This window comes from Mastigoproctus giganteus, chromosome 10 (genome assembly GCF_048544385.1).
Source record: "Mastigoproctus giganteus isolate SK-2022 chromosome 10, ASM4854438v1, whole genome shotgun sequence".
Classification (NCBI taxonomy): domain Eukaryota; kingdom Metazoa; phylum Arthropoda; class Arachnida; order Uropygi; family Thelyphonidae; genus Mastigoproctus; species Mastigoproctus giganteus.
Genome location: NC_143584.1, coordinates 12,075,456 through 12,147,544, shown reverse-complemented (window position 1 = coordinate 12,147,544; position 72,089 = coordinate 12,075,456). Strand labels below are relative to the sequence as shown.

The following is a 72,089-nucleotide window of genomic DNA, read 5'->3' as shown; positions in this document are numbered from 1 at the left end:
GGTATTGCCATTTATATATTTTTTGTTGTTCTATGCATTATCAAGGTTATAATATTTTTATACACACACACACAACTGTTTCTCTTATCACACTGCTACAATTTTCAGGGCTACCAACAGCACGGATTGGATATTACGCTTCCAGAAAACTCAAATACAAGCTATCTTTGGAACAAATACTTAAATGCGTGGTAATTGTGCATAAGTGATGTGTACCGAATTCTAAGTTTTGTCATGAACGCATCTATTTAAGACAATGACTTTCTTCCAGAATTTGGGATCGTCTTGAAGTATTGCAGGATGGCCAAGTGTATTGTCCATAAGTAGCATTGCTTGACGACTTACAACTTAGAAAGGGCACAAGATTATATTAGCTAGCACTGTATAACCCAAACTGCTAGCTTGGGTTATACAGAAACTAATAGATTAACAATAGCCACAGCCTGGAAAACAAGGTGTCAGGGATTTATAAAACTTCTGAGAGCTATCATGGAACAAGTAAATATATGGGCGGTAGGGATGTAGAAATTGAATATGGCAAGTTCAATGTGTACAGAAAGGACAACCAGGACAGGAGGGTGGGGAGTTATGCTCTTAGTTAAGAAGCACATATTGAATCAAACTGGTGTAACATAAGTACTGGTAAAGCAAAAATGAGAAGAGTATGTTATAGACCTAATGGCTCTGATGATTACAATGAACAACTGTACAGAGAAATAGAATGAGCCAGTAAATCAGAATATCATATAATGTGGGATTTTAACTTTCCAGATATTGATTAGAACTTGTGGATTGGACACATGCACACCCTAGCAAGACTTTTATGAATTTATTGGATGGATGTTTTCTACAGTCAGCATGATAGATAGGCAACAAGCGTGAGTAACAATCTTGATGATCTGTTTATCAGCAGTAATTATTCATCCATTCAGAATCTGCAGATAAAAGAGCCAATATTTATTAAGGCATATCAAGCTTAATGTCCAAGCCTGCAAATCTGACTGCAGCAGAACAGCCGAGAAATGGCAATTAAAGTATAACACTGATAAAAGCAAATGGGTAGCAGTAACCCCAGAATAACATACCAATTGTGTGGTACAACACCCAGTAGTGAAGAATAAAAAAGACCAAGGGTTAATTGTGCAGTCAGATATGAAGTTTCCAGAGCAAGGATGTATAGCTGCTGGAACGAGCATAGAGAAGGGCCGAGATTGGTGAGAGGAACAAAGGGATGCCCTTACTAAGAAAGGCTTCAGTTCTGCAAATTGCATCGTCTGGAGACCAAGTACCTGCAAGATGATCTGAATAGATGTGTGGAAGTTTGTTTTCAGCCAGCAGGTGGTTGATTGCTTAAATAAACTCAAGGAAAGAGAAACTATTGGAAGTTTTTTTTTTTTTTAAATGCAGCTTGCTTTCTTGTATCATTTCCCACTACTAATGCTAACATTTGACCTACAACTGCTTGTAAGTTGAGCAGCTGTAAGTCAGGGGTCTGCTGTACATGGTTAACCCACCAATCACTTTATGATCACATCTAAAGAAATAACTGAAATTGATTTTGCACATTAGATTTAATAAAAATAAAACTAAAAACATTTGTAAAATAAGCATGTATGCTGTCTCTATAGTTTTAGGTGTTGTATGGTTCTCCTCTGCCCTTTCTGACTGGCATTTAGTTTCTATTAAATCATGGCTAATAATGTGGGTAGGGAGTACACACATCTTAACTTTCAACAGAGGTTCCATTCATAGAATCAGTGATGCCCCGAGTCCTACAATAATGCATGGCAAACTGAATGTTGTCACTGAGTAATTAATTAGCACCTCAGATCAGTTTTCCACTCGGGATATTATTGCTTGCTAAATTCTGGAAACATCCCACCAAACTGATCACCCAATATAGGAAGATTAAAATTCTCTAGTATTCTCTCCGACCTATATAAATTAACCTAATCAACACTCTCCACATAAGACAGGCAAGCAATCCCTGCTACAGACTGAAAACTAACAATTTTTTCCAAGTAATTTAAATAAATATTAACTGCAAAGTTTTTTACTTTTTTCCCCTTTATCACTCATTTTATTATTTTTTTTTAAAGGCCCCACTGGTGTTTAGTGATGACACAGAAGACCCTTCTGTTTTGGGTTTTATTCTATTCTCACTCTTGGGTAACAAGTCATTACTTTAATGCAACGGCACACAAGAAAGCTAATATTACTTTCTCAAATATTTCTGAATGGTCTGTAATATTATGTACTTCTGAAGCCTGTGAAACATGGACTATGGGGTTGGAACCAAGTAGCAATCTATTAAAGTATACTAGTGTTAAATGAAAATAAGAAATTAGAACTTCCTGAGGATCCAAAACTACACTATTGCTTTTTGGAATACTGAAAATAGTCTATGGCAAAGTAAATATATTCAAATGTATATGTGAAGCATAAGAATTAGGGGAAAAAAGTGCCCTGTAACTAATCCTAGGACAGTCATTGATATTGGCATCGCTCTACTGCAGTGGTTCTCAAAGTGGGTGGCACAACTTAAAATGTAGCATCGACTTACAGGTGGCCGTTGATTCAAAAGCTCCTTGATTTTCATGCAACTGTGTAAATTAGAAGTCGTCATGAAATAGCTGCTGAAGGCATTGCAGTGTTTATGTATATACACCTACATATACAGAACAGCCGAGCCGTCAGTAGCATACACTGTATTTGATACAGCACAGTGCCACTGGAATGCTCATACTCGCTTAGCAGATCTTAGCCCTAAAATTAATAAAATTACAATATAATTTTGCATTGTTTTTTTTTTTTTTTTTTAAATTTTGAATTATTTTAGTTTCGGGATAGAAATTAGAAAATGTACTTATTGTTCTAAAAACAATAAAATAAGTATGAAAAGCAATCGAATATTATTTCTTTAATTTAGATTTTTTCATACAATTTATTATTCTTAGAGATATAGAAATTGCATAAAATGTGGCATGAGGCCAACTTTTAAATAAAAAAATTTTGTTGAAAAATCCGGTATCAAAAGCCATTTTTTTTTTTCATGCATTTTTTCAAAAAAAAAAAAAAAAAAAAAAATTCCTCTGCCAATCCACCACATTACAAAATATTCTGCCAGCACCCATGCACCCAGTGCTGGGAATTTTTCATAATGGTTTTAGGGTGTCTTCACATTAAAAAGTTTGAGAACCACTGCTCTACTGGAATAAAAACATTTTTAAAGCAGAAACTGTGAAGATGCTTAATGCTTTCAACACCTTTATAAGAACTGGTTGACCAGTATATAAACCACCTATTAGAATGCAGTAGCAAAACTACAAATTCTGCCACATCCCCATGCAATTCACAAATGAGCTCTTGAAGCTTTTTAATAATCAATCTAAACCAGCTGCCACCACCCATGTGTGGTGGACTAGACAGTATGGTAATTCTGTATTGGTTAGAACAGGAAGTTATAAAAACTGATAGCAGATAAAATCAATAAATTACTACCAACAGATATTCACCCTGTCAGTAAAGTGACTAATAACATAGCTTGAAAAGGGCAAATTATTTTTCATCCTTTGAATCTAGTAAAAAAAAAAATATTATGAAATGAGCCCATACAACTATATAACAGCAATAAATATCATAATATTGATTTTGAATTAATAACAATAAAAAGAAGTGGATGTCTGTTAGATACATATTGTTTACTACTGTAATTGCAATTATGAGTATTAAGAAGCTAATATGCTGTTCTTAACTGCACATTTCCAAATGCTATCCTAAAAAAAAAAAAAAAGCTTATTAGATACTGCATACCATGTGCTAATGGTTAAAAATTACTTATTTAACCCTTTACAGCATTTGACCTGAAGAGATCAAAAGCTATAAAAAGACTGGTCAGCAAGGTAAATTTAGATAAAGAGCATAACACTGTGATAATATTGGATCTAATGATACTTATCCTACTAGTCAGTTCTTAAGTTGGCTCCTCTTCTTATCACTCCCTTATACTTTGTTCCTTATATACAAAAGGAAGTTCTAATATCTCATATGATATTTTGTAATTGTAATGCTATACCAGTATACTATTAACTATATACATTTTTTTTTTTGTTAAATAAAGCTGCAATTCATTCCCAACCAGTGAATGCTGTTAGAGATTCTGTTCTACATTATACGGTACTACTATTTCATAATTTTAACAAAAATCTCCTTCAAGTCATTTAAACTTGTGTTTTTCAAAGGCGATTCCAACAGATTGTAGTAAATAATACATGCTCTCACCTTTCTAGACTAAACTCCCTCCTGTTTCGTTGGGTTCATAAAATAACAGATGAAATGAGCTGACACGTTTTTTCATAAAAAAAAAATAGATTAACTGCTGAGTTTGTATTAATCCGTATTTGTCTCTGCTATGCCATATTTGACTTAAAAGATATCAAATATAAACAATTGGAGTGTAGGTGCTTATGTCAATACTGCCAGTGTGTTTCTCCATTGGATTGAATTTGCTCCTTACCTAAATAACCAAGCTTGTGACAGCATTTTATATCCATTCATTAATAAAGGACTTGCTCATATATTTCAGTGTGTAATTAAAGAAGTTTCTTCAAGGAAATGCTAACCTCAAATGCTACATTTACCGACCACATTCAGTTTTTGTGTTCACATGCTGTTGCCAATTCATCAAATGGCATTAAATTGCAATTATTCATGCCTCATTTAACTTTCACATTGAAGTGCAACATCAATTCTCTTTTCTTGGTATATTAAAGATGTCAATCCCGGGGATTCCTCATTTTCATGCAATAATTTTTATTACCATATTGTATACTGTTGTCTCATTTCTTTTCAAATGTCCCTTAAATGCTCCAAATGTCACAACTTACTTGCCAGAAAATAACATTTCGTTGACAGGCTAATGTATGAAACCAGCTTGTGGCATGCAGTGATAGAACTCGTATAGCATATACAGGATGTTCTACAGATCATATTTCACAATATAATGGAGACTAATCATTTTATAAAAAATGTAGGGACATCACCTCTGTTAATTTCATGATCAGTGTTCTAAATGATGCAAAATAAGTGAATTATTAAAGATGAATAGTACCAACTTGTACTACCAGAGAAGTATGAAATAATAATATAAAAACTTGATTAAAATGACCAGGAAATAAATTCGTCAGCTGGGAACAAATTCGTTTAAGACTATCCAGACACTATAAAGATTGACACTAGAATGAATTCACCAATTAACAATTAATTCATCTTATACAATTATGACAACACGTGTTCATAATATATACATATACACAGTAAAACCTCATAAATCTGGAACTCAAAAATTTCTTCTAAAAAAACCGTTGCTACATTGCTTGTTATAAATTACACAGAATCACAAGAAATTGTTTGTGGCTTTCAGCAGTGCACATTCCTTGATGGCAGTCAAGCTTATGCTACAATACAACGGAATGGTTTTGTTGATAATCAAACTGTGTAGAATATAATGCCTAAAATACTTTCAGCTACTTTGTTGCGTGCATGTTTTCTAACCCCAAGATTTGAAATTATCGATCATTTACTCCAGGAAACATTTCCTTGCCTGCTGCTAAAGCAGTGGCCACAGAAATTTCCCGAGTATCACCAATAAACCTTATTTTATAATATATATATGTAAAGTAAATAAAAAATATATAGTAGAGCCAAAATGAATGGCAGTCTGATTGTGAATAGGAATGACCACAAAAGATGCCATATTAGAGTATGATTATCAATTAAACACTGCTTTAGGATGCCTGCACTAAAGTTTCTTGCGATTGTACATAATTTACAATAAGGCCAACATACAGAATACAGTAGATACTTACAGCCATTAAACTGCTAGGGCACTCTATACTGGCCATGTACTGGTACTTCAAATGTAATTAAAATTACATTTGAAGTACAAATTATTGGAAAACCAAGTTTGGCTTATTATTTATTGATATTTATAATATTTTTATTCATCATGTAGGAAACTTGACTGAGGTGAGGTGAGTAATATATACAACTGTCATAACACTACAAATATCGGAGCAAATTGCTTTGCCAGTGCTGGAACATTTTATAATCTGGCAATGCTGCACTTTATTATCAGACATATTGTACAATGTTATGTTTCAAAAAATCTGGAAAGGACTTAAGTCCTAATGTCGGATTTATAAGGTTCTACTGTATATATAAAAAAATTGAATGTTAATATCCAGAGTTTCCTGTTTGCTGACTTTCCATGTAAAAATATATACATTGAAATAGGCTCACAGAATTATTAGTAAATCAGAGAAAAAAAATACACACACACACCTACATGCTAAAAATTACAAACCACTTAATTACAAAAAACAGAATTTTCAATATTTCAAAACCCTGACGCATGATTTAATATCGTGTAAAAAAAAAATCACATACATAGATACATATACAAACAATCAATGAATGACCAGTGAAAAATAATTGAAACAGCCTTGTAAAGTATGTGCATAGGTGGTTAGCCATTCCACTGATATAAATTTTATGAAAAGATGCAACATCTAAATTACTTAACTACTATGATTTTATAAGACCAGGCTAACAAATACCCCCCCCCCCCATATTCAAGTTAGTTTGTTGTTGTTACAAAATAAATATTTAAGTACTGGCAATGCTAATGTAACTTAGAAACATATTTTGGGATGTACAGATTTGTTTTGTTTCTGATTGTTGTGTATACAAATATTGTACAGGTACACCTCGCTTAATTTCCTAAAATACTAAAACTGCATAACCAAATAGCAGCACACAAAGCTGACCAAAAATAAATCATAATTATTGTGCCTCCCCCAAATCAAGGTGCCAGTTATTAAGTAGAAGGTACTGTATATATATACCAGTGAAACCGCTTAATGGAGTCCTTGCTTTTGCCACACAAGGCTAGGTCCTGTCCAGAAGTATTAGAAATTAATGTTGACATCTCCAATACAGATAAAGGCACTTTAATAGGTGTCCTTTTTTGCACACTTAACTTCCTTCAAAGTAACATTTGGAATTAACAAGTTCACTGCTGGTGACATGTTTTCATATGTCAAAAGGCAAGTGAATATTAAAGTAATCAACAATAGTGGCACTAATCAAACTTGTAGTTACAGTTTAACCACAGAATAGATGGGACAATGTGTCATTCACATGCTCACCACTGCTGGAATAGAATGTTCACAACTTCAGTTTGGCTGTCCGATGCAGTTCTACTGATGTTTTGTCTCTCCACAATGCAATAAAGTTGCCAAAATTTAAAGAAAGAATACATATGTAACAATTCTTAAGAAAAAAAAAAAAAAAGTAATGTCAGGCATTCTGCCTAGATACAAACTTTGCCATGCTAAAAACAACGTGAGGCTTGACATCAGCAAGTAAGTGATGTTTGAATAAGTGACAATTTTCCTATGCTGACATACCAATTGAAAATGGTATGTTGGCATGGGAAATTTTGCACGCAACTACTTAAAAGACTGCTGCTTCCAACAGCTATTTCCGTAGTCGCAACAGTCTGCTGGTCTTCCCCCTGCAGTACTACTGGTCAAAACTTTCTATGTACTACACCAATTGTATTTTATTTAAGAAAAAAGTTTCTTGCTGTTTGTGGCAGGGCTTTTAAAATCTACTGCTCTACAAACATCGCACGTTGACTGGCATTTCCTGAAGTACAGTACATAAAGCTTCTAAAGGCAGGGTGTCTTCATCTCTTTCCTTATAAAATGGAGCATCTGCATCAAATGAAACCATAACGCTATCAAAGCACACTTTCACCCTTGATGGATATGTGATAGGCATAAATACACTGGTGTTCAAAGAAAGTACATCACCTAGGAATTTCACATCTCTAACCCTTTTCGCAATAGTATGTTACATTAATGACTAGCACCCACTAACAGTTACATTTAACAGGAATGTTACATTAATGACACAAATAGAAATATAAACAAAAGATCTTTATTAATAGTTAAGGCAAAGCTAAGTAAAATTTGACAGGTGCTCTCAAAATATTCCAAAATGAGCATTTTTGCAACCTTTTTTGGTTGCAAATTATGGTGCAAACACGATAATTATGGCTGAAATGTTATCAGAAGCCCTCACAGTTTGCTCCAGTTTATCATTTTAAATAGAAAACAAAATGAAAAGTTCACCAGGTGCAAACTAATATTTAGTTGAACCGTATCTGGTCCCAATGACAGCAGCACACCGCCGAGATCAATTTCTGAGGACAATCAACTGATAGTTCGTAGTTCTAAACGCAAATTATGGCTTCTTAAAGTTACCGAAGGGCCTTTGGTTTCTTTCTGGCAACTGCAGATTCTACACAATGCCAACAGTTCTCTATAGGATTCAGGTCCAGGCTGTTCCCTGGCCATCTAACAGCTGTAATGGACTGTTCTTCTAACCATTTTTTCACTTGTAACAAATGTAAACACATTACCGTCGAACCTCTAATACAGAAATGAAGCTAAAGTAACTACAAAAGTGCCTACTTACACTTTTCACCCGATGACAAGGAGCAGAGTCGTCCTGAAAGATGCAGTTTACTTGGCAGGTTGAAATGGTTAGCAGAAATTTACCTTCCAATATAGCCAAGTATTGATTGGCATTTACGGAACCTTTTATAAACTGCACCTCCATATCATTTGGCTGGTAGGGAATTTCACTGTAGACACCATACAATATGGATGGTATTCTTCACCACATCTATGGCGAATCGTTTGTCTCCCACCTGAGCCATGCAGGTTGAATTTCTTCTCATCCGAGAAAATAACTGACCACCACTCGGGGGTCCATCTGACATGCTCCTTACACCAAATTAATTGTGCCTTTTTTTCATTTTTTTGTGCGAGGAGGGGGTTCTTCTTAGGACGACGGACTACAAGTCCATTTTTGAAGAGGAGTCTTTTGACTCTTACTGCACTTGCTACCACGCCTGTATGTTCTTCCCATTCTCTTTTCACAGCTGAGATGAAGCTTTACAGTTAAGGCATAAGCGCTTCAAAATGCGGCCCTGTTTTGGTGTACAGACTTGTTTGCATCCGGTTCCTTTTTTCCCATCAGCAGAACCAGTATTCTTGAATTTGGAAAGAAATCTACTCACTGTCGACTGATTACAAGACACCCTATAAGCAATATGACAGGAAGAAGAATCCTTCTTCACATAAAGCAACAATAGTACTCTTTCTTCGTGGCACCAACTGCATATAACTCGCCATCCTAACACAAGCAAGGAATGACCACAACTCTTGCAGAGCATGCTTATGTAGTTGAAAGTAACAGCTGATGTAATATTATGTCATCACCTACACGTGTAAAGCAATCTGCAAGAAATATTGCCACTTATGTTATTCAAATGATTACATTTTTAGGAGATGCACTTTCTTTGAACACCAGTGTATTGTTGATGAGCTGGAACAAACCCTCGTGTACACGAAGAGGAACAACCACACCTATTAAAAGTTGGTGTGGTTGTTCATAATAGCATGTGCCATAAAGCCACACCAGTATGGTGTGGCTTTATGGCACATGCTATTATTGATCCCATTTTCCTTTGAAACCAATAGCAATCAAGGACATATAAAATGAAAACAGCATTCAATACCTTAGTCTATTGTGAGCAAAATTATTTGACATTATGGTTTATTTTTAAAGCACAAGTTTTATACATGATGGTACCAAGTCCCATACTGTCTGACAGCTCTTATGGGAAACCTTCATGAAAGACAGAATTATTAATTGCATTTTCCACATTCCTGGCCTCTAACATCCCCCTGACCCAATCCCAACAAACTTTGATTCGGGGATAGTTGAAACATGTTTGAAGTTATTTCTCTTCCAATTCCTTCGGGCTTGAAGGATATAATCTGTTTGGAGATGAATGTTCCAGTGGAAATTTTGAAAGAAGCTTTGGAGAAATGTCCCACTTTGACTGCTTATTAAAAAATAGACATGCAGATTTTTGATAGGCAATGAAGCTTGGTGAAAAATTTAACTTTGTGTTATTTTTCTAAATTAGTCACTAAACATCCCTGGGCTCAGTATTATTTGAATCACAGTCGAACTTGGTTATAACGCACATCAAAGGATGCTTGTTATAACCGTTACTCACTACATCAGTGACAAATTAAAAGTAACCTCCTATTTTTTTAAAAAATTCTCAATAAGTTGATAAAAAGATTGATTCAAAAAATAAAAGAAATATTAGAGAAAAAAAATATTAGTATATACCTACATATTTCTATTAATATGCTTATACAGTCGATTCCAGTTATGAGACACATCGGGACTAGTGAGTTTTGGTCCGATTAAGCGGCTGCCCCAATTATCCGAAGTTTCATGTAAAAAAAGTTAAAAATACAATGGGTCCCCGCTTTATAATTGGTTCACTGTTCAATCAAATCACGTTAAAATGGAGTCACCACAGTAAAGTACTGTTCACTATAAGATGTGTAGTAAGTACTGGCCATTGTGATCACGTTTGTGAACTGAATTTTAATTCTATTAAACAGTGATTCTAATTAGCAAAAATAGGAGGAATATTATCCACAGGCTATAAAAGTAAAGATATATTAAGCACAAATTTACCCTTTTATTACCTTACCAATTAAAATTAAATGATACGCGATAATCAGAATAATTAATATGTACTGCATTATGTACATACTAACTACATAGTTGACATTTCTAGGTGGGGGGGGGGGTTAAAATTTAAAACAGTAAAAAGATAAGCAATCAATAGCAAAGAACATAGTAGACACAAATTGCAAGTAACATGATACGTGCAGGTGAAAACAGAGTAACAAGTTATGAAGCTTTAAAAATAAGAACGAAGAGAAGATTCTGAAAATTCTGTCGGTATTATTGCAAATTCAATAAGGTTACGTTTACTATCCGTTTATGATAGATTGCACTAACAGAAAAACTCAATAAACAGGCGATTGCTAATTGTTTTGTTTTATGGTTGTGACCTCCAGAAATCCGACCAAACCATGTGGCATGGTCGGAGACAACCGTAGGGTAATATTCCAGTGCTGCAGTCTCCTGCCCCGATTAAACGGCATGTTGTCCCAATTAAGCGAAGTAAACCCTGGCTATTTTCTCGATTGGGTTCTGTTTTTTAAGATTTGCCCCAAATAAACGGCTGCCCAAACAACCAGAATCCACTGTACTCAGATTTTAAATCGATCCAGCCAACCGTTGTTACATAAAAAATCATTGAGTCCAAATTGTTTTGATTGAGCCTTCACAAGATTGGACCTGGACCGCCTATTCCAGCACTTCTTTGTGTAGCGAACCACTGAAGCAATGCTTCATCGACATTTGTAACCTCACACCTAATTATTATTATTTTTTCTCCTGGTTATGTTTTTTTTGGTCACGGGCTCGAACCCTGGTCTAATCAAGAAGTGAGTGCTACACACTGCTGCTCCTGCCCATGGAGGCACCAAAAACAGGTTAATGCGACAAGCAGAATGTCAGTGCATTATTGTATAGACCCCATTCCCGAAAGGACAAGGTCATATATCAGACGCTAATCCAATGTAGGTGGTCATAAAAGCCAAGCCGCCCTTTTCATTTTTGTGTATTCCAAGAATTGGGTTTTTTCGACTACCCGAGAAATTAAGAATGTTTACACAGTTACCAAATTTTGTACGGTATATCTGTGTAGTACATTCGTTACAGCAGTGAGCAATCGTATAGGAACACATGTCAATTAAAATCATTATGGACTTTTTTGCTCATTACATCTGTTATCTCATTATAACCAAGTTTGACTGTATTATTTTTTAAGTAGGAAAGGGCTTTGGACTTCTACAACCATCTTGTATTTAAAATACACTCCACATTCCCTCCAAGGAAAGGAATTCACGATTGTTATGCCATGGGAATGCAGGAAAAAAACTGCCATTTGGTTAAGAACATTTTGATTAATCTTTCATTTTTGAGGATTCCAAAGATAAACACCTTTGGAAGTGAGGTACACCTGTACTGTACTAAACATTTCATATTTTGTAGGCCATTCTGATGCAGAGGTGTATAATATATGAAAATGACATTGTTAGTTTAATTTTGGACAAAAGAGTACATGCTTTATCCTCCCTTAAGCTATCACCACAAAGAACTTTACAACAACAGGAAACAAAGCACCTTTGTACAAATTCTGCATACCCCGAGGCCAATTAAACAGAGCAATAGCAATTTAGGTAACATATCAACAGATAATTTATATAAATAAGAATATTAAAATTTCTACACTCAATGCAAATAAAATAAGCAAATGTGCCAGGATGTGTAATAATCCTTTGTGCATATTTACAGAGAGAAGTTCAGTAAAGGTGTTTTGCTGAAAGCCACTGTCACGAATTGGTAAACAAATGTTACACTGATAAAACAAAATCCGCTATGATTTTCTGTCACATTTAATTAATCGGCCAGAGTTGATTTGTTAAGTCATTAAACTTAGCAACTTTAGTCTTAAACTGCCATCTTAAAAATTAAGTCTAAAATTTCACCTCCAAATGAAGTTTAAGACAAACTTTCAAATAAAGGCCCGTCCTTTCAGTATCAAGCTCTATGGTTTGTTTGTTTGCCTGTTCACCAGATTGGACTGTTTGGTTTAGTGTTAAACTAACCCAGATCATGAATATGTATACTGCACATTTCCCCCCCCCCACACACAAACAGGCAGATCTGCCTGTTTGTGTGTGGGGGAAAACTTCCAGAAAACCATCAATATCAGAAAACAAAATAGAATGGGAACCAAACCAAGTCTTTCATTTGGCAAGTAAAATAGTTATAGTTGATTTAAACATTTGGAAATATTTCCAAGTTTTCCAAATACATATTTATAAGGAGAGAACTATAAGAAATCCAAACCAACATAAAATATCCTCCATGCATCACTATTTAACTTGTCAGTTGGTGTGTGACCACTTTGCAACTATCCCCCCAATTGAAAAAAAAAAAAAAAAACTTTTAATCTTGAAACAATCAACAAAAACTGAAGAAAAAAATAAGAATTTCAATAAAATATAATAAAAATGTTACTCACACAGTAGCTTTTGGCATGGTGTGCTTCTTATCAACTATGAGAAGAACACCACAGCAAATACAATCACTGATGACTGATCATAAACGGGATTACAAAACTATATAGAATTTTATTAAGACTGTTCCTTCCTACCTTTCTTTTGCCTATCCCTTTTATATTTAATTTTGTAATCCCATTCATTACCAATCACAAATGGTTATCTCACACATACTCTCCAACCATGTGTTCTGGCATGCTTCCATTTCTTTCCCATATTTGATAAAGGGAGCACATCACTCAGAAATCATAACTTAGAAAACCCATACATGTACTGTTTTTAATCAGTTTTATGCTTTTAATCTACTGGGTTTCAACTGAAAATTATTTATTTTAAGTCTTTATTTCTTCAGTTGTAGCATGATTTATTTTAATACTTATTACAACCTCTTCTCAAACGTGCTGCTTATTAATCAAGCTGCCCATTCTACCTTCTAAGAAAAGGTAGGATGGGCCTCTATTAAAAATCTGACAATGAAACAGCTGAACCAGGCCACAGTGTGAATTAACGCAGGATTAAAAACACAAGACAGATGTCCTTCTCTCACCAGTCGCTTTAAATCTCCATAAGGGCAAGATATTTTAAGAATTTGCACCACTGCAAATTACTAAAATAGCAAACGAATCTGGAAATTCTCCAAACTTTCCTAGTCAGCTAAAATTATCACTAATAATTTCAGCTGAAAAGTGAGACCACATTTTGAACACTGTGTTCAAGTATGGAGATCTCATTTGAAAAAACATATCGAGCTGCTTGAAAGGGTCCAAAGATGGGCAACTCGAATGGTGAGATCGGCAGAAAGATAACCATACAAGGAAAGACTCCGATTATGTGGGCTTCAAAAGCTTGGCAATCAGGCAATTGAGAGGTGACCTGATTGAGGTTTACAAGGCTGAGAGGGATTAGCAAAATAAATGAAGGTAGAATCCTCACCATTATAAAGAATTCCAGAACTATGGGTCATAAATTTAATTACAAGGGTTGAGGATTAAATTAGACTGCTGGAACGAGTTGTCCTCGCAGGTTTGGGACTGACAGTTCGAATAAAGGTCAAGTGGATAGTTACTGGGTGAGGAGCAAAGCATATAATTTGCACTTTCTCACTTACTTGGTTTTTTTTTTTTTTTTCTTTTGCCACTGCAGCAAAAGCCAGTGACTTCCTTGTGCTATATGGCAAATACTATTACTAACAGCCATAGTCATAAAACCATACAAGAATTCAATACTATATCAGAAAGTGCAAGAGCATAAATCACTACCCTTTGATTGCCTTATATATTTTTAAACTAAACATTTCTGTTTTCACTTTTATGAAGTCCCAATCAGACATACTAATACACAGAAAAAACAATATATATTGTAACCAGTGGTTCAGTTTATGTTATTGCCACCCCCCCACTTCAGTGGAAGCACAATTACATAGCATCTCGATTACTGCCGTTGCTTAGTATAGTTTTTCTCTGTGAAAAAAGTACCACACCGGTACTCCAACAATCTGGCTGTTTTTCAGTGGAGCATTGACCCTTTCCTAATTCTTGATTTTAATATTTTCTTTATTTGTTATTTGAATGGTTTCTATGGATTTCCAAAACCACCATGATAGTTTCATTTTCACCGATGACTTTCTAAAAGAAATAATGAACAGCCAAATTAAAATATTTTATACTGCTTGATTTTTAATGTTTCAGTCCAGTTACACCTTTTTTTTTTTAATATACAGTAGAGCATCAATAATCCGAACTAACTGGGACAAGGGGTAGTTCGGACTTCTGATTTTCAAACTTATCAAAAATACTGTTCTGGAGACACAAAAAAAAAAAAAAAAAAAGCTATGTAAGTTTAGAAATAAAAACACTGGCTTTAAAATGTGAGGGACTGCCTAATTTTTTTTTAAAACTGTCTTTTCACACAACAAAACTCCAGATATGGGTTCTCTCAAGCTTTGTCTCTGTGTGAGCCACAAATAAAGTGCACCTTCGAGGGATGGGTCATTAGTTGTTCTCGTTGTTTTTTTTTTTTTTTGCTCCACCTGAATCAAGTTTCGATGCAAACCTTTAAAATTTTTTCCTTGTTTTTAATGTCTGTTATGGCTGACTTTCCAACCTAGTAAAATTTTGCTAATGAAGATCTCTCTTCGCAGCTTGTTTAAAATCTGAATCTTCAATTCAAGTGGTAAAAATTTCGGCTTCCTTTTAAAAGACAAATAAAACTAGTATGGTAAAATAAAATTCTGTAAAAACTGTCCAGAATCTTTTTACTCCGTATCTCACATGCACTTTTGCGTGCTGTGTTTTGTTATTGATTGGCTTTTTTTTTTACTGCTTTAGATTTTACAACCCCCCCAAAATGTAAGTGAACAGAAATACTGTAATATACTGTATGTATATTAATTAAGCTATATACGTAAGTATAAATTTTTATTTTGCTAACCTGTAGATAATATTATTCCAATTTCATGTATCATTTAATTTTGTAATTGGTAAGAGAAAAAGGTGTCAATTTGTACTTAGCCCGTGGATATTTTTCTGATTTTCGCTTATTAGAAATGCTGTTTAATAGAATCAAAATTCAATTCGCAAACGTGATCACAATAACTGGCAGCACTTACTGTAATTATTTTATAGCACCAGCATAAAAATAAAAGAAAATAAATAAATAAAACTGGCTTGTTCGGATTTTTGATGCTCTACTGTACTCATTTCTTGCTCCGCACCAATAAACAATACAGAACAGCTACATTCTTGTTTCATCGGTTGTTGATATCAATTAAGTTGTGTCCACTATACTTACAACACAACCCCCATATTACAAAATTTCCACCACTGCCTAATGGAGCAATTTTTTAGATCATTACATTATCTTTTGTACAGGCAACCCCCTTATAACACAGTCCTTCTACAACACGATCAATAAATTCCAGCAATCCTCGCACAACGCAGAGAATAGCAGAAACCTCGCGTGCCATAGTATTTAAGCTTTTGTGCAGAGAAAACCCTACTGTTGTGTTGGATCCAATTTTTCAACATTTCATTCTGTTTTGTGAATCTCCACTGTTGACTCACTGGCCATGACGCAAAAAACGAAAAATTATTGGGAAATCCTCGTGTTTGGTTCTGTGCTATCGAACCTGTACTTGTTCTGAGACCATAAAAAATTGCGACTTCAAAGCACACAGTTTGTGATTTTTAAGGCTTTTGTAAGGTTATATTGGTTTTTATTTGATTGTTTATAAGTTTATTTGGGATCTATTACTAAACTTTGTTCTTAAGAACCATATTGGAATCATTTATTTGTTGTGAATTAAATCTCATCCCTAAATTATGCTTAAGGAACTTAGGCATAATTTGGGTAACTGCCAATTTATTTAAGGAAGGTTTCTAAATGGTTTTATGCCAGCTGTGGAAAACTATTGAAAGCGGAAAAATCCAGATTTCAAAGTTTTATTACTATTGGACAACACGCCAGGTGATCCAAAAGATTTAAGTCATCCAAAATGTCGAAGTAATATTCTTACCACCTAATACAACTAACTTCTTTAATTCAGCCACTAGATCAAGGCATTATATCTACCTTTAAAACTCATTACATCAGAAAATCGTTACAATGGATTTAAAAAAAAAAAAAATGATTCCAAATCTATTGAAGTGATAGAGGCATGGAAACATTTTTAAATTGTGGACTGGTATCAGAACCATAGCTTTATCATTCAAAGTGAAATTATCAACATTAAATGCTTGTTGGAAAAATGTATGGCCAGAGTCAGTTCATTCAGGAAATATGGTCGAACTGGCAGAAAACAGAATTGTTTAGATAGTAGAACTTGCTAAGTTGGTAGGAGGGGAAAATTTTGATAACATGACTACTGAAGACGTTCAAGAATTACTGGTAGAAAAAGAGGCTGGCGAAGCAGATTTGGTAAACGGTATCGGAGGTAAACCAAATCAATTCAGAGGATGATAGAGCAGATAAATTCTGAAATTCCTAATTTTACACTAAAAATACAGGAGGGCAAGACTTAGCCAAGCAATTATAATCTTATTTTTTGAATGCAGATCCTTTGACCAAAAGGAGCACAAAGTTCAAAACAGAGAGTCAAAAATGCTTAGCTCCATACCATGAAATTTACAAAGATCTATCAAGCAAAAGTAAATAAACCCAGATTACTGATTTTTTAAAGAGCAGAAGATACACAAAATATAGATGCTACAGAAGAAAGTTCAGAAGGTGAAGATATTCTGCAACAGAGAAAACATTCTCTTTTGATTGTGCTTAGAAGCAATGAGGAGAAAGAAAATTAAATGAACATACATTCTGACATATATGTATTACAGTTTGTAAGATGTTTGTTCAGTTATTACTATTTTTAATGAAAATTAAGTTTCCAATAGTTTTATATATATATATATATATATATATAAAAAAAAAAAAAGACTTTTTTTTTTTAGCTTTTGGAACGTACCCCTCCTCCCCAATTTGTATTGGTTCTTAGTCCCGTATAACACATTTTTGCACTACATGAGATTTTATAAGAACCTAACCACCATGTTATATGAGGGTTATCTGTATATATGACAAGTAAAAAAATTTCACATAAAAATCGATTGGTAGCTACACACCTATTACTGAGTGTGAAAATCATTCCCTCAGAGCACAAAAGTGGCTAAAATTTGAAAATAGACTGCCACAAATAACTTTGGCTACTTTTATTTCTTTTTTCCAGCACTTAGTGGCCTCAACATTACACCCAGATGTCAAATCATTCCATGTGTATTTTCTACTAGGCCTGATAAATGTAGCAATATTAATATATCCAGTGTTGTTAAAATTCTCCTTGCTGACCAAGTGGCAAATTTTGATCATTGAGCTGCAAATAGGAGAAGGATAATTTAACAAACCTTCAATCTGTTCTTAAACACTGGGGCCATTGAAAAATTCTGGCACCAATAGAATCTTGGCTACAAAGTAACTACACTGGGGATTAGCTCACATACGTCACAGAAAATTTTGACCAATAGTTTTCACATACAAAGATAAAGTCACACACACACACACATGTTAATTTTTTAAAATATTCTAATCTTAAAGCAAATTTCTTTCTTCATGACAGGTGAAACATATAAGTTGAAAGGAAAGGCAAAAACAAGAAGTGCTCAGTATGAATGCGACTGGTTATGAAAAATTGTTTGATGAATGAAAAGTGCTGATAATCTGTTACATGTCTTTGTGTTGAATCATTTGTGTTTCATTGCATATATGAGAAATAAGATTAATATATAACTTTAAGGCTACTGATGTACTTTCAAAATTTGTTTTATGAAGTCTCAGATTGACAAATGTTATTACAGTCCAAGTATGAATGTAGTTTTGGTCAAATGGTGTACAAAAACTGCTCATCATTTTCTTATCTGATTTGTTTTCAGATTAAAAGTAGTGTGGATAGTGTTGATATCATTTTAACAATAAATGATATTTATAAAACCTCTAATAATCAGAAATCTGTGTATTTGCATGAATAGATACTTTTAAGTATTTCTGTGTGGTTGGACCGAATGCAACTTAATATTAGGTAGGGGAGGATAGTGTTCAATTCAGAAATTTACACTAAGAAAAGATTTTTCCTCTGAAATATCCCAAACTTTTAATTCCACAAGTAACAGAATTTTCAAATAACCATTCATCTTTTCTATAAACAATTACAATAGAAAGTATATTCACAAGCAACTTTTAAACTTCATAGTTGTTCTATAAAGTTTCTTTAGTAATAGCCCAGTCTCTTTGTTAGGTAACATCTTTTCCAGCACTAGTGGAACCTGTTTTACTATCTCTTGTAGTGACTGATTTCCATTAATCTCCAAAACATCAGTAAATCCACTTTGGGTTTAAATTTTAGTCCCAGAACAAAAATGAAATCACAGGGAGCTAAATCCGATAAGCACAGAGGGTGGACCAGTGTGCTGTGCTGATCTTGACCAGAAATCACTGCACAGAGACAGCAGTGTGAACATATATTTCCTATACTAGGGTTAGTATAATACCATCACTTTTTGAAAGAAATTTTTAAGAGCTACCAGTGGAAAAAAAGAGAAAAAAAAAAAAAAAAAAGAAAAAAAAAGTATAGTCTCGACAACTGCAAAGTTTTAAATCTTTTGATTATAACATAAGAAAGGATACCAATACTCCACCAAAGAAGTTTCTGTAAAGAAGCATTTAAACTATTCCATGCATTTTGAGAGTACAAACAAGGAAACCAGATTTGTCTCAGGCCACAAGCCCAAGGTAACCTTCTATTCTAACATGTACAAATTAAGTTTACAGATGTCTACTGTGTTTTCATTTTGTCAACATTCTTCAAAAGTTTAATCGGTTCAACTGACACTGAACTTTCATTTCTGAGGTGTCATATGTTAATATTATTTTATTAACATATATACTTATTACATACAAGTAAATTATATATACTTATATTAAATAAATGTCATGTTCGGAACTTCTTACACAGCTAATTCTATATTATGTGCATCTGCTACACAACATTTAAGAAAGAATTACCATTTTCAAAGCTATTCTGTGTCGGCATGATTTATATTTGCTGCTGTATACAAGCAACATCTCTCACTCATTCCTACCAAAAACGTTCCCCGTTCTTCAGGAAAGAACCATAAAGTCAGCTCTTCTTGAAAGAAATTAGCCGATTTGTGCAGTTGATGCCTCAAAAATCTGCCCGAATTATATTTTGAATATTGACTAATTTAAATGTATATTAACTTATCACAGTTTTAAATTTCAATATATATTTTATATCAAAAGTAGATTATGAAAATGTTTATGTAACATCTCTATATCAAAAATAATTACAAGAGCAATTACGTACAACTCACATATAAACTACTTTTCTTATTTTGAAGTTTTCCTATCATAACATAATAAACCCTATGCACATACTATAAGGCTTTATATTACCACAGCAAAGAGAAAATCCAATGTAAACTTAACATATTAAGACAATTAAACTGTCATCAAGAAAATGGGTTTCATGAGCAAAATTAATAAAATTATATACAAAACCAAGAAAAAAATTTTTTAACCAGAAAGTGTAAGATAGTTTCTATTACAAACCTTTTACAAGTTAGTATGAATATCATTTCCCAAAAAAGTTTTCAGTAAAACCTGTATGTAAGCTGAGGTAATAAGAGACAACCAAAAACAAAGACCAAAGGACACCATTTATTTTAGCCAACAAACATGATAACATAGCATTCAGCAAGAACTATTATAAGTTAATGTTTTGACTAATAAGTGACTCCCACTTAGGAACCACTAGTAAATAACCAGCTGTCAAATTAAACAATGAAATAGTAAAACCCATACAAAACAGATATTATAATAAATTGACATCTTGAAATATGCTCAATCACAATGACAATTACTATTGAAAAAACATAATAATAATAAAAAATACTTGCATACACACCTCAGAATACAATTGAATATATGAGATGAAATATACACTATATCCACATTAATATTCCAAAACATGAACACTAATAAAAGCATTGCAATGTGCCTACTGAAAATAAACATTCTTATTCGTTAAAGACTTATATCAGATGAACAAAAATAAAAAAAAATTAAAAAAAAAAATAATAATAATAAAAAAAAATGAAAATATACTCCAATACAGATATTTTCATTAAACATGAATGTACACTTGCATTCATAATTTCCACCACAGATAAAAGCACTTTTTCCATGGTCCAGACCACAATAAAGTCAACATTTTGGAAATTAGACCACAAGGACTTCCAAAATGACAGAATTTCACAACAAAAAAATGTGAAGTTGAATAATCAGTCAAATGTGTCACATACACTGATTCACAATTACTAATACAGAGTGTCCCACATTCATTTAATATACAAGTGCAATACCCCACGAACTGCATTCTGAATATATTCAGACAGCACTGTACACTATTTTCTGGCCTCATCTGTCATACCATTACATTAGATACTTCTACATACCGGTCAAATTACCTCCCATCCCCATTCCCATTATTCCTCTCTCTCCTCCCATGAGATTACCCATACCCATATTTAACCCACTTCCCCCTAGTCCCAAATTACTTCCCCCTAGCAACCCAAGATTCCTTACTGCTCCACTTCCCATATTTCCTAGGCCAACTGCTGTTCCCATATTATTTAGAGGCAGATTGCTTGAGGAATTACCTCCCATCAATCCTAACTGATTACTTCCCATATTCATCATTGCTTTTGACAGATTAAGGGGCTGTCCCCCTGTTCCTAAGCCTTTTCCAATGCTCTGCAGGCCAGTTGGTAATTTAGATGGCATCCCATCTGCATCATCTACAAATTTGTCCATCCGAACACTCATTGCTCTGCCATGCAACTTCTGACCATTAAACATGGATATTGCTTGAACTGCTTCAAGTGGGTGATCCATTTCTACCCTTCCATGTCCTTTACTTTTGCCATCATTATCTGTCTTGAGTTCGACATTAATTACTTTACCTGCCAACTTAAAAATATTCTGCAAATCCTTTGTTGTTACTTTATAATCCAAATTGGCCACAAAAATTCTATTTGTCAGTTGCCCAGCTATTCCCAAAGATCTCAAGAACTCAGTATTTAAACCATATGTATTGAACTGTGTTCCACTGGAAAAAACATCACCAGTATACGAGCCAAGTGACACCTTTTGTCCTGACCGAGATATAGGACGCCCACTCTTGTCCCGCTCAATGTCAAAATCTTGTTTAACCACCAACTGCCTTCCTTTATATTCAAAGCGGTGTAAAACATCAACAGCCTTTTGAACAGATGAAGAATCTTTCAGCTCAACAGTACCACACCCTTTAAATTTTCCATTGTCATCTTGGAAAAGTTGAACATATGCAACATCGCCTACCTTTTCTCTGAACAAATCTTTAAGATCCGTCCACTTTGTTTCATAAGCAATATTAGCAACATACACACGTCGTGGATGAGGAGGTCGATTATAACGCTTTTCATCCCCATTTCTTCCAGAATCATTACCCCTCTTTTGATCCCTTTCCCTCTTTTTATTATAATTACCACTATCACTATCATTACGATCCAATGGAGATCTGGATCGAGATCTTCTTTGCTGAGGTTCAGGACTATAATCTCCGCCAGAATCCATAGCTGCAAAAAGAACAGAACAATTAGACAAGGCAGAAAAAGCATCTATTCTTATTCTGATATTACTATCAAATAAATTAACTGATTAGAAAAAATGTAGTTTGTTTTTTGAAAAATATTCTGATATGAAATCTACTTTTACTAAGCAGCAAACAAGAAGAATCAAAAACGAGAAGAATAAAAGCTCTTGCAGTCAATATGAAGTAAGAATTGGCAAGTGATTTTCAAAAATGGGTTTCCTACTGCTGCATTGCACATCAAGAAATATTATGTGCATAAAATCTTTGTCCTATAAAATTGAATTTAGATATGCAGTGAAAAAACATTACCATTTGCACATCACACAATTAGGTGCAATAAATAAAATAAGGAAAAAACAAGTAATTACTCGAATTCACGTTTTAAATCAAACCTTTATTACAATAATAAATATTCTAGCAAAAATTAAACATAAAAATAAGCATCCACACTACCTGTCCGAATCAAGTGAAACTCAATAGTGTTATCGTTTAAAGTGGATCTAATTTTGGTACATATTTAATTAGCGGCAGAAAATGTCCTTTTGGATTCTGTGCTGGTTGGTGCTTTGTACTGAGATAGTTGTAGATGAGTTGCAGCTTAACGGCCCCCTCCTTATTCCCTCATCTTCAAAAAATCTTATTTTCTTTTTATGGCACTATACATGTATTAACGAATGAAAGGGACTGACATTTAAGCCTGGTGAGGAAACAAAATCTAAGCTGTGGGTGGGGGATATTAATTTCTATTTCCCTGTACGATTTTTGGACAGCAGCTCCCTCAAACTACCCGACTGTTAAAAAATGAGAATTTCCAGGAGCTGAGGGATACCCTCCCCCCACACACACGAGTATATATATTATCTATCGTATTGTGAGCTGTCAGTTTCTCAAGAGCAATGACACAAATATAAAACAAAAGTCATTTATCATACAAATCTACTTACAATACATAACTGGCGTTCATTTACATCTTATCTATTCATTTTTCTCATTTAATCTGTTAATACATGCTACCATTTCCATAAAATTTCTCTCAATTAACAATCTCAACAGTTTCAAACACTAAACTAATTCAATCTTAATTACTTCCTCATATATTTGTCTTAATCACCAACATCAAATCTCTTCACAATAGCAATCCATAAGTTGCTAACTTAATGCTAACAATTCAGTGTAATCTCTTAATTTAGCAATATCAACTCTCTCTCTCTCTCTCTCCCCCCCCCCTTAGTTGAACTCTTTGGGATTTCGAGAAAAGTTCTCTGTTAATACTGAAGGAAATCACCACAGTAGTAGAAGCCAGGGCAACACTATCTGACTGGCTTGTTATTCAACTCCCAAAATTGGATCGAACTGAACCCAGAACTACCACTTGAAGTCTGCAACCCCTCCGAACAACACCACAAACCCCTATTTTGGTGAGAGCACCCCTGTTACTACTTTTTTATATGCAAGCTTATGTGCAAACCCCACAGCGTTTTGCACATTTACGTAACTCTCCCTATCTAATTCAAACCTGACCCAATCATGGTATTATTCTTTAAACTCACTCTTCTTTCTTTGGTGGAAAAAACAGAATAATTTTCTCACATAATGAAACACTTTCATCTTTTACCTCTAGATCACCTGTTCACAATACCTTTGAACTGCTCCATACTGAAACTCCCAAAATGCACTAAATGTTGCTTGTCGCATCCTCAAGTAGAGACTTAACAGAGGGATTAAACCATTGTTCAGAAGCTTTTAATTTTAACCCTCCCGCACCTGCCATACTTCACCATATTCCTTAATTGTACTACTGCCACTAATGGAAATATTTCCGTGATATTTTAGTCATTCATCAAGTGCTTTACTTCCACACTATACTTACTAAGAGAAATATATTTGTAAGATTTTGTCTTACAGTTCCATGACATTGTTACTGTTGGGATATCAGAGACATGGTGTCACACAGATATTAGGAATGCAGAATTGGAATTTGGGTAGTACAATGTGTACTAAAAGGATAGGACGGGAGGTGTTATGCTGTTAATTAAGAAAAACAAAATCAAAAGTGCATCCAGTTGATACAGATTGTTGTTGTTGTTGTTATTTGGTTTTTAGGAGCATTAGCAACTAAGGCCATATTGCTCCGGGATATGCGGTGGTCATTCCCTGACCTTTCCGCATCCTCCGTATTTGGTGGTGACGGGCTCGAACCCCGGTCTAATCAAGAAGCCTGTGCTACGCACTGCTGCTCCTTCCCACCTGGCTACGGAGGCGCCTGTTGATACAGATGAACAGTGCACTGTTGAGTCAGTTTGGTGTGACATAAGCACTGCGAAAGCAAAAATAAGAGTAGGAGTGTTATAGGCCTAATAACTCAAAGGAGTAAAATAAACAGTTGTACAGAGAAATAGACTGGGCTAGTAAATTCAAATGTCTTATAATGGGGGATTTTAACTCCCCAGATATTGACTAGAAGTTATGGGTTGGTCACTCGCACACTAGTAAGACTTTTGTGGATTTATTGGATGATTGTTTTCTGCAGCAACATGTTCGAGAGGCAATCAGAGAGGGTAATACCCTTGATCTGGTTATCACAGTGTACTGATGTGGGATTTACTTAAAGATATAATTACCATCAGCGGTAAAGGAAAGGGTTTTTGCTTCCATAAAGGTGAGTACAGTGGTCTCAGAGAGTTTTTAAATTATGTACAGTGGGATCAACTGATGATGTTACCAACAGCAAATTCTAAGCGAGAAACATTCAAGGAATTAATCGTGGAAGCCACTAAAAGTTTCATACCTATTAAGAAATACTGTTCAAGGTTTAGGCCTAAATGGTTATCAAATGAACTAATGAGACTTGTGACAGAAGAAAAATGCATGGGATGCATATAAATTATTAGGCAACACAGAAGCCTATGTCTGTGATCAAGTCACAAAGGAGGTTAGGCAGGGCGAAGGCAGATAACGAGAAAGATCTGGCAAAGGATGCTAAGAAAAACAGCAAGGATTTGTTTACTTATATAAATTCTAAAAGGAAGGGGATGAACCTGATTGGTCCACTTGATATTGATGGGTCAACTGTTGATGATCCTGCTCAGAGAGCAAACAAACTGAATGAGTATTTTACATCTACATTCACACATGAGGAGTTAAGGTTTGAAAACGCCAGAAGGTTATCAAATTGTAGCAGGATGCTTAATGATTTTGTAATAACTGAGAGCAAAGTGGAGGAGAAATTGTTGAAGTTAAACATAAGAAAGGCACCTGAGGTGGATGGGATCTATCCAGTTATATTAAAAGAGTCAGCAAACCCCTAGCCATAATTATGAGAGCATCCTTGGACTTAGGGGAGGTCCCCATGGACCGGAGATGTGAAAATGTATCCCCAATTCACAGAGGGGGATCGAAGGGTGACAAGAGTAATTACAGACTGGTTAGTTTAACTTCTGTTCTGGGTAAAATAATGGAGTCACTGGTTAAAGATGCATTGCAGGATCATCTAGACAAGACTGCAGCAATAATTCAGACACAGCATGGGTTTGTTAAGGGAAAGTCTTGTCTGACAAATTTGATTGGTTATTATGATGTGGTTACAAAGGAACTAGATGCAGAAAATAATTTTAATTTCATATACTTGGATTTCAGGAAAGCTTTTGACATTGTTGTGCATGGAAACTACTGTACAAATCGGAGCAGAATAGTATTAAGGGTAAACTGCTACAATGGATAAAAGGATGGTTGAGTGGGAGAAGACAGAGGGTGGTAATCAAAGGGTGCTTTTCTTCGTGGACTAATGTTATTAGTGGAGTCCCACAGGGTTTGGTGATGGGTCACTGTTGTTTTGTATATTTATCAATGATATTGATGAAGGTATATCAGGTTTAGTGTTGAAGTTTGCAGATGATACAAAGGTTGGCAGGGTTGTTAATGACAGTAATGGCAGTGTGCTACTGCAAAAGGATCTAGAAAATTTGGGCAGATGGGCTGAGAAGTGGCAACTGAAGTTTAACCTTGACAAATGCAAAGTACTGCATATGGGTTGAAGTAACCCCAGAGAAACGTACCAACTGTGTGGTACTACACTTAAGGTGGCAAAAACTGAAAAAGACCTGGGAGTAATTGTGCAGTCAGATATGAAGTTTTCTGAACAATGCAGACAGGCTGCCAGGGCAGGTCATAGGGTTTTGTCAATGATATATAGGAATTTTGCTAGCAGGGAAAAGGAGGTGATTGTCCATCTGTAAAAGGCAATGGTCAGGGCACGCCTTGAGTACTGCGTACAGGTCTGGAGGCCTCATTTTAGGAAGGATGTAGATTTGCTTGAGCGTGTACAGAGAAGGGCAACAAGATTGGTGAGAGGAATGAAGGGATCCTCTTACCAAAAGGGGCTTAAGTTCTGCAACTTGCAATGGCTGGAGACTAGGCACCTGCGCTGTGATCTGATAATAGTAGTAGTGGCATGTGATACAAGAAAGCAAATGTATGAGCTTATGCAGCATCAGCCAAAAAAAAAAAAAAAATCACACCATCCAGTTCATCCTTAAATTTATTTAAACTATCAACTTCCACAACGACAGATGGAAGTTTTTTTCCAGCAATGAACAACCCGCAGGCTAAAGGCAAATTTTCGCACATCTACTCTACATTCTTAATTTGAATTTATGGCGCCTTAAGTTCGTAATCTGAACAAGTGGAAGGATCCCATCAGAACTCAGCGTGCTCAACCCATTCAAGGCTTCATACACCTCACTCAGATCACCACGCAGGTGCCTAGTCTCCAGCCACTGCAATTTGCAGAACTTAAGCCTCTCTTGGTAAGAGGACCCCTTCATTCCCCTCACCAATCTTGTTGCCCTTCTCTGTACACGCTCAAGCAAATCCACATCCTTCCAAAAATGAGGCCTCCAGACCCTGTAAGCAGTACTCAAGGCGTGGCCTGACCATTGCCTTATACAGAGGGACAATCACCTCCTTTTCCCTGCTAGCAAAATTCCTATATACCATTGACAAAACCCCACGACCTGCCCTGGCAGCCTGTCTGTTGTTCAGAAAATTTCACATCTGACTGGACAATCACTCCGAGGTCTCTTTCATTTTCTACCACCTTAAGTGTAGTACATGCAGTCGGTACGTTTCTCTGGGGTTACTTCTACCCATATGTAGTACTTTGCATTTGTCAAGCTTAAACTTCAGTTGCCACTTCTTAGCCCATCTGCCCAAATTATCTAGATCCTGTTGCAGTAGCACACTGCCATTACTGTCATTAACAAACCTGCCAACGTTTGTATCATCTGCAAACTTCGACACTAAGCCTGATATACCTTCATCAATATCATTGATAAATATACAAAACAACAGAAGACCCAACACCAAAACCTGTGGGACTCCACTAATAACATTAGTCCACGAAGAGCAGCACCCATTAATTACCACCGTGTGTCTTCTCCCACTCAACCATCCTTTTATCCATTGTAGCAACTTACCCCTAATACCATTCTGCTCCAATTTGTACAAGTCTTCCATGTGCAACAGTGTCAGAAGCTTTCCTGAAATCCAAATATATATCAAAATTATTTTTTGTATCCAGTTCATTTGTAACCACATCATAATATCCTATCAAATTTGTCAGACAAAACTTTCCCTCAAAAAATCCACGATGTTTCTGAATTATTGCTGCAGCCTTGTCTAGATGATCCTGCAATGCATCTTTAACCAGTGACTCCATTATTTTACCTGGAACAGAAGTTAAACTAACTGGTCTGTAATTACTCGTGTCACCCTTCGATCCCCCTTTGTGAATTGGGGATACATTTGCACATCTTGGGGACCTCCCTTGAGTCCAATGATGCTCTCATAATTATGGCTAATTATGGCCTGGTGTGGACCGGTTTGGAAGGGATATGGGGGATTTTAAAAGCCAATTAAGAACAGTGCTCATGAAAGCATCTATAGAAAAGGCAGGTAGCAGCAACAGAATATCTATGAGACAAAGTGCGGAGAGGCTTTGATGAGTCATCAATTAACACAACCAACCTTTTTTTGAACAGTCTAGAAGCCCGAGGGACGTTATGGGGGGCGTTGCTCGAGATATGGAACAATATTAAATGGTGGGGCAGATTTGAGATTTGTACCGAGTGAGAAGCTGTTCATAAGATAACACCAAGAGAGAAAACCATTTTTTTTTAGATCCAGAAGTAATATTTGTGATGTGCTTATGTCAAGAGACTAGAAGTCAGGATAATCCCTAATAGATACATGTGTCATCAAAAATAAACATAGGAATCCTTATAGTGAGAGATCAGATAGGACTGAGTTTTAGGATTAAAATCAACTAAGTTATCACTGCCCCATTGGAGAATTACCATTTAAGAAATTGGCTGTGGATATTAGAGAAATTGAAGTTGCTTGTGCAGGCAAGCTTGCCTTTTTGAGAAGGCAAGGCTTCTCAAAGTGGAAGGCAGAATGCAATGTGCTATCATCAGCAAAACTATGGACAAGATTTCTGGTCAATGGAAGAATGTCATTAATATACAAGAGGAAAAGAGTAGGAGAAAGTACTGAAGAACCTTGGGAATACCGCATTAGTGGAGAAGTTAGAAGACAACACTCTACCATCTTCTGCCGTAAGATGGTCTGAGAAAAAAACTGGATACCCAATTATATTTAGGGGAAAAAAAAAAAAAAAAAAACACCTGGCACTTCATAAGACAGAAACTTATTTGGAAGACCTTTATCACAAACATAATCAAAGCCTTTGAAATAGCTGGAGCAACTGCCCGACTTTAACCAAACTTTTCCATTGAATTTGTACAAAGATGGGTAACAAACCAGTATATCACAAATGGATCGCCACTAATGGTATCCATATTGGCAATCTTTGATTAGATGAAAGGTTGAGATAGTTTAGGAGTTGGCAGTTAATGGATTTCTCCATTACTTTAGAAAGAGTAGAAGTAACTGCAGTTGGATGATAACAGGATGGGAGGGCTTTTTTACTGTTTTTAAGACGAGGCCGGACATGAGAAAATTTCCAAGCAGAAGGAAAAAACACCAGAGGAATAAGAAAGTGCAAAAAGGCAACAGAGAACAGGAGTAAACACAAGAGTACAGGTTTTGAGAACAGAGACATACTATCAGGACCTAGAGCTTTCTTGGCATCAAGATTGTTCAAAATTCTTCTGACATCTTTTAGTGGAGTGTACTGGGAATAGCAGGAGATGGCTTATCAAGATCATCCATACAAGGGTTAAAAGAAAAGCAGGATGCTAGTAAGTCGGCTTTATCTTTAGCTAAGGAGGCAACAGAACTATTAGATTTTAAGAGGTGGGAGTACGGATGGGGAAAAGTTTGTGCAACTAGCTCTGACAAGAGACTAGAATGCTCAACTACTGTTTGGAGAAGAACCAAGTTTTCTACCCTTAGCATTTTCAAAATCTCATTTGGACCGATTAACAACTTTTTTATTATTGTCGTGAGTCATACATAGGCTGTTTTTTTAAGGACAAAAAGAAAAGAAAAAAAAAAAAGAATAAACCAAATATTAATATTAATGTACTAGCAGTTGGTTTATTCTGTTTTCTTTCTGTCCTTAAAAAACAGCCTATGTATGGTCTGAAGATGAGTTCTGGCAAGGTTCCTGAAATGCAACTTATTGTATAGGAATTTAATTATAAGCTAAATAAACTAAATGACTAAATAAACTAAATAAGTGTTGTAAGAGTGGTCATCACTGAAACCGCCACGTAACATTCTTCTCCAACTATATAAAAACATTGATTTACACGCATATTCATATTTATAAAAGTATACTAGATATGACATCAAATTTAAAAATGCACATATTGGTTGAAAAAGTAAAACGAAGCTAGTTTTTCCATTGGTCACACTTCTTATAAATGTTGCTAAATAAGACATACTTTGCGTTTTAACAAAATAGGTGCACATGGACTATTTATAAAAAAAAAAACCAGAAAACGTTAACTAATCGTACAGTATTAAAAATTGATTTACACGCATATTCATATTTATAAAAGTATACTAGATATGACATCAAATTTAAAAATGCACATATTGGTTGAAAAAATATCTGCAATAAGCCTCTGAGGTTGGGATTATTCATACTACCAATTTTAAACACACACACCAACCGTTTATGACTGGTTGAATAATGAAATAAAATAAAATAAAATGATAGAAAAGACTGTAAAATAATATTTACAAAAAACTTTGTCATTTACAAAAAACTAAACTATAACAAAAGTAAAATAAGTAAATAAGTTAAAATGCATTAAAATATAAATATAAAAGCGATAAAAAGACGATAAAAAACACTAGAGCTTTCGGAGGTGTCTTCCTCCTTCCTCAGTAATAGTGAGACTTAAATGACACATCCTTAAATACCAGGTTCACGGCACACGTGGATGACCAGGCGCATACTCAGCATTCCTTTCACTTGTACCGGAGCCGGAAGTGGACTGGACACGTGGAAAATTAAAACGTTTGTCTCTTGTCAAAACCACCGCCTCAAAAAGGGGGTGAAGCCTAACTCCCCTGTCTCTGTTTATACTATTGTTACCAGAGGATCCAATCCACAGACTTTCCAGCCACTTGCGGTCCCAGAATCTATGCGCCCGACAACGCTGTCATCCTTGACCGGGCGCATAGATTCTGGGACCGCAAGTGGCTGGAAAGTCTGTGGATTGGATCCTCTGGTAACAATAGTATAAACAGAGACAGGGGAGTTAGGCTTCACCCCCTTTTTGAGGCGGTGGTTTTGACAAGAGACAAACGTTTTAATTTTCCACGTGTCCAGTCCACTTCCGGTACAAGTGAAAGGAATGCTGAGTATGCGCCTGGTCATCCACGTGTGCCGTGAACCTGGTATTTAAGGATGTGTCATTTAAGTCTCACTATTACTGAGGAAGGAGGAAGACACCTCCGAAAGCTCTAGTGTTTTTTATCGCTTTTATATTTATATTTTAATGCATTTTAACTTATTTACTTATTTTACTTTTGTTATAGTTTAGTTTTTTGTAAATGACTAAAAGTTTTTTGTAAATATTATTTTACAGTCTTTTCTATCATTTTATTTTATTTTATTTCATTATTCAACCAGTCATAAACGGTTGGTGTGTGTGTTTAAAATTGGTAGTTGGTTGAAAAAGTAAAACGAAGCTAGTTTTTCCATTGGTCACACTTCTTATAAATGTTGCTAAATAAGACATACTTTGCGTTTTAACAAAATAGGTGCACATGGACTATTTATAAAAAAAAAAAACCAGAAAACGTTAACTAATCGTACAGTATTAAAAATAAACAATTATTGAAATGACTGGAGTGGGTCAGGTTCCATCACACAGCAAAAGTGGGGATGTGGTGTCTGGAAAATTCAGGTCTTGTCTATAGAGAAACATTACAAAATGAAAAATCTATGTATCTCTTTATTAACTATATGATGCAAGGAAGCCCGAGGCTTATGCTGCACCAAAAAAAAAAAAAAAAATCCAGAGTTACCGAGAGAGTCTAAAGTGGAACGGAATAACCAAGAAAGAGAAGGAGGATGATATCCAGCTCAGGACCCTCGGTGTGCCAAGCCCATTTATTCGACTTAGGGGTCGTAAAGAACCAGATTAAAAGCATATCCGCTGTATTTTTGTTTATACGCGTATGTGCTCAACGCGCATTGTATATTTTTTAGAATAAGTAACAAGAATGACCCACCCATGAAGAAAAAACCCTCTCATGATGGGTTACAAGATCAGTGAAAGCAGTAGCGCTTTCATGGGCTCGGCTAACAATTCCGACTGTCCGATCTCCGACTGAATATAAATTTAAATCTCCAACGAAGGCCAGATAACCTAATGGGGACCGGTTTCGGGAAAACGACAATTTTATTAAATGGACGCTTCAGAGACATTCTATGAAAGAATTTGGTACTTTGTAGCAGATTAGATTTATGTTTCATTGTTTATTTCGATGAGAAATAAAGTAAAATGAGAGGTACTGAAACTTAAAGCAGAAAAAAGTATTTACAGTGCGCATTGCTATACTGAAAATGTAATTTAAGAGTAATGTTGATTTTCATATGTAGCGGAAAACTATAACGACCGCTCATAAATATATAATTCAAATTTGAACTGCACATCAAAATTTAAAGAAATACCTTAATGAAACAAGAAAAAACATTTAATATTATTCAAAAAGCAAAAAATATTCTTTTTCTAATTCTTAACTTACCAAATTATAATGCTATTAATATATCCGTAACACAACAAAGAAACCTACGAACGACACATCAACAAATGGCACAAAATGGCTATCAAGCTTGCTTCTTGGAACAAAGCCGTGCAAAAAGATGAAAGCATACGACGAAACCGCCACCTACAAACTGGCAGAGTTGGGTTTCTAAACTACATATTTTAATCACATAGATGATAAACCAAACATGGATACTAATCTAGATTCCTGTACCTGGATGGATCAGTCGCGTGCTAGTGCTTGAGGTGAAAACTGATTAAAAAGCTTCATTTATTACAAAACTAGTGCCCTTGTAATAGAACAGTTGGAAGCCTCTCCATCCTTCCTTCAACGAGTGGAAAAAATATAATGTATGTAAATAGTAAATATATATAAAAGGGAAATAATAAAATAAATAAAGTGGAAAAAAACATAGCGTTTCATAACATCACCCCAGGTGATCAGATCTGGTGAGTATGGGCTTGGAACACCCAGGGTCCTGAGCTGGATATCGTTATTCTTCTCTTTCTTGGTGATTCTCTCTCACTCTCTGGGTAACTCAGAATTTTTTTTTTTTAGTTGGTGCAGCAAAAGCCTCAAGCTTCTTTGCATTTGCACATTATGGCTAATATTAATAATAATAATATTATTATTCTTTTGCTTTTATATTATTTCTCCCTGATGGGGGATTCCACTCCGTGGCGGGTACTGATACCAAGTACACAGGGTGGTTGAAATGTCTGGTGTTACTGTCGGTCGAGGAAATCTCTGACTATCCTACAGGTGCTGTACGGCTGCTAGGGAATGTCCTACATGTTGCTGCTAGGCTGCAATGTAGAGTCTTTGGTACCATACCGGTGGTTGACACGATGATTGGGATGTTTGATACTTCTTGCATATGCCCCACTTGATCTCATGTCTCAGGTTCTTGTATTTCCTAATTTTTTTCTCATGGGTTTTCTCGACATTGCTAGTGTTCGGCACCGCTATGTCAATCAGGTGGGAAGTCTTTTCCATCTTTTCCACAATGGTTATGTCGGTTCTGCTGTGCGGGATGGTCTTATTATGGAGCGGTCCCAGTACAGCTTGTGGGTTCGGGTCTCTAGTACTGCCTGGGGTTCGTACTTGTAGTATGGTACACTTCCTTCGGTCAACTGGTATTTCCTCGCTAGCTTCTGATGTATTATCGTGGCTACCTGGTCGTGTCTATTAGTGTACTCAGTCTTGGTGATCTCCTTGCGCCCAGCGGTGGTGTGTCGGATCGTTTCTGAGACCAGTTGGAATCGGCGACATGTGTCATCTGACATTCCGGGCTCCTTTGCGATATATTTCCTTTAGCATCTGGTGTTTACCTGGTCTTGGATGGCCTGCATGAATTCTTCATTCTCGAAGAAGGGCGTCCCGCTTGTTAGCCATGCATAGAAACAATGTTTTCGATGTAATATTAATTGAGGTGTGTCATTGTAGTGTCTGCCATGGAGTGTCTTCTTTGCCCACTTTTATAACTTCGTTTCTTGTACCGTCTGGGCGGGAGGGGTTTCCTCGCTTAGGTTGAATGGGGTATACCACTTATCTATCTTACTTATAGCCTGATGGAGTGGTGCTGTGTTGTTCTCGAAGTATTCCTTCAGGATAACTATTGCTGTTTTCTGATGTTTCAGGCCGCTTCGTCCCTCTTTCCGAGCTATTGTTATTCTCTCCACTGCTGACTTCGGGTGGTGTTGGCGACTCTTGGTCATCATTGTCCTTGCCTTTCGCATGATATCCTCTAGCTCGGTGTTAATCCAATCTATGACCCCGATCCAATCTATGTCAGTACTCGAGCTGCATAGGTGTTTATGGCTTTAACTGTGTTCTCTCCGCTAAATTTTGCTTTCAGCGAGCTTCCGATTCTGATGATCTTTTTCGGACAGGCACTTCTTGATTTCCTTGTGTTCTCTCTGCTCAGCCTGCATCATCCCTAGGTATTTGTAGATCTCTCCTTCTGTCATAGCTTCGATCTCTTTACCAGTCAGCAGGTGGTAGTTTCGGCCAACTAATTTTACTTGGTGTAGTGTGTGGATCTTGCATTTTTCTAGACCAAATTCCATTCTGATGTCCTTTCTGCATTATTCGGTGATCCGGAGTAATTGCTGGAGTTAGCATTAGCATTAGCATTAATAGAGGCATATAATGCAAGAGAGCAAGCTTATGCACCATCAGCCAAAAAAATACTTCCACTTCACCCCTTCATTCGTTAGAAATACCTGTCCAGTTGAGCCTTAAATTTATTTAGGCTATCAACTTCCACAACAAGGGATGGAAGTCTATTCCACCAACCAACTACCCGGTAGCTAAAGGCCAATTTCCGCACATCTATCCTACATTTGAATTTATGCCCTCTCAGGTGATTATTCTGAGCAAGAGGGAGAATCCCATCAGCCTTAAGCATGCTCAAATCATTCAAGGCTTTATACACCTCAATCAGATCACCTCGCCGGTGGCTAGTCCCCAGACACTGTAATTTGCAAAACATAAGACTTTCTTCATAAGAGCACCCCTTTGTTCCATTCACTAATCTTGTTGCCCTTCTCTGTACTCGTTCCAGCAGCTCTACAACCTGACTGAAATAAGGCCTGCAGATCTGTATACAGCACTCAAGGCGTGGCCGGACCATTGCCTTATATAAGGGAATAATCACATCCTTATCCCTGCTAGAAAATTTCCTGTATATCATTGACAAGACACCATGAGCTACCCTTGCAGCACGTCTGCATTGCTCAGAGAACTTCATATCTGCCTGCACAATTACCCCCAGTCCTTTTCATCCTCTACCACAGTCAGTGTAGTACCACAGAGTTGATACGTTGTTCTGGGGCTGCTGTTTCCCATTAGTAGTACTTCACATTTGTCAATGTTAAACTTCATTTCTCATCTCTCAGCCCATCTGCTCAACCTTTCCAGATCGTGTTGCAGTAGCATAGCGTCAGTAGTGTCCTTAACAACCCTGATGAACTGATGAGGCATATGGCAGAGAAGAAACATGCATGGGATACATACAAATTAACACATGACACAGAAGCCTATGATAGATACAAGTTGATCTGTAACCAAGTTACAAAGGAGGTTAGGCAGGCGAAGGCAGATTACGAGAAATCTTTAGCAAGGGATGCAAAGAAAAACAGCAAAGAGTTCTTTACTTATGTAAACTATAGAAGGAAGGGGATGAATCAGATTGGTCCACTTGATATCGATGGGTCAACTGTTGATGATCCTGCTCAGGTAGCTAACAAACTAAATGAATATTTTGCATCGACATTCACACATGAGGAGTTATTTAGCGAGGGGAAAGCCAGAGGTGTATTCAACTCTAGCAGTAAGCTAGAGAATCTTGTAATAACTGAGTGTAAAGTCGAAGAGAAATTGTTGAAGATAAACACAAGAAAGGCACCCGGTGCGGATGGGATCTATCCAGTTATATTAACGGAGTCAGCAGAGGAAGTAAGGAAACCCTTAGCCATAATTATGAGAGCTTCCTTGCACTCAGGGGAGGTACCCATAGACTGGAAATGTGTAAATGTGACCCCAATTCACAAAGGAGGATCAAAGGCTGACACAAGTAATTATAGACCTGTGAGTTTAACTTCTGTTCCAGGAAAATTAATGGAGGCACTAGTTAAAGAAACACTGCAGGATCATTTAGGTAACACTTCAGTTATAGCTCGGACACAGTATGGTTTTGTTAAGGGGAAGTCTTGTCTGACCAATTTGATTAGATACTATGATGCAGTCACAAAGGAACTGGATGCAGGGATTAACATTTGTTATTATATACTTGTATCTTAGAAAGGCTTTGATACTGTTGCACATGGAAGACTGCTGCACAAATTGGAGCAGAGTAACATTGGAGGCAAATTGCTGCTGTGGATAAAGGGGTGGCTGATGGGGAGAAGACAGAGAGTGGTAATCAATGGACACTGCTCGTCGTGGACTAATGTTATTAGTGGAGTCCCTCAGGGCTCAGTGTCGGGTCCATTATTGTTTTCTGTATTCATAAATGATATTGATGATGGTATATCAAGCTTAATGTCGAAGTTTGCAGACGATACAGAGGTAGGCAGGGTTGTCAAGGACACTACTGACACTATGCTGCTGCAACAGGGTCTGGAAAGGTTGAGCAGATGGGCTGAGAGGTGGCAAATGAAGTTTAACATTGAGAAATGTAAAGTACTACATATGGGAAACAGCAACCCCAGAGCAATGTATCAACTCTGTGGTACTACACTGACAGTGGTAGAGAATGAAAGGGACCTGGGGGTGGTTGTGCAGGCAGATATGAAGTTCTCTGAGCAGTGCAGACGGGCTGCAAGAGTAGCTCATGGTGTATTGTGACTGCTATATAGGAATTTTTCTAGCAGGGATAAGGAGGTGATTATTCCCTTGTATAAGGCAATAGTCAGGCCACACCTAGAGTACTGTATACTGGTCTGGAGGCCTCATTTCAAGAAGGATGCAGAGCTGCTCGAACGAGTACAGAAAAGGGCAACAAGATTAGTGAATGGAACAAAGGGGTGCTCTTACGAAGAAAGTCTTATGTTTTGCAAATTACAGTGTCTGGAGACTAGGCACCAGCGAGGTGATCTGATAGAGCTTATAAAGCCTTAAATGGTTTGAGCATGCTCAATGCTGATGGGATACTTTCTCTCGCTCAGAATAATCACCTGAGAGGGCATAAATTCATATTGAGGAAAGACAGATGTAGGATAGACGTGCGGAAATTTTCTTTAGGCAGCGGGTGGTTGGTTAGTGGAACAGACGTCCATCCCTTGTCGTGGAAGTTGATAGCCTAAATAAGTTTAAGGCTCACCTGGACAGGTATTTTGAACGAACAGAGGGGTGAAGTGGAAGTGGTTTCTTTTTCTTTTTTTTTTTTTTGGCTGATGCTGCATAAGCTTGCTTTCTTGCATCAAATGCCTCTACTAATGCTAATGCTAATGCTAACCCTGCCAACCTTTGTATCGTCTGCAAACTTGGACAATAAGCGTGATATACCATCATCAATATCATTTATAAATACAGAAAACAACAACGGACCCAACACTGAACCCTGAGGGACTCCACTAATAACATCTAATAACTACCACTAATAACTACTAGCAACCGTGTAGTAAGTTTGCAATTGAATGTTAATGACAGTTCCACTTTAAAAAGCAAGGAAGTTTTATAAGTAATGAATACCTTACACATGTACATATACAGAGTGAAACTCTGTATATGTACATGTACAGAGGTATTCATTACTAGGGCCATCTCACGCAGGTGTGTGCTGGGTGTGCACTGCACAAGAATATCTAATCAAGGGGGTACCACCCAAAGGGTAAATAGTTTACAAATTTTAAAAATTAAAAATGAGAATGATTATTCCCATTTTCATCTATACCTTAATACAAACTTTACCAAAAAGTTACCAGCCCATTATGATAAATCTAAAATTTGTTTTTGGCCATAAATAGTTGTAATTATTTTTTTAAATTCGGAAATGTATATTGTTATGTATTCATTGATTATAATGAACAGCTATTAAAAATAACTGTCTGGGGGGGGGGCTACCGATAACACTTTGCACAAAGGCACCTCATAGACATGTGACACTCCTCTTCAGAATGTCATCAAAAGGTTGGACCCTATGAGAAATTGTATTTAAATTGCATTAGTTTTTGCATGCATTATATGGTAAAAACTAAACTACATAAAAATTCATCACATTTAACTATTACTTTAACTCAGATATTTAAACTGAATTTGTTAATTACATCATATTATGGTTGTAATTCTTAACCTTCATCAGAGCTGGTATTTAGGTGGTAGATGACTTTCATCAACTGGTGAAATACCACCACTTTGCTTATTGGAGGCTTGAAGTGGTGAAACCCATGTTTAGTCTCTAGAGCAAAGTTTCCGGCATCCCCCTCCCCCCATACTTCTCCTTCAACCCATGCATGGTACTAAGTACTATAGGTTTTGATACCTTTCGTGTTTGGGGTTTTCATAAAAAAAAAAAAAAAAAAAAAGAGAAGCAACCGAGTTGCTTTTCGGTTGCCGCGTACAGCTTGATGTCACCTATGTACATCAGGTGGGTGAGGTTGTACACGTTCTTTCTTTCTTCTTTGAGGTTATATCTATACTTGCTGCCATTGAGCACGGTGGATAGCGGGTTAAGTGCTAGACAGAACCATAGTGGGCTAAGAGCACCTCCCTGAAAGATTCCTTTGCTAATGTGGATTGGCCTGGTTGTGAGGTTCTCGACCTTAATAGAGGTACTCCATTTCGCCATTGTTGCTCCTAGGAAGTTTGTCACTATCGGATCGACCTTGTAGATCTTCAGGGTCTCTATTAGCCAGCTATGAGATACGGAGTCGAAGTCCTTGAGGTAAACTATGTAGTCCGTGTATAGGTTGCGGTGCTTCTTGAAGGCTTGCTCCATAACTGCGGCATCTATGATTAATTGCTGCTTGCATCATTTGCTCCTCAGCTTGCATCCTTTCTGCTGTTCGGCCATTATGTTCTGAATCTCTAAGTGGTCTGGTTTTTTCTTAGTTATGCAGCAGGTCAGGATGTTGTACACCTTTGGGAGGCATGTGATTGGCCTGTATTTCTCCGGTTTTTGTATCTTCATCTTAATTAGGCTTCAGATATGTGACTCCTTCAGTGAGAAACTTCGGGATTGTCTCCGGGTGCCTTATCATTCCAGTGAACTGCACTGCTTGGTGCTTGTGTGTGTGCAGGTGAGCCTCTTGTACCAGTAGTTGTGGATGTTATGAATTCCCGAGGTTTTCCAGTTGTGGGTGTTCCTGATCGACTGTTTTATTTTTTCTTCTCGAATCTCCCACTCTCCCATCTCTTGTATGTCCTTCGTTTTCTTCCGTGCACTTCTATCCAGGGTGCTTGGCTGTTGTCTTACTTCACTGCTCCAGATATTTCCCCAGAACTCTTCGATCGTCTTCTTCTCGGATGGTCCGTGTACTGTTTCCTCCTCTTCGTCCAGTTTCCTGTAGAAGGCTCTTTGATCATCATCGAAGATTCGGTTGTTTATTTTCCTCCTGGAGCTCTCTTTGTATCGGTGTAGTTTCTTGCTGAGTGCGAGGAGGTTCTGCTTTAGTGTATCTAAGCATTCCCCTATTCTCTGATTTCTGGTCTCATGATTGCTGTGCGCCGGCCCTCTTGAAGATGCTCTGCAACTTTCCAATCAATTTCTTACTTCTATTACCCTGTTGGTCCTGGGTCAACTGACCTATCTTGACTCTTAATTCTTCTAGCTTCTGCTGAAGTCTTCTTTCCCAAGCTGGCGGTTCCTTCTGTTTTCGGTTCTTCTGCTGCTGGTCTCTCGTTTCTTTTCCATTAATCCTAGTGTCTGCTATGGCAGCACAGTATACGGCTGTATGGATAGCCTCCAGCGTTCCACCATTGTTGTCAAGGTAATGTGGCATTATTTGCCGATTGAGGTGGTTTGTTACTCTCCCCAGGATTTTATTTGGACTCTGCTTAGGTATCAAGTGGGTTCTTGTGGGGCCATTCCTTCGAATTCTGTCAGGGCCTCTTTTCACTCGTCTTCTATTCTGGACAGCATGACTTCGTCTCTTTCCACTTCAGCTACCTTGGGTTGTATTTCTTCTTGCTGTTCCTCCTCCGGTTCCATGGTATGCCGTTCCTCCTCTGGTTCATATTGACCATATTCTTTGTGCCTTCTAGCAGATCGCTGACATCCTGCTTGATTTTTTCCAAGATGGCAGGAGCTATTAGGTTCTTCGTGACGATGGTTCTACTCAGGTCTGCTAAATGCTGTTCGGTGACCCAAATATTCGGGTATCGTTCTAACTATTTGGTATGTAGTCGCGATCTGTACATTGTCATATCGGTCTCTCGCCTGGTTATTTCATAGTATGCTCGCATAATGTGAGTATTCATTTCAATGCGCCACTTCATGCGTTGGTGTTTTCTTCCTTCCTGGGTGGTCACTAGCGCAGTTACGAAGGAAACACCTCCAATTGGTGGGACCATCCCGTCGACCTTGATGGTTCCACAAACGGAAAGAGGAAGTAAGGGGCCTGATAGACCTGACAGAAAAACAGAAAACGGCGATAGTTAACCTGAAGGATTACTTCGAGAACAACACAGCACCACTCCAGCAGGCCATAAGGAAGATAGATAAGTACTATACCCTAAGCGAGGAAACTCCTAACGCCCAGACGGTACAAGAAACGAAGTTAGAAAGATGGGCGAAGAAGACACTCCATGGCAGATACTACAATGACCTCCATCAAGATCACATCGATAACATTTCTTCCAATGCATGATTAACAAGCGGGACGCCCTTACCCGAAACAGAAGGATTCCTGCTGGCCATCCAAGACCAGGGACTATAGATAATACATCATCAAGGAGCCCGGAGTGTTAGATGACACATGTCGACGATGCCACCTGGCCTCAGAAACCATCCAACACATCACCGCGTGATGCAAGGTAATCACCCAGACTGAGTACTCTCATAGACAAGACCAGGTAGCCAGGATAGTACACACGAAGCTAGCGAGGAAATACCAGTTGACCAAAGAAAGAGTACCATACTACAAGTACAAACCCCAGGCTGTACTAGACACCCGAATCCACAAGCTGTACTGGGACCGCTCCATAATAACGGATAAGACCATCCCGCACAACAGACCGGACATAACCCTTGTGCACAAGATGGGAAAGGTTACCTACCTGATTACATAGCAGTGCCCAACACTAGCAATGTCCAGATAACCCATGAGGAAAAAATGAGTAAGTACACGAACCTGAGACATGAGATCAAAGAGATGTGGCATATGGAAGAAATATCAACCATCCCAATTATCGTGTCAACCACCGGTATGGTACCAGAGACTCTACATAACAGCCTAGCAGCAATAGATCTCCCAGAGAACACCTACAAGGAACTCCAGAAGGTCGCAATCCTGAACACCTGTAGAATAGTGAGAGATTTTCTCGACCGACAGTAACACCAGACATTACAACCACCCTGTGTACTTGGTAGCAGTACCCGTCACGGAGTGGAATCCCCTAATTAGGGAGAAATAGTATATAAGAGCAACAACAACAATAATAATAATAAATTATTATTATTGTTGTTGCTTTTATATTTCATATTAGTCCATGGGGGAGCTCCCCTGAGTCCAAGGAAGCTCTCATAATTATTGCCAAGGGTTTGCTTACTTCCTTTGCTGCCTCCTTTAATATAACTGAAAAGATCTCATCCACCCCAGGTGCCTTTCTTATGTTTGTTTTCAACAATTTCTCCTCCACTTCCCTCTCAATTATTACAAAATCATCTAGTTCACTGCCAGAGTTTAAATCACCTCTGGTATTCCCCTCCCTTGATAACTCCTCATGTGTGAATGCATACGCAAAATTCTCATTTAGTTTGTTAGCTACGTGAACAGGATCATCAACAGTTGAAACATCGATATCAAGTGGACCAATCTGATTCATCCACTTCCTTCTAGAGTTTACATAAGTAAAGAATTCTTTACTTTTTTTGTTTGTATCCTTTGCCATGGATTTCTCGTATCTCTCTAACCTCCTTTGTGACTTGGTGACAGAGCAACTTATATTTATCATAGGTTTTTGTGTCACCAGTTGATTTATATGTATTCATTGAATTTTTCTTCTCTAGCACATGTTTATTTAGCTCATCTGACATACATTTAGGTGTAAACCTTGAACAATATTTCTTAGTTGATATGAAAAGCCTAGTAGCTTCCAAGATTAATTCTTTGAATGTTTCCCATTTAAAGAAAGGTGGGTCTACCCGCTACGAGCTAGGTATCCAATGATTTCTGTCCACTCTGTGTATATTCCGAAGTTGTTGAATGATAATCCAAAAAAGGTTCAACTTGAAAAATTGTGTGAAGGATTGAATAGAAGGGTGAAAATTAAATTTGATTTACATTAGCTAGGGCTATTGTCCAATGTCTCTAGCATGCTTTCTCCATCAATTTAGAGACCGTTCGCTTAAATATCTAGTGTTGACCCAAATATTCGTTCTCTAAATTTCAGTCTCACGGAACAGAACTTAACAGCTCGGAAACCACGCGGTCTGGTTTCCGAGATGTTAAGTTTCGGTTGCCATCGCCGGCGGTGGCAACCGAAAATTTAGGTGATCAAGTAATAATCATGGCATTATATGTCCTTCCGATGGGACTAAAATGGTTCGGGCCCTCAGATCCAGAATCTGCCAGTTGGGCACTGTGAGCAACTGAAATATAAGTATGGTGACGAGATTCTTGGAATGAAAATCGGCTGAAAACGAAAAAAAGTGGGGATATTTCAAGGATCATCTCTAAAATGTATTTAAAATTATTTTGAATTGTCTTTCGAAGGAAAACTTAATTTGAGCAACGAAAATATTTCCTTAAACACTGCAAAAAAGATTTGCAATGTTAGTCTCGGTTGTACTGAAAGTTATCACCTAATTGTAGGAATATTCAACTCGGGGGGGGGGGGGGGGCTCACATCTGTTGAGCTGGATATCATTATTCTTCTCTTTCTTGGTGATTCCTTTTTTCTTTTATTTTTTAGCCTGGTGCAGCTTAAGCTCCATGCTTCATTGCACCATACGGCTCATAATAATAATAACAATATAACTGCATACATTGAGCCAAACAATTTTTCTTTTTAATTTCGCAGGGTATTTTTAGGCGACATCAGAAACTTAGGCCTAGTTGCGCCTTACATAATTATAACTGTTTCTTTGTTTTATGTAGGATATTTTTGCTCCAGAGAACAGAGTTTAACATGCCGATAGCCTTTCTACCGTCTGTTATTCTCTTACTGATCTCTGCTGGGATGATCTATCACTTTGTAAGATTGATCCCAAATATTTGAATTTATCGACTTGTTTGATTTTAAAACCTGCAATATTTAGAACGTGTCCTGGCCCTGAAGACAATATTTCAGTCTTGCTAAAATTAATTTTTAGACCCCATTGTTTATATTCCTCAAACAATTGACGACATGCATACTTTGCATCTTATGTCTTGTGCTATCCCCACCTGATCGTCTGCAAAAAGTAAATTATGAATATAGGTGTTCTTATTAATCGGCAATCCCATTTACCAAGATCTTAGGCAGATGTCGATATAAATTTTGGAAAGCGTTGGTGACATGCAACAACCTTGTAATAAGCCTTTTGAAGTGTGGAATTCAGGTGACAAAGCTGATCCCACTTTAATTCTGCATCTATTATTCCTGTAAATTGCTTTTATAATGTTAATCAGTTGTCCATCAATATTTGCCTCTTTCAGTGCTTCCCATAAGTTTTCTTGGAACACTGTCATATGCCTTTTCAAGGTCAATGAAAATCACGAAGATTTTTTTCCCTTTTGATTGGCATTTTTCAAGGATCTGTCGTACTGTTGAGATATGATCTATACATGACCTCCCAGCTGAAAAACCACTTTGTTCTTCTGATACCTCGATTCGGGCTTCTAAATGGTTCCTGATCCATTTTGCAAGGAACTTTAACAGCTGGTTCAGGACGCATATTCCTCTGTAATTTGAACAGCTTTTCCGATCGCCCTTCTTATAAATTGATGTAATATATCCTGTTATCATTTCTTTCGGTATTTCTTCTCCTCTCAGTATACTATTTAACAGTTTTTGTATCAGAATAGCCACTCCTCTTCCTCCATATTTCAGAAGTTCCATGTAAACGTCTCCAGGTCCAGGTGATTTGCCATTCCTTCTTTTAGCAGTAGTTCCACTTCCCCAACAGAAACTTTTAAGCCCGAGTCTTCTACACCAAAATCCTCCCTCGTCTTGAAATCTTCCCGGTCTTCTTTTAAGTCCTTCGTAGTACTCCGTCCAGTCTTTCAAAGGTATTAATTGCAAACCAGCATTGTGTTTATTCTGTTTTCTCAAGTCTTTAAGGACCTTCCATGATTCCGCTGATTGCTTGAAGCCCAATTTGCTATTAATAGTTGCGCATTTCATTTCCCATTCTTCAGTTTTCGCTTCTACTACCAACCGATTGGCTATTTTCTTTTTTCAACATAAATGTTCTTATATGCATCATTCCTATCACCCAGCCATTTCTGATATGCAAGTTTCTTTTCCTCTACAGCAGTTCTTACTTTCTCTGTAATCCAGGTCTTTTTTGGTCCTTGTCTCTTCTTTTTGCCTAGGATTTCATGAGCTATTTTTTTAACAGTATTTTTTAAATATTCGTAGATTTCTTCAGTATTACCTTTTATCTCTATGTTAATTGCAGCATCCAGTCTCTGGGTGAAGTTGTTTCTAATGCTGTCGTCCTGGAGTAGGTCAATGTTAAATTGATCCACTTGTAGCATTTCTCCTTCCTTGCATTGTTGGTTGTCCACACATATTTTATTAATCCAGTTCCACCTCAGTGTTGTTTTAACAAGAAAATGGTCAGATCCACATTCAGTTCTTCTATAAACTCTGACATCTTTCAATACATAGGTCCTCGAATGTTTGGAAATAATGTAATCTATAACTGATCTAATTTGTCTTGTCTCCTGTGACCAAGTATATTTATGGATATCCTAGTGTTGGAAAAATGTGTTGTTTATTCTCAAGTCGAACTGTTCACAAAGATTGTATAGTCTATCTCCGTTGTCATTCCTCTATTTCTCTCCAAATCTTCGAATAACTTTGCTATTTTGTTCAGTTCCTACTCTTGCATTGAAATCTCCTATTAGAAATATCTCTTTGTTCTTAGGAATTTTTTCTATTAGTTCTCTCAGATCTTCCCAAAATTCATCCTTCAAGGTATCGGCGGTGTCATTAGTCGGGGCATATATTCCCAAAATACATATTTCTCTCCGGTACATTTTCAGTTCCAATGAGATCATTCTTTCATTAATAAATTGCCAGTTTTTGATGTTGTGTCTCAATTTCTTTTTAACAGCAATAGAAACTCCTGCTCTTGCTCTTTCACTCTTATCAACTCCACTCCAAAAAGGGTAGTATTCTCCCATTATTTCCTCTCCCCATCCCTTTTTCTTTGTCTCTGATAACACGACGATATCTAACTTGAATTTTTGCAGTTCATCCGAAAGTAAGTTTCTTTTAGTTGAAAGGCCTTGAATATTCCAGCATCCCAAAATCATAGTCCTTTTCCGTTTGCCGAGTCATTTCCGAAAGTGCAGTTCATTTTCACTTGTAGGTCGTTTAGCATTTGTGTATTTTTTACACTGAACGAGGAGCTAGCCCGTTGCAGCAACCCCCAACCTGGAGGGCCGAGGTATCTCTCTTAGTCTGGCCCCTACCCTTTGACCTGTCCGGCTTGGGAGGCCCTACCAGTAGCTAAGCTACCGCCGACTTAGCTCTCCGGGTCATCGGGACACACAAGCTCCCCCACCGCGACAAGGTGGAGAATACCATCGATCATGTTGCATCCAACAAGATCATATTGCTGCAATCATCTTGAACGGACTGCGATTAAAATCAAACTCATTCAACCCATCGTGCTCAAACATGTTAAAAATCACTTCAATTTTCTTGTGTTCAACTAATCTTAATTTTAAAGCAGGCCAACCACATTCCATCACTGTATGAATTGTTGGATATGATAAAATTGAAGTGATTTTGTACGTGTGGGTGTGAACAATTGAAGCGGTTCGATTCTGACTGCACAGTTGCGGTTGACTACAGCAATATGATCGCATTGGATGCAACATAATTTTAACTAGTGCGCGTGCGTGAACGATTATAGTCCATCCATTCAGTTCCATTTTGTTGACAAAGATATGGCAAAATATACGCAGGCTGTTCTGAGTGAATATTTTGAATTATACAAAGAAATATTCTTGCCTTCGGAAAGTAAAGTCGCAAGAATATCATGACAAAAATTCAAAAAAAAAAAAAAAAAAAAAAAAAGCCTTAAAATGGCCAAATTCAAAGTAGATCCTGAAGCAAATGAGAAGTTCGTTAAGAAAAATAATTTTAGAACCTCTTACAAAGACAACTTAAATTTGTTCAAACTCAAGCTGATAAAAAACCTAAATAACTGTCCTTGTCAATTTGAAGGTAGTTATGCCAATCATCTGGATACAAACGTAATTCTTCCAATCTTTAATCACCTATAATGCCACTGCTAAAATTTATAGAGCAGTCTATTATGTGCAGCAATATCAAGCTTTCCTGAAATTCACATATATATTCAAATAATTTTTTGCCTTCGGTTCCTCCGTTATAGCATCATAGGATCCAATCCAATTGGTCAGACAAGATCACCCATTCACTAACCCATGCCATGACTGAACTATAACTGCACCTGTCTAGATAGTTCTACACTATTTCTTTAACCTGTGACTCAATTATTTTCCGTGGAATGGAAATTAAACTGATAGGTCTGTAATTACTCACATAACTCTTTGATCCCTCTTTGTGAATTGGAAATACATTCATACATCTCCAGTCAGTGGTCCCCCTGTTCTCTGACTCCAAGGATGCTCTCATAAATATGGCTAAGGATCTGCTTTCCTCCTTTGCTGCTTCTCTTAATATAATTGGATAGATCCCACTACCCAGGAATCGTTATTACATGTAACTTCATAAATTTCTCTTCCACTTTCCTGTTATTACAAATCATTTTGGTCCATTGTAGAATCTGAGAAACTTTTGGCATCCACTCCTCTAGAATGCCTCACATGTGAATGTAGATGCAAAATTATTTGTTTTTCATCAAACCGAACAGGGTCATCAACAGTAGAACCATCAATATCAAGTGAACCTATGTGATTTATCTCCTACCTTCGCTCTAGTGTTTGCATAAGAAAAAAGAAGTCTTTGCTATTTTTCTTTGCATCCTTTGCCAAAGATGTCTCATAATCATCTTTGGCTTGCTTAACAGCTTTAGTGTCTTCATTGCAGACCAATTTATATCTACCATAGGCTTCTCCATCATCTGATAATTTATATGCATCCCATGCATTTTTCTTCTCTGCCATCAGTCTGAATAGTTTGTCTGGCGTTCATTTAGGTATAAGCCTTGAACAGAATTCCTTAGTTGGTATGAAAAGCCTAGTAGACTCTAAGATTACTTCCTGATTCTTCCCATTTAGAATTTGCTGATGGTAATATCACCAGTTGGTCCCAATGCAGTCATGTTTACGAAAGCAAGTCTTTCCCTTTACCCTTGACAGGAGTTGTCTTTAATTTATTAAATTCCATATTCCACACTAAATTCCATTAGTGTGATTACTGCCACCCACTGGTTCTTTTACTTGCAGATTCTTAATGCATTGCATTTCTGGTATATCTGTCATCCCAGTCCCGCTGGGGAGTATTGTAAATGGTAGAGCATATATAAACTTCACTGCAGTTCAGTACTTGGATAAAGGGATTGTTGAGTGGGGGAAGAGAGAATGGTTATAAATGGATGCCACTTTTCTTGGACTAATGTTACTATTGGAGTTCCCCAAGGTTCAGTGCTGGGCCCATTGCTGTTTTCTTTATTTATTTATATGAAGAAAGCATATCAAGCTTAATGTTTGTCTGCATATTACACAAAATTTGGTAGGGTGATTTTAATGACAATATTCAATATGACACTGCAACAATATCAGATGGGATGAGAAGTGGCAACCGAACATTAACAAATGCAAATTACTACATATGGATAGCAGTAATCCCAGAGTAACATACCAACTGGGTTGTACTACACTCAGGGTAGTGGAAAATGAAAAGGTTATGGGGGGGGGGTTTATTGTGCAGTTATGGAGTTCTGTGACCAATTCAGAGAAGCTGCCAGGGCAGTTTATGGGATTTTATTAACCACATACAGCAATTTTGCCAGAGGGATAAGGTGATCATCCCACTGTACATAGCAATAGTTAGACCACATCTTGAGCAATGCATTCAGGTCTGAATCTCATTTTAAAAATGTATACAGTATTCAAGAAAGGCTTCATTTGTGAAAATTGCAGCTGCTAGAGATTAAGTACCTGCAAGATCTGACTGAGATGTTTAAGGCTTTGAATGAACTGAGTGAGCCTAATGCTGATGGAATCCTTCCTTTTTGCTCAGACTATAGGAACATGAGGGAACGTAAATCCAAACTGTGGAAGGATGGTTGCAGGATAGTTGTGTGGAAGTTTGCCTTCAGCTGGGTAGTTGACTGTTGGAACAAACTTCCAACTGGTGTTGTACAGGCGTGTAGTTTGAATTAATTCAAGAACTAGGCAAACTATTAGAGGTAATGTACTGGTGATGTAGGAAGTGTTTTTTTTTCAGCTGATGCTGTATAAGCTTGTCTAGTCCTAAGAGTGGGCAGGCAGTATGAGTTAAACTGTAATAATATCACAAAACAGGTTAGGCTGGAAAAAGCTGATGAAAATTCACCAGCTAAGAGAACAAAGAATGCAGACAAATTTTACTATTTGGAGAATAACAGAAATTTACCTGAATACGATATGTAGAACACTTCCGTATTTTCTCCAGAAATGAAAATGAATATAATATTAACACAAAATGATTACAGTAAAAAATAAATTAAAAACAATTAAAAAATTAAAGAAAGTTTAATGTAAATTTGGGAAAACGATTTTCCTTCCTTAGAAATGTTGAATGTATTGAGCATCATAGCTCCGGTTCATACTAGACAAATTTTACCTGTATGATTCAAATAATAAAAGAAAAAATCAGATAGAACACTTATTTAATGGATGCAAAAGCCACAGATAGCTCACCCAAAGTTGCTGATAAACTGAATGGGGACTGTGCTCTGATCTTTACGGATAAGACCCTTCACAGAAAAAAAAATTGTATGGGTGAAGCTGAGAAGTTTGCAGCAAAACATATGGTGTAACTGTTTAGCGATTTTACATTTGATAATAAATATAACTGAAGTGAATAAGTAGTTGACAGCAGTAATTACAGACAATGTAAGACCTTTTATGGCAAAGAAAAACTGCTAGTGATGCTGAGCAATACTGAAATTGCAGAGAATTGTTTTTTAGAAAAACAGTGAAGCCTAAAGCCATTTGTTTTTACTTTCACACTATCTTATTTCTTGTAAGATCATTAGCAACAGTCATAGTAAGTTTGCTTTCTTCAAATGCATTTTTGCCTTCATCAATTTTACCATTAATTTTTGCTTTGAATATTTGTTTAGCTAATCTCTCTTCTCCCACCCTTTCTCCACCTTCAGTTTCCTACAACCATATTTGTTATTCCAAAGATTTTTTCATATTTCCTCATTTTTAATATAGCCAAGTCATTTCTCGTATCTCTTAGTTCTCTTTAATTTTCTTAAAAAAAAGTCTCATAACTGAAGATTCAAATTTTTAATTAATCCCTTCATTTCTCAAACAAGTCTCAGCTCCAATAGGTTGAAATAGGCTTAAAAGCTGTTATAAAGAACTAATTTTGTCTTCTGGTTAATTTATTTTTTGCTCCAAATTAATTTGTTTAACTGGTTTCCTGCTTTAGTAATTCTATTGTTTATTTCTATCTTCTTTAAAGATTGTTCTCAGATATACAAAATTACTAACTTGTTCCAATTTTTTTATCATTTAGCCTACAGGTAACTTGCCTGGCAAGATTGGCAAAAGGCCATCCATATGAGGAAAGACTTTGAATATGTGTGGCAGAACTTGGAAACTAGGTAGCTTAGAGGAGACTTGATTGAGGTGTTTAAGGCTCTGAGAGGTATAAGTAAAATGAATGAGGACAAAATTTTCACCGTTATTAATGATTCTAGAACTAAGGGCCATAATACAGTTTGGAGAAATTCAAAGGTCAGCTGGATAATTACCTACGTGAGGAGGGAAATGCATAGGTTGTCTATTTCCTTTTCTTTTATTATTTATTTTTAAAATTTTCGTCTTATTATTTTATTTTTTGGCTGGTGCAACATAAGCCATAGGCTTCCTTGCACCATGTGGCCATTACTAAAACTAATACTAATGTAAATTTTCCTCATCACTCCCTACTTTCATAATTTTTGTTTTTGTGTAATTGATTTTTGAGCCAAATTCTGTATGCCCCGTACCTAATTTATTTAGAGATTCTTGGAGACCTTGAATAATGCTATTTAATGGCACAATATCATCTGCATATAATAATGATCTAATTTTTATATCTTCCTTACTAAATTTATGTCAGGAGATTATATAGTTCAATGTTTCATTTGATTTAAAACTTCTCTCCTTACATTTCTTCCAGATATATCATTAAATTCATTCTCACAAGAATGAAATGTTTTCTCTCCTTTAATCTTAAGTTTTCACCACCTACATAAACTAATGTTTTCTACAAAATATAATGTGTGACACAGCATGTTGTAAAAATGCAATAAATTTTTTGAAAAAGAATTAATATACACACTGGTCAAAGAAATACGAACCTTTGTATTAAACCAGTTACAGACAGAAAAATGCTAATAGATGCAAGGAAATCTGTGATGTGGGCTGATGATGTGTTGCTCTTTGAGTGTAAAGACTGCAGCAATCTGAAGCCAGAATGGGGAAAACGTGTGATCTATCAGACTTTGAAAAAGATCTTATTGTGGGTGCACATTTAGTAGGAATCACGGACCAAGAAAGACATAACTGGTTTCTCAAAACCATTCATCTCAAAAGTTTTTAATGAATGGAAAGTAAGCAGTTCGTCAACATCTAAAAGGTGTTTGTTGTTTGGTTTTTAGGAGCATTAGCAACTAAGGCCATATTGCTCCGGGATATGCGGTGGTCATTCCCTGACCTTTCCGTATCCTCCGTATTTGGTGGTGACGGGCTCGAACCCCGGTCTAATCAAGAAGCGTGTGCTACGCACTGCTGCTCCTTCCCACCTGGCTACGGAGGCGCCCTCTAAAAGGTGTAAATGTGGCAAAAGAACAATACTTCAAGAGAAAAAGCCATCATAGCCTAAGGAAGGCTGTAAGGAAAAATGGATAGCAAGTAACATCTAAATTCAACCAAGCCTAGAACTGCCCTATTTCAACCAATAGCATGTGGAGGGAATTGAAGAAATTGGGTACTGGCAGTCGCCTGCCTATTTAGAAGCCACTTGTTTCAAAGGAAAAACAGAAAAATCCACTTTCAGTGGCCAAGAATATCATGATTGGACAATGGAACAATAGAAGAGAGTTGTGGTCAGAAGAATCATGATATACTTTGTTTTGCATTCAGGGTCGGCAGAGGGTGTGGCGAAACCCTTATGAAGCAATGGACCCTGCTTGTCTTGTTAATGGCACCTCAAGCATCTGGAGATGGTATGGGAAATGTTTTGTTGGAACTAACTGAGTCTGTTGATACTGGCGAAGGTTCAAATGTCATCACAGGGAGTACCTGCATTTTGTATCAGATCTACTGCGCCCTGCAACGTTACATTTTTAATGCAAAGGTGATAGCCACTTTATAGATAACAATGCAAAAATACGTTCTTACAAAATCGTGCACAAATGGCTCAGAGAACATGAAACAGATTTCCACCATCTTTCCTGGCCCGCACATTCACCCGATCTCAGTCCTATTGAGAATGTGTGGGATATACTCAAGAGAACTATTCTACAACAAAGCCCTCTTCCATCAACTCTGTCGCAGTTATGTGATACTTTGCTGCAAGAATGGTTGGTCACAATTTTTTTTTTTTTTAAATGCCAAATACGAGGTATTAGAACCTATACTATTTAGTACCGTGCTTGGGTTTGAGAAGATATTTGTTGACATTAGACATGAACTTCTGGAGACTGTAATTTTAAGGAAAGACATATGAAGGAAGGTTGTTCAAGAAAACGACAGTTGAATGAATAAATGAGGAAGAGGAAAAGTTGGTTCTGTGAGTTTAAAGTTGGACAGTAAATGTATGTTGGCTGGTGGCGGCACGTGTTCGGACTGCTTTGAAAGAGAGAGCAGGAATTACAGAAGCCAATTCAGAAGAACAGTGCCCATGGAAGTATCTGTAGAAAAGGCATGCAGCAGAAACAGTACGTCTCAGAGACAGCGAGTGGAGAGACTTTATTAGAGATAAATCATTAATTAACCCAACTGCCCTCTTCTGAATGAAATCTAGAAGCCTGAGAGTGGTTTTGGAGACACCGTCCCAGATGTGGGAACAATATTCCATGGTAGGGCGGATTTTGCGATTTGTACAGAGTGAACAGATGTTTAGAAGAAAAGTAATGCTGAGAACAAAAGAGAAAATCAAGTTTTTTAGACGTAGAGGAAGCAATATTTGTAATGTGCTTGTGCCAAGAGAAATTAGAAGTCAAGGTAATCCCCAAAAGACATATATCAATTTGTCTAGAAATCGGAGTGTCACCAAAGATAAGCATAGGAGCAGAAAAATCCTTTTAGTATTAGCATTAGTAGAGGCATATGATGAAAGAAAGCAAACTTATGCAGCATCAGCCAAGAAAAACACTCCAATTTCACCTCTCCGTTTGTTCCAAATACCTATCCAGCTCAGCCTTAAATTTATTTAGGCTATCAATGTCCACAACAAAAGATGGAAGTCTGTTCCACCAATCAACTACCCGCCGGCTAGAGGCAAACTTCCGCACATCTATCCTACAACTGTCTTTCCTCAATTTGAATTTATGCCCTCTCGGGTGATTATTCTTAGCAAGAGGAAGAATCCCATCAGCACTGAGCATGCTCAAACCATTCAAGGCTTTATACACCTCAGTCAGATCACCTCGCAGATGCCTAGTCTCTAGATACTGTAATCTGCAAAACTTAAGCCTTTCTTTGTAAGAGCAACCATTCGTTCCATTCACTAATCTTGTTGCCCTTCGCTGTACTCTTTCCAACAGCTCTAGGTGATCCTGCAGTGCTTCCTTAACCAGTGCCTCCATTAATTTTCCTAGAACAGAAGTTAAACTAACAGGTCTATAATTACTTGTCACCGTTTGATCCTCCTTTGTGAATTGGGGTCACATTTGAACATCTCCAATCTATGGGTACCTCCTGAGTCCAAGGAAGCTCTCATAATTATGGCTAAGGGTTTACTTACTTCCTTTGCTACCTCCTTTAATATAACTGGATAGATCCCATCCACCCCAGGTGCCTTTCTTATGTTTATCTTCAACAATTTTTACTCCACTGTCCTCTCAGTTATTACAAAATTATCTAGCTCACTGCCAGTTTAGTTCATCCCTGAATAACTTCTCATGTGTGAATGCATATGCAAAATACTCAGTTTGTTAGCCACCTGAACAGGATCATCAACAGCTGAACCATCGATATCGAGTGGTTCAATCTGATTTATCCCCTTCCTTCTAGAGTTTAAATAAATAAAGAACTCTTTATTGTGTTTCTTTGCATCCTTTTTGTCAAAGATTTCTCATAATCTGCCTCTGCCTGCCTAACCTCCTTTGTGACTTGGTTACAAACCAGCTTATATCTATCATAGGCTTCCATGTCACGCATTAATTTATATGTATCCCATGCATTTTCCTTCTCTGCCACATGTCTCATTAGTTCATCTGACATCCATTTAGGCCTAAACCTTGAATAATATTTCTTAGTTGGTATGTAAACCCTAGTAGCTTCCAAGATTAATTCTTTGTATGCTTCCCATTTTGAATTTTTTGTTTTTTAACGTCATCAGTTGGTCTCACTGTATAGAATTTAAGTTCTGTCTCAGACCTCCGCAGTCGCCTTTGAGAAAGCAAAAACCCTTCCCTTTACCCTTGATGGTAGTGACCTCTTTGAGTAAATCCCACTTCAGCACATTGTGTTCACTGCCACCTAGTGGTTCCTTTATCTGCAGATTCTTAATGGATGAAGAATCACTACTGATAATTAGATCAAGAGTATTACTCTCAATTTTGATTTCCCAGTGATTATGTCACACCAAAGAGACTCGACACTGTACTTCCTTGGATTTTGTGTTTCTTAACTAATAGCATAACACCTCCTCCCTTCCTATCCTGGCTATCCTTCCTGTACCCATTGTACTCCCCAAATTCCAGTTCTGCATTCCTTATATCTGTGTGACACCACGTCTGTGATATTCCAACAATATCTGCCTTTGATGTTTTGACCTATGCCTCAAATTCATCAAATTTATTTACCAAACTCCTAGTATTGGTGTACATGCAAGTATACATGCACCTGTTCCTATTCTTAGCTACCCTAACACAACACATGTGCTTCCTTGTACTGCAATGACTCCCAGCAGTCTCTGAAATCCCCTGCATCTTGTTTTCCAGGCTGTTTCTCATTCCAATAGAAGCAGTGCAAGAATCACTTTCACCTCTGCCAGCAGCTACTGTTAATCCATTAGTCCGTGTATCCTCCGCCAAGCTAGCAGTTTTCTGAGCCACCTAACACTGCCTCGATAGCATCAGCAAATATTCTTGCATCCTTTCTATTTAAGTGTATCCATCCCTGTAGAAGCAGTTTCTACTGTTAACAAGCACAGTATAAGGCGGAGAAAAATTCTACCCCTTGAGCCTTGCACAATCTCTCCAGGGCTGAACTGATTGACAAAGTTCTCATCGTATACCCTCTCCTATCGCGTCTGGGCAGAATTGCAGACACTTTCAAACTCAACCCTAATTCACTAATTTTTTTTTTTCAACAGCGATCTGTACTTAAGTAATTCTGCCGATCTCCTACTCTTAATATCATTAGTGCCAATGTGTACAACAATATCACCTTTTGTCCCCCTAAAAGATGATATCTGTTCTACAATGTCATCAACCTTTGCCCCTGGCAGACATATGACTTTTTCAAGATATAAGACAAGACTGAGTTTTAGAAGGATTGAAATCAATCAAGTTGTTGTTGCCCCACTGCAGAATTATCTGGAGATCGGCATTTAAGGAATTGGTAGTGGATATTCAAGAAGTTGAAGCTGATTGAGCAGGGAAAGGTTTCTCAAAATGGAAAGTGGATTGCAACGTGCAATCATCAGCAAAATATGGACAGGATTTCCAGTCAATGGAAGAAGTTCATTAATATACAAGAGGAAAAGAGTGGGGGAAAGAACTGAACCTTGGGGGACACAGCATTAGTGAAGTTAGAAGACAGAGAGCCATCTACCATCACCCTCAGTGAGCGATCAGAGAGAAAACTGGATAACCAATTACAAAAAACAGTTGGCAAACCATAAGACGGAAGATTGTTTAGAAAACCTTTATGCCAAACACGATCGAAAGCATTTGAGATGTCTAGAGCAACTGCTTGTGTTTCACTGAACTTTTCTATTGAATTTGTCCATAAATGGGTAACATAAGCCAGAATATCACGAGTGAATCGATGGAATCCATACTGGCGATCGTTGATCAGACTAGGTAGTTTAAGAATTGGAGGTTAATTGATTTCTCCATTACTTTAGAAAGAGTAGAAATAATTGCAATGGGCCAATAATTGGATGGGAGGGATTTGTCTTCCTTTTTAGGAACTGGCTGGATATGAACAAATTTCCAAGCAGAAGGAAAAACACCTTTGGAATAAGAAAGTGAAAAAAAGCGGCAAAGAACAGGAGTTTGTTCAGGAGCACAGGTTTTGAGAACAAGTGGAGAAATACCATCAGGACCTGAAGCTTTCTTAGCATCACGATTTGTCAAAATTCTTGTGACATCCTTTTGATGGAAGACCAGAGGAGGCATTGAATGGAGCATGTTGGGAATGGTGGGAGGTGTTTTACCAAGCTCATTAATACACAAGTTGGAAGAAAAATGGCATGGTAGCAGGTCAGCTTTATCCTTGGCCGAAGTGACAACAGAACCATCTGGTTTCGAGAGAGGTGGGAGCAGAGATGAGCAAAAGTTGTGGCCAATAGCTTTGGCAACCTTTTAGCAACCTCTGCCCATCTCTGAATGCTCGGCTACCAACAGGGCAAGAAGCAAGTTTTCTACTCTTATCCTGTTCAAAATCTAGTTTGGACTGATTAATAACTGCTTTACAATTGTTGCAAGCTTTGGTGTAGGTAGAAAACAAAACTGAAGAATTGGAAACAAGCCAATTACAATAAGCAACGTTCTTCTCCTGAACAGCCTTAGCACATTTATGGGAAAACCAAGGTTTACATAAAGGATGAGATTTTAAAGTGGAGTGTGGGAAAAAGGATTCCATTCCTACACAAATAATTTCACTGACACAATCTGAGCAAACGTTGACATCAGAAATTTTGGAACAGTAATTCGACCAAGGAAAATAAATCTTGCAGGTCATCCCATTTGGCATTCTTGTAATGCCAAACAATACAAGGCTGGGAATAGCCATGAGATAAAGGCTCCAATGGAGATGAGACAATCACCAAATTGTGATCTGAGGTGCCTAAAGGACCACTCACTTCGACCATGTACTTAGAAGGGTTGTTTGTGAGAAAAAGATCAAGTGTATTGGCTGTATGGTTAGGATTACCAGGTATTCTTGTACGTAAATTTTTCTTGCTCGTAGTGATCTATCATGGTTTTGTTTTCTAATGCTTTTCTAAGATCCATCCATTTAGTATAATTTTTAATGAGTTTCATTCTTGTCATGTCTCGATAAAAATTGGGACAAATGTTGCCAGTCTGAAAATCCATTTGTACCTAACAAATTCTTGGGAAAACCCAAAATTTTACAGGGAAAACAAAAAAACATTATTCAAAGATTAGCATTAAGCATTAGTAGAGGCATTTGATGCAAGAAAGCAAGCTTATGCAGCATCAGCCAAAAAAAAAAAAAAAAAACCCCCACTTCCACTTCACCCCTCTGTTCGTTCAAAATACCTGTCCAGCTGAGCCTTAAACTTATTTAGGCTATCAACCTCCACCACAAGGGATGGCAGTCTGTTCCACTAACCAACCACCCGCTGGCTAAAGGCAAATTTCCGCACGTCTATCCTACATCTGTCTTTCCTCAATTTGAATTTATGCCCTCTCAGGTGATTATTCTGAGCAAGAGGAAGAATCCCATCAGCATTGAGCATGCTCAAACCATTCAAAGCTTTATACACCTCTATCAGATCACCTCGCTGGTGCCTAGTCTCCAGACACTGTAATCTGCAAAACTTAAGCCTTTCTTCGTAAGAGCACCCCCTTGTTCCATTCACTAATCTTGTTGCCCTCCTCTGTACTCGTTCCAGCAGCTCTACATCCTTCTTGAAATGAGGCCTCCAGACCTGTATACAGTACTCTAGGTGTGGCCTGACCATTGCCTTATACAATGGAATAATCACCTCCTTATCCCTGCTGGAAAAATTCCTGTATATCATTGACAATACTCCACGAGCTACTCTTGCAGCCCGTCTGCACTGCTCAGAGAACTTCATATCTGCCTGCACAACCACCCCCAAGTCCCTTTCATTCTCTACCACTGTCAGTGTAGTACCACAGAGTTGATACGTTGCTCTGGGGTTGCTGTTTCCCATGTGTAGTACTTTACATTTGTCAATGTTAAACTTCATTTGCCACCTCTCAGCCCATCTGCTCAACCTTTCCAGATCCTGTTGCAGCAGCATAGTGTCAGTAGTGTCCTTGACAACAATGCTAACCTTTGTATCATCTGCAAACTTGGACATTAAGCTTGATATACCATCATCAATATCATTTATAAATACAGAAAACAATAATGGACCCAACACTGAGCCCTGAGGGACTCCACTAATAACATTAGTCCACGATGAGCAGTGTCCATTGATTAAATGAACAATCTGTACAAGGTCATTAGTAATTGCAAAAGCCTCAGCTTCTCGACCAGCTGGGTCGGTGTGACTAGAAAACTTAGGCCAGCTGGAGTTGTGAACATTAAAATCACCAAGGAAATTACGTCACTATTCGGAAAGTTGGACTGGAGAAAATCAAGTTGAAAAGAGAGAAAGTCGAAGAGCTGCAAGTGATTAGTGGAGTTGGGAGAAGGGTAGAGACAACAGATGAATTTCACAGAATGAGGTAGAGAGAGATTTTAAGCCAGAGAAAACTGAAAAGGGAAGGGAAGATTCCAAATTACCAAGTCTCTGACAGGGAATATTGGAATGGACATATGCACAAGTACCATCTTTGAGGCGAAATGAATCATACAGACAATAATTTGGGCAACTGAGATGAACAGTAGTTGAATCATTCGTTTGACAATTCAATAGTAAGAAAAAATGGGGGGGGGGGGGAACATGCTGTATACCCAAATCCTTGACATGACGTGGCATCAACAATTCCCACCCCCCAGCATACACACTACTCGGACTCTCTCCAGTCACTACCTCGCAGAGTAGACAGAGGTAGCAAGATTATACACTAGCTGATCCAGAAGACTCTCGAAATGTAAGGAAGATTGGATCTCGCCATGATGTCAATCATAACCTCAAAAGTCATCAGTTGTACTGCATGATGGAAGAGGTAGGGTAGGGTTGACCAAACTTAGCTCTGGAGACTAAACATGGGTTCCACCACTTCAAGCCTCCAATAAGAAAAGTGGTGGTATTGCACTGGTTGATGAGAGTCAGCTACTACCTAGTATTGCATGGTAACACAGAGGGGCGGAATTCCTGCATGTGGTGTGGGTACCACACCTCTACCCCTGCTTACGTTGGTTCACACCTGGATGGTCACCCACAGTGTGCTTGTGCATGGGGGTTATACCCAGGATTACTAACAGTCCCACCATCATGAAGGTGCAAGCAGAGGATTTGGCTGTCACAGACCGTCCGGACTTCGCCGAACTTGGGTCCACTTGACTTGAGTGTCACCTGAATATCAGTTCCATCAGAATTTTGGACTCCCAGGTAGCAAGTACAGCTTGTGTGGCATATCTGAGAGAATGTCTGTGACAATTAGTCCAAAATATACTAAAACAACTTATAGAATCAATGCTGCACCATACACTTGCCATTATTTGAAACAAAGGTGGCCCAATTCGTACTGGTTAAAAGGTTTATATTTTTTTTGGCCAGTGTGTATAAAATTTTAGTTGAGGAAATCTGCATATGTTATTTGTTATTTGGTTTTTTTTAGGAGCATTAGCAACTAAGGCCATATTGCTCCGGGAATATGTGCTGGTCATTCCCTTGACCTTTCCGCATCCTCCATATTTGGTGGTGACGGGCTCGAACCCACGGTCTAATCAAGAAGCGTGTGCTACGCACTGCTGCTCCTTCCCACCTGGCTACGGAGGTGCCCAATCTGCATATGAGAAATTCAGATGTAAAGCCAAGTTTACAGAGACGAGGTCATATCTACATGTCATTCAGCATATTCTAAAACCTCAGGAAAGAATGCAAAAATACCTTTCGACAGTAACTGCTTAGTAAATGATAAATGCTCAAAAGATAAATTTACACCAAAGACTCTTCATAAAGAAAAAATGGTTTACTAATGAACTTGTACAAAAGCTGGGGAGGTATAACATATCAATCACAAAAATACTGAAAAAAGGAAGCAATGTTTTACGGCTCATTTACAGCTGTACATTTATGGTAGCCTGCTACTCTCAGCCAATAACAAACACGTGCTTTCACATCTCATATTTCAAGATTTCGAGGAGCACTGAACAAACCATGTGTATGTTAAAAACCAGAAAAATGCAAATGAAACATTTGATTTTATTAAAATAGCACAGACTGCAATGGGCTGTACACAAAATTTCAGGTGGCTTTATAATTTTAAAGCGGGTAGAGAATCTGTTGACAGCAATTTGCAATAGCCCTCAATTTCAATAAATGATGAAATCATGCTGAAGTGTGAGCTTTGGTATGGAATGGTCGATGTGATGAAGATATTGTTGCATCTCCAGTGGATCATTTCATTTCATTTTAATGAAAGCTTTAAACATGAGGTGAAATTCCATGAGGTGGTATTTTCGCGAAATTTTTGATGCAGCTGTTAACAGAGGGAACGACTTGAACACTGCTGGCAAGCTGCTTCAAATTTCTTTGAATATGTGGCCAATGATGAGAATTTACAGGTATGGCCCACAAACCCAAGGAATCCAAACATTAATGAAACTGCTGGATCTGACAAAAAAATGAAATGCAGAAAACTTTCACAAATTCAGATTAAATCGGGGAAGGGGTGGGAAGAGTCTGAATTAGTAAACTCTCCAAATTATAAAATATATGTAAATATTTCCTAATCCAGCAACATATTTACTTGGTTTTGGGATATGAATATGACAAATAAAATTTTATGAAAATGTTTACATTCATAACGAAACAATAAAAATTGTTCACATCAAATAGGAACACAAGTAATAGGATTTTTAAAACATCAAATAGAACACAAGTAATAGGATTTTTAAAACAATAGACATTAATTAATATTTTAAGCTCTAAAATCTATAAATTTAATTAGATACATCCTCCTCAATCATGCTGCTGTTTCATATCACTTTCATTTCTCTGTGATTATAAAATATTTTCTGAATTATTTGTCAGAATTAAATATTGAATAAGAGCAAAAACAGCTTCTGCCTTCACATAATTTAACCATTTCTTCATTTCCTTTTCATCTACAGGTTTTTTTACTCTTGAAATGCTGTTACTAATGCTGTTGCTTCTTCCATCACATTTTGATATCCAGCCTCATATTCTTCTAGCCATCTTACACATCTTAAATTAATATTCGTCTTGCTACTGTTGTGCAACACGTTTTGGCACTGTTCATTGATTCTCTCTAAAGCAAGGTACTGTCTTTTCTCTTCTTGTGTCCCACTCACTGTCGGAATTGTTAAACAAGTTAATAAATTTACTTTGTGCATAACATTTCAGGTGTGCTCAATTAATGAGAAGTAAATATATTTCTCTCTTTATAAATGAATTACTATGATTATAACTCTATAGAACACTTTATAAAACTATAGTTTTATGTTCTTTAAACTTATCCATTCAGTTTAACAAAAACTGTATAATATTTATTACTCTTCTCCATATACTTTAAGTCTCTTTTCTCTCTATGTATATATGCATCTCTTCATAGGCAACACCATATTCATGAGTATTACATAACAATACACAGGAAGCATTTGTATACTGTCTAAAACTAACATTCTGCATTAAAACTACATTTAATCTAACAATTTCTTCTTTCCATATAATTTATACAGAAAAAAGGAATAATGGCCAGATTTCTATTTGTCCAATTTTATTGAAATTTTGAACAGCCCAATAACCAGGGCATGTCTACCAGGGGCAAAAGTCAATGGTGCAGAAGTCAACATCTTTTAAAAGGCACAAAAGGTGACATTGATATTAACGTTAGCGAGAATAGGCAATCTGAGGTTTCATTTAATAGGTATAGGGCAATGTTGAGAAAGAGCTGTGAGTAGGAACTAAATCTGAAAAGTATCAAGAATTTTTGTCCAGGCACGGCAGGAAAAGTACGTGATGAGCACCTCATCATCGATTTGGCCTCGGAGGGATCATGCAATATTTGCAAGGAAGACTTATTCACAGCAAGGTCTGTGCTTGTTATTAATAGACTGTTTTTACAGGAATGAGATACACTTAAATAGAAGGAGGGCTAGAATATTTGATAACATTTATCTAGGCAGTGTCAGGTGAGTTGAAAATCTGCTGGTTTGGAGGGTGGGGTAATATACAGACAAATAATTTAATGACAGCTGCAAGCAGAAGTGAAACTGCTTGCTCTGCTTGTGCTGTTTTCATTGGGGCATGCAGTAGCCTAGAAGTCAAGGTCTGGCGGATTATATGGCCTGCTGGGGGCCCTCACGGAACAAGCAAATATATGGACTGTGTTATGGTTAGTAAGAGCAAAAACAGGCACACACACGTGTGCTGATACACTAATGCTAGAAGTACAATAAATTAATTTGATGAATATGAAGTACTGGTTTAAGTCATTAAATGTGGACATTATAGGGTTTGTCAGGAACAAGGTGCTATTCATAAGACATAAGGGATGGAGAATTTGAATATGGTGAGTAGAATAAGTAGAAAGGATGGGAGGAGTTATGCCCTTGGCTAGGAATCACATCTAAGGAAGTACACATAGTCAATGCGGGTGGTCGTGTAATGCTGAGTCAGTTTGGTTTAACATACTAGACCAAACTGACTCAACATTACACTGGCCACCCATGTTCCTATAAGCATAGGTAAAATAAAAATGTGTTAGTAAGAGCATGTCCTAGGCCAAATGTGCAATAAGTATAATGAGCAACTTTATATAAATTGACAGGCTTCCAGGACAGCTCATGGGGTTTTGTCAATAATATACAGGATTTTTTCTAGCAGGGCTAAGGAGGTAATTCTCCCATTGTATAAGGCAGGGGTGGCTAACAAGTTAATTGCGGCTTTAATTTTGATCGATCAAGATGAATTTTAAATAAATATAAAAAATAGATTAGTCAAAATCTAAATGTCATTATTATTACGCACCCCACTGCATATGCTTATTAAAATCAGTTGAACTGTGACTACTCTTGCTGCCTTACAGCCGCTAGGCTTGTTTAGTGAAAATTTGTGCAGTTATGTTGTAGAGAGCATAATGTATGCGTTGAATTCTTAATTAGCTTACTTAGCATTAGCATTAGTAGAGGCATTTGATGCAAGAAAGCAAGCTTATGCAGCATCAGCCAAAAAAAAAACAAAAAAACCACTTCCACTTCACCCCTCTGTTCGTTCAAAATACCTGTCCAGCTGAGCCTTAAACTTATTTAGGCTATCAACCTCCACCACAAGGGATGGAAGTCTGTTCCACCAACCGACCACCCGCTGGCTCAAGGCAAATTTCCGCACGTCTATCCTACATCTGTCTTTCCTCAATTTGAATTTATGCCCTCTCAGGTGATTATTCTGAGCTAGAGGAAGAATCCCATCAGCATTGAGCATGCTTAAACCATTCAAGGCTTTATACACCTCTATCAGATCACCTCGCTGGTGCCTAGTCTCCAGACACTGTAATTTGCAAAGCTTAAGCCTTTCTTCGTAAGAGCACCCCTTTGTTCCATTCACTAATCTTGTTGCCCTTCTCTGTACTCGTTCCAGCAGCTCTACATTCTTCTTGAAATGAGGCCTCCAGACCTGTATACAGTACTCTAGGTGTGGCCTGACCATCGCCTTATACAATGGAATAATCACCTCCTTATCCCTGCTGGAAAAATTCCTGTATATCATTGACAATACTCCATGAGCTACTCTTGCAGCCCGTCTGCACTGCTCAGAGAACTTCATATCTGCCTGCACAATCACCCCCAAGTCCCTTTCATTCTCTACCACTGTCAGTGTAGTACCACAGAGTTGAAACGTTGCCCTGGGGTTGCTGTTTCCCATGTGTAGTACTTTACATTTGTCAATGTTAAACTTCATTTGCCACTTCTCAGCCCATCTGCTCAACCTTTCCAGATCCTGTTGCAGCAGTGTAGTGTCAGTAGTGTCCTTGACAACCCTGCCAACCTTTGTATCGTCTGCAAACTTGGACATTAATCCCGATATACCATCATCAATATCATTTATAAATACAGAAAACAATAATGGACCCAACACTGAGCCCTGAGGGACTCCACTAATAACATCAGTCCACGATGAGCAGTGTCCATTGATTACCACTCTCTGTCTTCTCCCCCTCAACCACCCCTTTATCCATAGCAGCAATTTGCCTCCAATGTCACACTGCTCCAATTTGTGTAGTAGTCTTCCATGTGCAACAGTATCAAAAGCCTTTCTAAGATCCAAGTATATAATATCAAAGTTATTCCCTGCATCCAGTTCTTTTGTGACTGCATCATAGTATCCAATCAAGTTGGTCAGGCAAGACTTCCCCTTAACAAAACCATGCTGTGTCTGAGCTATAACTGAAGTCTTGTCTAAATGATCCTGCAGTGCGTCTTTAACCAGTGCCTCCATTAATTTTCCTGGAACAGAAGTTAAGCTCACAGGTCTATAATTACTTGTGTCAGCCTTTGATCCTCCTTTGTGAATTGGGGTCACATTTGCACATTTCCAGTCTATGGGTACCTCCCCTGAGTCCAAGGAAGCTCCCATAATTATGGCTAAGGGTTTGCTTACTTCCTTTGCTGCCTCCTTTAATATAACTGGAAAAATCCCATCCACCCCGGGTGCCTTTCTTGTGTTTATCTTCAACAGTTTCTCCTCCACTTTACTCCCAGTTATTTCAAGATTCTGTAACTTACTGCTAGAGTTGAATACACCTCTGGCATTCCCCTCGCTGAATAACTCCTCATGTGTGAATGTCGATGCAAAATATTCATTTAGTTTGTTAGCCACCTGAGCAGGATCATCAACACTTGACCCATCAATATCAAGTGGACCAATCTGATTCATCCCTTTCCTTCTAGAGTTTACATAAGTAAAGAACTCTTTGCTGTTTTTCTTTGCATCCCTTGCCAAGGATTTCTCGTAATCTGCCTTCGCCTGCCTAACCTCCTTTGTAACTTGGTTGCATATCAACTTGTATCTATCATAGGCTTCTGTGTCATGTGTTAATTTGTAAGTATCCCATGCATTTTTCTTCTCTGCCATATGCCTCATTAGTTCATCTGACATCCATTTTGGCCTAAACCTTGAACAATATTTCTTAGTTGGTATGTAAAGCCTAGTAGCTTCCAAGATAAGTTCTTTGAATGCTTCCCATTTTGAATTTGCTGTTGGTAACATTATCAGTTGGTCCCACTGTATAGAATTTAAATACTGTCTCAGTCCATCGTAGTCGCCTTTACGGAAGCAATAACCCTTCCCTTTACCCCTAATGGTAGTTACCTCTTTGAGTAAATCCCACTTCAGCACACTGTGATCACTGCCACCTAGTGGTTCATTTATCTGCAGATTCTTAATGCATGAAGAATCACTGCTGATAATCAAATCAAGAGTATTACTCCCTCTAGTTGCCTCCCGAACATGCTGATGTAGAAAATAATCATCCAATAAATCCACAAAAGCCCTGCTAGTGTGTGAGTATCCAGCCCCCAAATTCCAGTCAATATCTGGGAAATTAAAATCTCCCATTATAAGACACTCTGATTTACTGGCCCACTCTATTTCCCTGTACAGTTCCTTATTATACTCATCAGAGTCATTAGGCCTATAGCACACTCCTACTCTCAATTTTGATCTCCCAATGTTTATGTCACACCAAACTGACTCCACACTGCACTGTCCAGCGATATCGACTGGCTTCACTTCCTTGGTTTTTATGTGTTTCTTAACTAATAGCATAACACCTCCCCCCTTCCTATCCTGTCTATCCTTTCTGTAGACGTTGTACTCCCCAAATTGCAGTTCCGCATCCCTTATATCTGTGTGACACCACGTCTCTGATATCCCAACAATATCTGCCTTCGATGTTTTGAGCAATACCTCAAATTCATCAAATTTATTTACTAAACTCCTAGCATTGGTGTACACGCAAGTATACCTGCACCTGTTTCTATTCTTAGCTACCCTAACACAACCCATGTGTTTACTTGTACCACAATGGCTCCCAGCAGTCTCTGAAATACCATGCATCTTGTTTTTCAGGCTTCTGCTCATTCTAATAGAAGCAGTGCAAGAATCTCTTTCACCTCTGCCAGTGGCTACTGTCAATCTATTGGTCTTTGTCTCCCCCCAAGCTAGCAGTTTTCCGACCCACCTAACACTGCCTCGATAGCATCAGCAAATATTCTTGCACCCTTTCTATTTAAGTGTATCCCATCCCTGTAGAAGCAGTCTCTCCTGTTAACAAGTACAGTCCAGGCTGAAAAAAATTCTACCCCTTGAGCCTTGCACAATCTTTCCAGGGCCGAATTGATCGACAAGGCTCTCATCATATACTCCCTCCTATCGTGTCTGGGCAGAATTGCAGACACTTTCAAATTCAACCCTAATTCTCGGCTTTTGTTCAACAGTGACCTGTACTTAATATTAATAACTGGACAGTACTTATATGTTAATTTAATACCCTTTGATTTAAAATGAATACTACGAAAAAGAGTAAAACGTATCATTTTCATCAAGAGTGGGAACTAGAATACTTTTTTGTGACGATAAAAGAAACATTTGATTTGCAATGCTTCTGTGGCTATACCCAAAAAAGGCAATTTAGGAAGGCACTTCAATGCACTCCATGGTAAATACCAATTAGATTTTACACCTAATAGTGACGTTAGAAAAAATAAATTAAAATAACTTAAATCCAGATTATTTGCACAACAAAATTTCTTCATGACGCCTAACTTACAATCTTCAGCAGCATCATTTAAAGTGAGTCTTCTTCTTGCAAAAAAATGAAAACATTCTCTGATGGTCAATTCAACAAAGACATTTTTAGAAATAACAGATTCTCTTTTTGAAAATTTTAAGAACAAAAATGAAATTAAAAGTGCTCTACAAGATCTGCAATTATCCCGAAATACTGTGATGCGACACAGAAAAAATGGGTAAAAACGTGAGCGAACAATTGCGTGCTCATATTGCTAATTGTACATCCTTTTCTTTACAACTGGATGAATCTACAGATGTCAGTGATACAGCTCAATTGCTCATTTTTGTTCATATGTTCGTTCTGCCACTAGAGAGGAACTGCTGGGTATGGTTTCGTTGAAAGAAAGAACTAGAGGTCTTGATATATTTAATGAATTCAAAAATTTTATTTAAAACATTAAATTACAACTTTTAAGCTCGTATCAATAACAACAAATGGAGCTAAAGCAATGACAGGGCATCTTAACAGATTCATCGTATTGTGCCAAAAGGATGATGAATTCCCAGAATTTTTGAGTTACTACTGTATCATCCAACAACAAGTGTTAGCCAGCAAATACTAAAAGTGTTATGGACATAGCTTTCAAAATCATGAATTCCATCAGAGGACAATCTCTTCAAAGGAGACTTTTCAAAATGCACCTCGTTGAAAATGAACTAGACATGATATTACACACAGATGTAAGGTGGCTAAGTCAGAGTAAGTTTCTACAGAGATTTCGAAATTTGCTGAATGAAATTAAAAAATTTGTTGATCAAATGGGAGTTGATTACCAGTAGCTACAAGATACTGAAAGGTTGTGTGATCTGGCTTTTTTGGCATATTTTAACAGTAAATTAAGTGATCTGAATTTGGAATTACAAGGAAAAAATAAAAATGTGGGTGACATGATTAGTATTTCTGCACATAAATATCAATTTTTGGCAATGGCTAAGGATCTAAAAAGAAAAAAAAATTCGATCTTTTGCAAATATGCAAGATCATTTGCAAAAATAATCTGTTTTTTAATTTAATAGAGAGAAATGTTTCTGAAATTGAGAAAGTTGTGGATGATTTTGAAACCAGATTCAGTGATTTTAAAACAATTGACGACATTGTTCAATATATTTCTTATCCATTTAACAGACTTATATATGTAACAAATGGCAGAAAAAAAAATTGCTGAGATTTTTCACAATTACTTATAAATGAAATTATTACATTGCAAAACAGTATCTTCCTAAAAGTCAGGTCATCAGAAAAAGACTTTTGGAAATAGTACCCATCTGCAAAAAAAAATGCAGTGAACTTTTAAATTCCTATTTTGGTTCCACATATCTATGTGAATCGGCCTTTTCATATTTGAAACAAACAAAGACGAAGAATCGCTGTACTCTTACTGACTTGCATACAGAAGATTCTTTACGGTTGGCCTTATCACAGTATATCTCTGATTTTGGAAGCTTGGCAGATGACATTAAGACACAAACTTCACATAAATTAAAAATTTAAATACATACGAATTTAAAATAAGAATTCTGATTTGTATTTAATTTTAAAATTTATGAACATTTTTCAATATGTGTTGATTAACTTTTTAACCACATGCAATGAAATTCTTGAGATAGTAGATCGTGGCACATTTTGAAGAAAAAAAGTAGATCGCATCACAAATTAAGTTGGCCACCCCTAGTATAAGGCAATGGTCAGGCCACATCTTGAGTACTGCATACAGGTCTGGAGGCCTCATTTTAGGAAGGATGTAGAGCTGCTGGAACAAGTATAGAAGGGCAATGAGATTGGTGATGGAAACAAAGGGGTGCTCTACCAAGAAAGGCTGTTGTGGTTGTTATTTGGTTTTTAGGAGCATTAGCAACTAAGGCCATATTGCTCCGGGGATATGCGGTGGTCATTCCCTGACCTTTTCTGCATCCTCCGTATTTGGTGGCTCACGGGCTCGAGCCCCAGTCTAATCAAGAAGCGTGTGCTACGCACTGCTGCTCCTGCCCACCTGGCTATGGAGGCGCCTCCCAAGAAAGGCTTCAATTCTGTAAACTGCAGTGCCGGGAGCCTAGGCTCCTGCAAGGTGACCTGATGAAAGTATTTAAGGTTTTGAATGGATTGAACAACCTCAATGCTGATGGGATTCTTCCTTTTGCTAAGGCTAAGCATGAGGGGACAAATTTTCAAACTGTAGATGGACAGTTACAGAATAGATGTAGCCAAATTTGCCTTTAGGCAGCAGGTGGTTGATTGCCACAACAAACTTCCATCTGTTGTGGAAGTTGGTAGCTTTAATAAATTCAAAGAACGAGACACTATTGAAGGGAATGGATAAGTGAAATGGGAAGTGTTTATTTTATTTTATTTTTTTGGCTGATGCTATATAAGCCTGCTTTCTTGTATCATTTGCCACTACTAATGCTATACAGATAAACAGAATGGTCCAGTAAATGAGAAAGTCTTGTAATGTGGAATTTTAACTTTCCAGATATTGACTGGAACTTGTGGATTGGTGGCTCATGTAGCAGCAGCAAAGCTTTTCTTGATGTGTTAATATTAGCCATATAGTACAAGGAAGCTAGACTTCTGCTGCACTAACGAAAAAAAAAAAAAAAAAAAATTAAAAATAATAATAATAAATAAATAAATAAAATAAAGTAAAACTTAATAAATTTGGCATCCTTGAGGCCTCAGCACATGCTGGATTATTAAAATTCCTTCCCCCCCAAGATTATGCATATAACCTAGTATTCAGGAGTAATTTGTTATTTTTATTAGATGATATATAGCTCTAATCCCTATAACCTCCACAGAATGATAGTTGCAAGCATTAAGTCAAAAATGCTGACTGTACTGCTGGATTGGCCCAGTGAGTAATGTACTTGTCTAAGAAACAAAGGCTGCAGTTTCAAACTGCCTTGAGTGTTGCAACTGCTCAATACGTTTTTATATGAGGTAATAAATAGTGCAATATGATTTCAGCAACTGAATTGCTCTTAAAAACTAAATTATGTAATGCTGTACTAACAAGTCAAGTGCTATGCTGTGGACTAGTACTGAATGTCTGAAATGATTTTATAACAGAATATAATGCATAAATCTGACACCTGTTCTTTTTCTTCTTTTTTTTTTTCTTTAAGTCTGGCTAGTTTATTTCCCCTCTGCATCTGTACAGTTGACTACAACTACAAAAATATTCAAAGAATTCCAGATTTGGCTCTATTGTAATAAAATTAATAAAAATATAAAAAAATAAAGACAATAAACAACCTATTTGTTTCCCTCCTTATGAAGGTAACATCAAACTGATCTTTGAACATTCCTAAGATGTCAGCTTCCACTGCACACAGTGGTAACTTCAGTAAACAAACTTGCTCTCTTCCCCTGTAATTTGAATTCATGGCTCCTAGTTTGGAATTGTTTATAACAATGGAAATTTTATTGTTATTTTGGTCTCTGATAGTATTTTACTATAAGAGACCCAAAACAAGGTCTCTTATAGTAAAAGAGACTGTGTAGTAAAAAAGGTCTCTTACACTATTCCCAAAGTGTAAGACTTTGCATTTTGTTGCATTAAAACATAGCTCTGCCACTTCTCTCACTATCAAAGAAACCTATCCAAGTTATCCAGAGGGTGTACTTCTTGGTACTGAAAATTAACCACTCTTCCTATCTTTACATCAAGTGCTATTCAGACATCACGCACTCTATCCCATTGTTCATGTTATTTAAGAAAATCAGAAATAATTATCCCAAAACAGATCCTTGGGCAATCAACTTCTAACCTTAAACCAATCAGAAGACTGATTTAAGGTTAGAAGTTGATATTTTAGAGTTCTTAATTCAATTAATTCTTCAATGACAACCAAGGACGGAGTCGTGCACTTCTACTTCCTTGCACACATTTTAATTTTTAATTAATTTAATCTCGTATCCTTATTAATTAACCCATGTAAACTCTAAATTATTTAGACCCCAAAATTATTCTTCCAACCCACCTCAAGTAACCACTGCAGATCGTCTAAGGTGAGTACCGTATAATTAAGCATTGCTATTGAACTTAGTCCAATCACAGCGGTATTTAAGATATTCTATAACTTATCTAATTACCAATCAGAAGAGTAACAATTAATCACAATCTCCATCTTACAATCTTATTTGTTATTCCAACATTTTCCAGATTATACAATAACCTCTCACAAGGGACTAAGTAAATTAAATACTAAAATCCATATAAATAATACTGAAATTATTTCTTACGTTCAGTTCAAGAGTAACTGTGTCAAAATAGCTAACAAGGTTAATTAAACATGATTTTCTCCTAACAAAACCTGGTTAAAGGGGAAAATGCACTTTTTTCATTATCTCCATGGTTTTATTTTCTCTTCTACCGAAACAAACTTACCAGTCTGTAGTTACCTACTTCACTCTGAGTAATGCCTTTATGTACTGGTAATACACTGGTACTTCTCCAATCCAATGGAATCTCTCCCAAGACCCACTGATACCTTCATCACTAATGTTAATGTTTCAATGTTCTCTCTTGACACCTTCCTCCAAATTATTCAGTATATGCCATCAATTCTGGGAGTAAATGGCATATACTCAGTAATTTGGAAGGAGGTGGCAAAAGAAATGGTATTATCACTTGTCTGAAAGCTTTTCTAATAAACAATCACCTGTAATTTCATTATTACTAATTTCATACTGTTCATCCTCTCCTCACTATGAAGGGTCTTTCATCTGTAAAAATCAATGCACAGTTTCTGTTCAATTCAGCAGAAACATAAAATTGGTTAACTAAGACATTTACACACCCATTATGCAAGGGCCCATCTGATTTGAGTTTTTCTTCATATTCACATATGTGAACTCCTCTTTGCTCTCTTAAACTATGACTTCTCATACTCCACCTTGCCAATCTCACCATTTCTGTGGTACTATTACTTTTCATCGTTTTGTAATTTCCCCATGATATCTATTTCTGTTCTATTAGACTGGCCAGCTCTGTATTCATGTCATCTTGGTATCTCCTTCAGATTATTTTTTAATGGTATGCATTCCTTGCTTCTGTGACTATTGCTTTATAAAGATATTCCATAATCCTAATGCATTTGAATTTTAATGGGGGATTTTAACTTTACAGATACTGATTGGAACTTGTGGATTGGTCACTCAAACACTAGCAAGACATTTGTGGATTTACTGGATGGCTATTTTCTACATCAGCATATTAAAGACACAACAGGAGAGAACAATATTCTTGATCTGATTATCTTCAGGCATTAAAAATCTGCAAGTAAGAGACCAACTGGGTGGCAGTGATCATAGTGTATTGATGTGGGATTTACTTAAAAATGTAACTACCACAAAGTGTAAAGGGAAGGATTTTTGTTTCATAAAGAAGACT

At 37.2% G+C, this 72,089-nt stretch overlaps 1 protein-coding gene across 1 annotated transcript; it reads right to left on the bottom strand.

The window, feature by feature from the left end:
- Positions 1-20,747: 20,747 nt before the first annotated feature.
- Positions 20,748-32,687, bottom strand: LOC150078709 (myelin expression factor 2-like). The gene is made up of 2 exons (XM_090382765.1): positions 32,566-32,687; positions 20,748-22,321 (listed from the first exon to the last, which is right to left on the bottom strand). The coding sequence occupies exon 2, from the start codon at positions 22,317-22,319 to the stop codon at positions 21,153-21,155; it is 1,167 nt and encodes a 388-aa protein (XP_090238891.1). The 5' UTR covers positions 22,320-22,321; positions 32,566-32,687; the 3' UTR covers positions 20,748-21,152.
- Between the last annotated feature and the right edge of the window lie 39,402 nt (positions 32,688-72,089).

Bases quoted from the DNA above. Each gene is read 5' to 3' on its own strand.
- LOC150078709 (XM_090382765.1), bottom strand. From the start codon at position 22,319: ATGGATTCTGGCGGAGATTATAGTCCTGAACCTCAGCAAAGAAGATCT.